Raw genomic sequence first — 72,089 nt, forward strand, 5'->3', positions numbered from 1 at the left:
TGAGCAGCAGGAGCACCAGCCCAGAGGGGAGATCAGTAATCCATTAGGCTGCAGACGAAAGCTTTGTATGTGCTCAGGAGCTCAGGTGGACCGAGGAAGGGCTTTGCACGACGGAGGATTCCCAGTCGGCGACTGGCTTTGGAGGCGAGGTTGGAAATGTGGCTTTCCCAGGAAAGATCATGGCAGACAGTGAGACCGAGAAGCTTGAAAGAAAGGACTTCTTCCAGAGGATTCTTGAGAAAGTAGATGGGGGGGAGGGGTTTCCAAACAGTCCTTTTGGAGAGACATAGTGAGAGTGTGAGATTTGTCCGGATTGAAAGACATGTTCCACGTGTTGGACCAGTTTGTGATTTTATCCAGATCTGCAGTGAGCGAAGAAGCTGCTGCTTGCCGGTCTGAGGGATGACAGATGGTACGGCAGAGGGTGGAGTCATCAGCAAAGAGATATAAAGGATTTTCCAGAGAGTCGGAGAGATCATTGATGAAAACCAGAAAAAAGAACAGGGCCCAGAATGCTACCTTGAGGAACTCCAACCTGGACAGGAAGAGGGGATGAAAGAACTCCATGAAGGGCCACATGTTGGCTGTGACAGGAGAGGAAGTCAGCGAGCCATGAGTGGAGACGGCCTTGAATTCCATCGGAAGAGAGTTTGGTGAGTAGGGCAGGGTGTCATATTGTGTCAAAAGCACATGATATGTCTCGGGATATGGCTCTGATTTCATGTCCGGCATTGAGGACTTCCATCCATTGTTGGGAGAGCAGAAGCAGCATATCCAGGGTAGAGTGACCTTGTCTGTAACCAAATTGATGATCGGAAATCAAGCCATTGGAGAAGAGGAAGGATTTCATGTCTGAAGCGATGATGGATTCCATAACCTTGCTGATGATTGGGAGAAGGCTGATTGGTCTGTAGTTGCAGGGATCTGTTTTTTATGCAGGGCAGTAATGTTTGCTGATTTCCAAGCAGAAGGCAGATGACCGTCAGCAAATGAGAGGGTGAATAGAACAGAGAGAGGGTGAGCAAGAGCAGAGGAGCAGGCTTTTAGGACACGTGGGCTGATGCCATCTGGACCCATTGCAGAATCTGAGACGAGGTTTGACAGCAAGTTCAAGCCCCCGTTGGTCTGTGGAATTAACGTTAGGTGGGTTAATTCAGCATGTCATCCTTATGAGGTTGGTGAAATGAATAGCTGGTAATGGGGGCACTGCATCAGTGGCACAGTTGTACTCCCTGAAAAAAAATGATGCAGCCAGGCAGCCATAGAATGACTTGAAAAATTCTTAGATTTAGATCTTCACCACAATTGGATCAATTGTTCTTCACACACCAAACGTGTCCACCAAGTTTCATCTGAATCTGTCCTCAACTTTTTGAGATATCATGCAAGATCGTTTTTCGCCCCATCTCTCAATGGTGAAAAATCAGTTTAAAATTAAACAAAAAAAATTAATCCGGATTTCCACCAAAATTATGCATTTCTGTCCTTGGCCGTTCACCTACGTATACAAAAAAAAAATCTAAAACAATTGCTTGAAAACTGGCCAAAAATCGTGTAACAGACAGACAGAGACGCAACAGACCAACAAACTTGGTGAAAAAATGTTTTCAGCAATTAACAAACAATGACAGACAGGGGTGAAAACATGACTGTGCACCTTGGGTGATGGAGGTGACAGCGTGTCGAAGGAGGTCTATGGATTTAATTGTGATCTTTGCATTCTGTATCGTCTGTGGCCTGATTATCTGATTTATCCCTTGCCTTTACATCTTTCCCTCTCAATCTCTCCGATAAATGGTTCTTTTTAATGTCACACAAGACCTCGAGGTGCAAGGTGCTTAACTCATGGCATTCAACACAAGTGCAGGGGGACTCATGGAAAAGTTAACTATGGCATGCACATGGATGGCTTCGTTTGTTCTGCACTGAGCCTTGAAAAACGGCTCATTATAAAGAGCTGATAACGCCCGAAGGAACCACCAAGAAGGGTGATCAAAAAAGGCAGATGCGGATGAAATCACTTACTGGAATTAGAAGAGGAGTTTTGTTTTCAGCTTTGTGCTGCTGGCTGTACTGAACCAGCCAGCAGAGAAGGCTGCTGTTGCACCTCCTGAAAAAGCTGCATCCCTTTTTCATTCCTCGGTCAGTGTGCAGAACAATAAATCACCCAAACCCCCTTCCAATCCCCCCCCTCCAGCCCCCCAGAACCGAACTGACACCACTCTTAGCACGGCTCTATTTCCAGGCTTGCCGACCATCTCATTGTTTTGAGAATTCCCTTGTCTATCCCAGTATTTGTCAAGTAAATGGTTAAGCCTAATGAGTTATCATTGGCATGGGTTATTATAATTACGAGTGCGTGCCCGTACGTGCAAAAAAAAAAAAAATAAATAAAAAAACTTTCAAACCGCGTGCCAGAAACAACAACCACACAGGCCGTTCCTTCGCTCTCGCATGCCCGTACGTGCAAAAAAAAAGACATAAAAAACAATTGTGACGTCATAGCACCGTGTCCTGTCATTGGTTTGGTAAATAAATGGCCATAACTTGGGAACCACTTGTCCGATTAATATAAAACCTTGAAAAGGCACATACTCAGGTCCCCAGCAATATACCTGGGAAGTTTTTATTAGATCGGACCAGTGGTTGTCGAGAAACAGCGGTCACAGACAGACAGACAGACAGACACACAGAGATTGCTGGAATTATAGATAGACTAGTGCATGCTTGTACGTGCAAACAAAAACAAACAAAAAAAAAACTTTCAAACCGCGTGCCAGAAACAACAACCACACAGGCCGTTCCTTCACTCTCGTAAACGACACACACACACACACACACACACACACACACACACACACACACACACACACACACACACACACACACACACACACACTGCTGGAATTATAGATAGATGAAATGAGGTCAATGAGATGACAAATGAAGGGGTTGAATGCAGACTGCAGAGCAATGAGTACGGAAACCCGTCGTTGTGAATCGTTTTTACCACCAAATTGAGATGTATTTCGTTGGCAAGCGTGTTGAGTAGAGCTGAATTCCTTAACACTTCCAAAGGCCACGGCGTTTTGACAATTGGAAAGAAAAAAAGTTGTGCACTTTTTTTGATAAATTATTTTCGGAACAATTTTTCTTCAATAAAGAAATAATTAATAAAAATTGTCTCCATGTACATTGTACACACCTTTATCTCGTTAGCACCTCTTCATAAACAACATTGCTGAGGAAAAGCGGCGCTTATAATTAATAAAAATTGTCTCCATGTACACACCTTTATCTCGTTAGCACCTCTTCATAAACAACATTGCTGAGGAAACGGCGCTTCTCCTTTGTTTCCTCGTCCAGGGCAAGAATGCGGAGGCTGCTGGATCTGCCAACGTTTTGATAAATTATTAGTTTTAATGGCCAATTATTAAATTAGCGCCAACGTATTTTGCCTTTTCGCAATGTCATGGCAAGGAAAAACACAAAGCGAAGAGAAGAGAGAAAAAAAAAAGGTTCGTGCAAAAAAAAAAATTTACTTCCTGGTTCGGAGCATACCAGCTCACTTATGTTACCGACATTTATGCACCGTCTAATATGAAAACGATCACAACTTGGGGCATTGTGTTTATCTATAAATGTGCATAAGATATCGAGAAATTATTAGAATACACGAAGTCATCACTCTCCGGAAGTCCGTACGTTGTAACCCGTAATGGGGAACGCGGCTGAGGTTCCCTTCCCCTATCGGCCATGCCCACGCAGCAAAGTGTCTTGTCATTGGTTGGTAAATAAATGGCCATAACTTGGGAAGCACTTGGCCGATTAATACCAAACCTTGAAAAGGCATCTACAGGTCCCCAGTAATGTAGTTGGCAAATTTCAATTATATCGGACCAGTGGTTGTCAAGAAACAGTGATCACAGACACACACACACACACACACACACACACACACACACACACACACACACACACACACACACACACACACACACAGATTGCTGGAATTATAGATAGATATCAAATTGTTATAGTACAGCACTGTATTGATTCTGCAATGGCTGTAAATACGTGCTTCTCTCCTGCAATCTTCCCTCCCACATTTATTAAATCTGATTAATTCCATTAACTTGTATTGGCTGGTTCATGGATCGGCACTGGGCTATTAACCCTGGTGTGGTTAGGGAGCATGACTGTGCCACAACCTCACAGGAGGCTTTATAAAACCATCGTCAGGTCCTCCAAGCTACCACTCAGGCAATCCTCTGAAATGGACAATCCAGGTAGAGCAACATATTCTGTTCGAGCTATCTGTACACTGGAAACCGAGGTAAAGATTTACCTGGCTTTCCCGGCAGATGGCCGGGATGGTGTATGGTCGCATTTGATGATCCGCCATCAAACTGGTGATTGTGCGGGTGGAGGATTTGACCTCAAGTCCACCTGGTGGTCAACCATTCTGGTCAACCCGGAGACTTCTGGTTCTGGGTTTGGAGCGTCGGCTCTCCTTTCAGGGCTCTCTGCTGACTATCTCAAAGTTAAGTTTCCGGTCGTTATCTGTCCCGTTTTAACTGTTTATTTTCTCACCTATATGTTGCTGTGTGTTCCTAGTTCGGTTTTGTTTCAAAAATCGTGCTATTTTATGAATTTTCGTCGACCTTGTCTTCCCGAGTGCTTGAGGCCTAACCATCTTTCCCCTCGGTGTACAATCGTGTTTATTTGTTTTTTCTCCCCATTACCTTCAATTTCTATCTTCCCCACTTTCCTAACGTCCCCCATCCCTCCCAACTAAACACTCTATTTCTTGTCTTAAATTTAAAAATATTCTTACGGCTGTGGAAATTCGCAGACCACCATAAAGGACCTTAGATCAGTTATGATGATAAGTATATGTGTAGTTAGATTTCCCCACCATTGTTTAGAGGGAATTTCCATGTTCACAGGGCTGCGATCCTTTGAGAGAGCCGTTTTTCTTTTCTCTGTCATTATTTTGGACCAATCATCCCCTAACCAAAGTGCCACCACCAATGCCCCCAAACGACGACACCAAACCACCACCACCTTCGGCCCCTTCACCTCCACAACCCCACCCCGCAAACATCACCTCACCCCCACTCTCAAACGACGCCCACCAACAACCAAATCGCCACCACCAACACCCTTCCCAAACCACCACAGCAAACTCCCACCACCTTCGCCTTTCTACCGAACGCCGTGCCATGGGTTGTGAATGGGTTCCTTTCGAAGAAGAAAACGGATCAGGAATGATTCATGCCCACTTTTCTTCCATCCAATGGCTGAGCATCAGGTGGTGTAGCCCCGCCTCCAAACCCACTGTGATCCACAAATTTACATATGCACTCCTCCCCCGGCCTATATAAGCGCGAGCACAATGCAGCTTGAGGCAGTCTGGAGGGGTCAGAGAACAGGACGGAACTCGAAGAGGCAGACGGCGGCAGTGTCGGTGGAGCAGTGTCGGTGGAGCAGAGTCGGGAGACGGATCTTGAGGCAGACGGGGAAAGGCAGACGGGGGCCGATCGACGGAGATGAAGGAGCTCAGGTCGAAGTTGAGGGGCGAGTTGCTGAGTGGGGATCGCCGCCAGAGAAGGGGCATAGTGGAGGCCACAGCCAGGAGGAGTTCGCCGGAGCCAGTGCGGTCCAGAGCGTCAACTCATTGGACGGAGCGTCAGCAATTCCCCTCTCCCTTACCGAGCTCCGCGCTAAGAAAGCGCCGGCAACCCCGTCCATTCTCCACCCCAACCGTGGTGCCGACGGTGAAACACCTGCCTGCGCGGAGAATGCCGGAGAGAGCTCACGGGCCACGCCAGGGGCACTCAGCCAGGCGCGGCGATGCTGACATTGCTGCTTGCCCGCCATCACGCCACGAGGGCGCGGGTAAGACTCCTCGGTCTTGTGGACTTGGCACTCATCCAGGTCCCACGTACATTTGGTCCACGGACCTGTCTGCCACCCTTGTCTGTGAGGGTGGCTTTTCTTTGCTTTTGTGTAAATTCATGTGGTGGCGCCGTCTTATAAGTAGAATTGTCTAAGTGTGTGTGTGTGTGAAATAAAGACACTTTATTCAGTTGTAACTCTGCCTTTGCTTGATTTCACTGTGTACGTGCATGATTTACTGTATGGCTGTAAATACGTGCCTTGTCTGAGTGTGAAATAAATGTGCTTGTTGAACTGTTCCCCGTTTTATTGCGTCCTTTCCCTTGTTTGAAAGTTCCATCTTGCATCACGGAAGGAATTGGTAGAAGGGTGTAAGCACCCAGTAAATAGAATCACATCCGTCGGGGTCGGCGATAACACCGCTCGGTTATTACTGAAGCACGGAACGGACCGCTTAAGCGGTTCGTGTCCTAGGTCGACCTGCGGCGAGGTACGATCGCCCGGTTAACTACTCGCGCACGTACTAAGGTAGGTCGAGTTTGGCGAAGAACCCTATCCTGCGTGGGTGGCCGATTATGGTGTGGTCGAAAGACCCACCCGTGACTAGCTCCTGGTGGTCGTTCCAAGGAGGGTCACAACTGAATTGTCCGTTCCGGAGGGCGACGCGGTGGGCGACGCGGTCACGATTCGAGTTACGTGGCCGATCGCACATCGGGCGGACCGAAATTCGTAACAATATATATATAAAAAAACCACTACCTTTCTCCTTGCACACTCACGAGTCTCGATTCTTCTTCTTCATCCTCCTTCTTCTTCCTCCTTCCAGCACACCATCTTTGTTCTACTGAGCTGACCCTCTCTCACCATTACCTTCACGATTTCTTCCGATCTACAACTACCCATTCCCGAATCTTACCTATTCTTCAAAAATACATCAAAAAACAATAATCTTGTGTCTTACCTGTAATCATAACCACGTGATCCGTTTACACCCCCTGCGTTTACCGATCCAAATTCACCAATCACCTCACGATTTTTTCTACAATCTTTCCATTACCTAAACTGTTGAAAACTCTCTCAAACAATAATAATAAGAAAATAATAATAATAAAAACGATCTCTTATTATGCTTCATCTTCCTCTTTCACACGTGTGGTACTCTTTACTGTATCATAATGCACTACTCTTCCACTATTTAAACAGACTGCTCTCAATTCACCCTTTCCTTCATACCTTGTTTAAAAAATCCAAATGTTACAGCGTTTATTCTCTCCATTCTCTGGATTCGCCTTGATTGCATCCATCAAGAATTGCCTTTAATCGCATCTCTGACCTAAAACTTTAAAAAAAACCCAGTGTGCTATGAATGTTCACTTTCCATCAACCATTCTTTTTTGCCAACTCACCCCTCACTCTCAGAGCAACCATCACACTTCTCCCTGCAAGCCTCCCTCCCACCTCTCTCAAAAACTCCTCCCTCACCTTTCTCCCACCATTCATCCCCCTCTCATCCACAAAGCTGCCTCCATCCACTGCCCTCTCAGCTCCATCTCTTCACATCCTCAACTGCCTTCTTCCCCCTCTCGTCCTCGCTGTGCCCCAGCACCAGAGCCTTTTCTCCTCTTCATCCGGCCCCTCCCCAAGCTATTCTGCAATCCCCCACACTCTTTCAACAACCCTCCTCACCTCCCCCACTCGTCCCTTGTCCTACCCCCCCCCACACAAAGCCTCCTCCCCTACCTCTTCATTAACAGTGTGGACCTCAAATATCCCGGACTTTCACTCAAACCTTTCAGATTTTTTCCATACAGGTTGCCACTGACAAACCAGACATAATCTGCCTATACTAACAGAAACTTTCCTCCCCCAAGACGTGTCTGACTCCCAAGTATCTCTCCATGGTTACTCCCTCCTCCGGTGTGACAAACTTGAGCCTCGTCCTGGTGAAGGTGTTGCTCTCTTCATCAAAGACTCTATTCCTCACTCTCCATGCACTGCCCTCACTCCCCCACACCCCCAGGAATACCTCTGGCTACGGCTTCCCCTCCACTCACACCTCATGTTTGTACGTGTACTGTCCCGTCCACCGAACAGTGATGACTCCATCCACACCTCACTATCCGAAAACATGGACCAACTTCTATCTTCTCATCCAAACTCTCTCTTCTTCATATGTGGCGACTTCAATTGTCATCATGCCAGTTGGCTAGGTGTGAGTACCTCTCTCACCTGTCATGGCACTTCAGCCAAAGCTTTCTGCGGGTCATTGGGACTGACTCAATCAGTCAACTTCCCGACACAGACCTCAACCAATGGTACTCCATCTCTTCTGGATTCTGATTTTGACAAATTTCCCTGACAATATCTGCTGCTCTTCCTCCACTCCAATTGGTTCTTCTGACCACGTCCTTGTCAAAGTGGACATCGCTCTGGTTATTATCAGAGAACCACCTCACCGCCATCGAGTCTGGCATTTCAATCAAGCCGACTGGCAGGGTCTCCAAGCAGCCCTCAAACTTATAGACTGGTCTCCTATCGCTACTTTCTCCAACATCAACTCATCCTGGGAATTCTTTCAAAGAAACTTGCTCTCCCTCATGCACAGATTTATCCCCCCTCGTCTTCAGTTGTCCAACCGTTCCTCCCACCCTTGGTTCACTGAAGCTTGTGGTGAGGCAGTTGTCCTGAAACAACTTGCCTTTGCATCATTGAAAGCAAACCCAACTGAGGGTAATCTCAGTTCCTTCCATAAAGCTTGGAACAAGTGTGTATCTACCCTCAGGAGAGCCAGAAAACATCTTTCTAATCTCAAGTCTGCACTCTCAAACCTCTCTCCCTCCTCAAAATCCTGGTGGCGTCTAATCAAATCTGTTTCTGGTGTATTTTCCCCCTCCATCCCCTCCCTTATCTCAAATGGCCGCACTGCTAATACCGCACGTGAAAAGGCTGAATGCCTAAACTCAGTGTTTGCAGTGAAATCTTGTGTCCAAAACCCATCGCTTTCTCTACCCACCTTACCCAGTCGCACACAATTGTCCCTGGACTCTGTGTCCTTTTCTCCTGACAAGGTGGAGAGCTTGCTGTCAAACCTCGACTCAGATTCTGCAACCGGTCCAGACGGCATCAGCCCACGTGTCCGAAAAACCTGCTCTTCTGCTCTTGCTCACCCTCTCTCTGTTCTATTCACCCTCTCATTTGCTCAAGGTCATCTGCCATCTGCTTGGAAATCAGCAAACATTACTGCCCTGCATAAAAAAGTGCAAAAACAGATCCCTGCAACTGCAGACCATTCAGCCTTCTCCCAATCATCAGCAAGGTTATGGAATGCATCATCGCTTCAGACATTAAATCCTACCTCTTCTCCAATGGCTTGATTTCCGATCATCAATTTGGTTTCAGACCAGGTCACTTTACCCTGGATATGCTGCTTCTGCTCTCCCATCAATGGATGGAGGTCCTCAATGCCAGACAGGAAATCCGAGCCATATCCCTGGACATATCACGTGCTTTTGACACAGTCTGGCACCCTGCCCTGCTCACCAAACTCTCTTCCAATGGTATCCAAGGCCGTCTCCACTCATGGCTCGCAGACTTCCTCTCCTGTCGCAGTCGACGTGTGGCCCTAAATGGAGTTCTTTCATCCCCTCTTCCTGTCCAGGCTGGAGTTCCTCAAGGTAGCGTTCTGGGCCCTGTTCTTTTTCTGGTTTTCATCAATGATCTCTCCGACTCTCTGAAAAATCCTCTATATCTCTTTGCTGATGACTCCACCTTCTGCCGTACCATCGGTCATCCCTCAGACCGGCAAGCAGCAGCTTCTTCGCTCACTGCAGATCTGGATAAAATCACAAACTGGTCCAACACGTGGAACATGTCTTTCAATCCGGACAAATCTCACACTCTCACTATGTTTCTCTGAAAGGACCGTTTAGAACCCCCCCCCCCCCATCCACTTTCTCAACAATCCTTTGGAAGAAGTCCTTTCTTTCAAGTTTCTGGGTCTCACTATCTGCCATGACCTTTCCTGGGAAAACCACATTTCAAACCTCGCCTCCAAAGCCAGTCGCCGATTGGGAATCCTCCGTCATGCAGTCCTTCCTCGGCCCACCTGAGCACTTACAAAGCTTTTTTCCACAGCCTGATGGAGTACTGCTCTCCCCTCTGGGCTGGTGCTCCTGCCTCCCACCTTTCTCGGCTTCATGCTGTGGAAACGAAGGCATTTTGGATCATTGGCATCTCCCACGATGAGGCCAAGTCTTTGGGCCTCTCACTCTTTCACCGCAGGCTGGTCGGTGGTCTTTCTGTCTTCTACCGTCTCCTCTCCAGCTCCCCCCCCCCGCCCCTGCTCTCTCAGCGATTTGTCCCCACCACATTTCCGCAGGGCGCTCAAGGTCCGCCAACAACCCCCTTCTGGTAAAACTACCAAAATCACGAATCACTGCTCACCTTCACTCTTTCATTCCTCTTTTTTCCCGCCTTTGGAATAAACTCCCTCACTCTATTCTTTCCCATTCTTCCCTCCAGGCCTTCAAAACAGCTGTTCACCACCACCTCTTATGATCCCCCATCCAAATCCTCGATCTTTTCTACCCCCGATAATCCAACCAAGCCCACCTCCTTCAAATTCCCTGCTTTCCTTCCTGAAAGTCCCTGTAATGTCCATTACAGGGACTTGTATTCCCCATGTTCCCCGTCCCATCCCTCTCCCTTCTACAGATCTCCTAATGTCTCTATTCCCCACCGTTTTGTCCTTCCCACTCCCGCCCCCCTTGCTGTGTGTTAGCTCTCACATGAGCCTCGACAAGGTATACAAAAAAATAAAAAAAAACCATAACAATGTTATTAATCAACAAAAATTGTGAAATAAAACTATTCCAGAACAGGTATCCTCAGCTTTTTATGTGACCACCTTTATATTTTACATGACCACCTTTGCTTTACACACTGGCCATTATCACCAGACTTTACACACCAGAATCAATGTACAAGTGTGGAATATGTTTCAAAACTCTGTTACTCTGCAGCATTCGGAAAAATTGTATGGTCGTCATTTGACCTGTTTGGTTTCTTTCTAATCCCAATGAGCATCAACAGTTTTAATATCTGAAGATGCCAAAGTCAAACCCGACTGTGTTGATGTAGTTTTCTTGAATAAGGAAGATCACTTCAAAAATGAATAATTCCAGACTCGATCTGTCCAGTCTATCTGTTAGCTCAAAGAGTAATAACGATCCCACTTCTGACACCATTTTTACCCTTACTGGATGCAAATTATAAAGAACATTGTTTGAAAAGAATGGAAAGGCCATCCTTTAATGAGCTTAAGACTTTCCAACTTTCTTCTTGTATTTTGTCTCTCTAACTTCCTTGACTCGTCATTTTGAGAGGTTTTCTCTTTCATTCATTTGCTATACATATTGTTGCAATTATAGAAAAGACCCCCATGCATTCAGAGACAAATAGGATTTTTCTCAGACAGATATTTCTTTAGTTTGTGTGAGACAGATTTCCTACCTTTTGTATTGAGGGATTTTGGAAGGGAGGTGCATCGTTTAGCTACCCATCTTTAACTCCAGCTACCCATCTATCGCCGATCCTGCTCTTTGCCTTTCAAACCCCGTAACACCTCACATCCTACTGTTTGCCCTTCGAACTCCTCCAACCCCCTTTTCCATTCCACATCCAAAACCATGCACCGACCACTGCACATCCCAAATTACCCCTATTCGTTCAAAACAATGGACCTGAATTACTCTGTAACTTGTACAAAAGATTCTCAATCACGTGCTTGCACACCTGTTCTGTTCATTTTAGACTGGAAAATACTGTTCATTCAATTTTCTGCAAAAACACCCATTTGGATACAATGGAGGCAACCATTAGACCTGCGGTGACCTCTTATTTTTATCATTTCTTTCAAAACAACACATTAAGAGCTAAAAGATCATTAACTGGCAGCTGTTCACTGATGCCATGTGCGTGTCACTCATGTGCGTTCAACAGATAACAGTGCTGCAGCAGTTTGCTGGTCATCATTGTGCATATGGTTCATCAGCAATAGCTGCTCAATCCCCCACCCCCCCCCCCTTACGGTTGCAGAAGGCAAAAGAGCATAACTTCTTTTGAGAGCTCCGTGCAAAGTGAATGTCTGTGGAAAGACTCCAAACAAGAGACATTCAAGCAGCCCTTACACGCAGATCGAAAAGCACTTTAGTGCACCAAGCGTCTAATCCACCATGTGCTTTGGGTCTCGACTAATCTCATTTACCATAAGCTGTTTTGACCCATCTCATTTACCATGAGCTCTTGATGTTTTATACTCCGAACCTCCTGTCTCTTGGAAAATTTGGTCTTGTAAGAGTGCTCTCAACTCGTTTCATCTGCCAGTAAGGGTCTTGAATCTACTTTCAACTAGTCTCATGTGCCAGGACTTTTGATTTGTCTCACTCTCATTACAAGTCCTTTGGCCAAGGCTACACTTACGCATGCCTGGTTGGACCACGAGGGCCAACAATGGGAGCTTTCATGCTGCACGAGCATACATGCATCTCTGTGAGGTGAAGCAGGAGCCGTACCCATATGCTCCGCTCTGCACTCTATATATTTACTCTCCTCTTCCTCTCTAGGTTTCCCTGGAATGATTGGTGGCCATGTCCTGTGTTTAGCATAAATAAGAACGTATGAGTGGGCTGCATAAGGGCTAACGTAGTCTGCTTTCTCATGTGCCTTTTAGTTGTGATTTCTGTCTATCAAATGTAAATACATGCTCATGATTGCTCTTGTAAATAAATGTGTGAGGTGATAATAAATTGCTGATTGAATAAACCTTATTGTGTTTATTAAACTTAAACCTTTTGGCCTGCTCGCTATTGTCTTTTACTCCATTGGTCCGACATCGGGTGTGAGTTTCGTGAGACAGAAAATTTTGCCCCACTGATTGGCTCTGCGATTAGCCAACAGCCATCCACGGTTTGCTCGGCCATACATAATAGACGGGTGGATGTTGAGGACATGACATCGAATTAGGGTTGCCGTGCCAATGGTAAGGTAATGCGTAACCAAGGAGAAAAAAGCCTGCTAGACTCAGAGGTTCTAATTGGCGGCCACGGTTGCCTTGCAACCCGTCAGACCACAGAGTTATCTGTAGCTGGTGGCCTCGGGACCGGAGGTTGGGTAAAGGTCCAACGAGCTCCCACGTGATAACCTCAGACCCAGCGTCCGTGTCAATATGTAGCAAAGCAACACAACACATTGTACACCATTTATATAATTTCTTAAAAAGTACAGACGCAGGTGTGTATAATAAAAAACTGTAATTGGCTTCAAGGGAAGAGGGGGGGGGGGAGAAGAAAATTAGGCTTAAAAGCGGGATAAAAAAAATCTTGTTTTAACCACCGATTTGTCATCACTTCACAATATTACTTACCGGTTGAGCATTTTACATCCAATAATTTTAATTGGATAAATTTTGTGTTTTATCATAACATTGATTGGATGTTCCCCATGATATTGTCCAGAATCAACAATCTTCATCCCCATTTTGCTTCTGCTACTTTACTCTCATTCTTCTTTCTCGTACGCTGGGTTCTTCCCATTCCCCATCGGCATTGTCGTTGTCTTCACCGTCGGCCTCTTTATCCTCGCTGTCAGTGTCGGACTGTTCATCCGCGAAGTACCTGTAGCCACGGTTGCGTCTTCGCGGCCTGGGAAGATGTGGGAGGCGAGGTCGCTGCTGCTGTTTCACCTTATGCTTGAGCACGAGATAGCACAGCAAGGCCACCAGCAGGCATACCAGCAGTACAGAGAGTTTTACCTGCAGGGAAGAACAGGACTACGTGAACAACAAAGTGCTTAATAACTTGTTCTCTGCCAAGGATGGACCAGAAGAGGAAACAAAATATGAAAAGGTTACAACATCTATTTATTCCCTGAGTTCGTTATTAACCTCCACCATCTTCGAAGATGGATGGAGGTTACTGTTTTCACCCCTTTCTGTTGGTTTGTTTGTTTGTTTGTGAACAGTATTACGGAAAAACCCCTTGACGGATTTCGACGAAACTTGGTGGGGGGTTAGGTATGGTCCAAGGATCATGCCATTAAATTTTGGACTTGGTCCCCCCCCCCAAAAAAAAATTGTTGGAGAAATTGTTTTTTGTTTTTTTTTGCATTTCTACATGTTTTATGTGATTTCCCACCCCCCCCCCCCAAAAAAGAGAATTTTTTTTCATTTCTCCATGTTTTAAGTGATTTCCAACCCCCGCCAAAAAAATTGTTACCCCCCCCAAAAAAATTGTTAGAGAATTTTTTTGCATTTCTACATGTTTTAAGTGATTTCCAACCCCCCAAAAAAAAATTTTAGAGAAAAAAAAATTTTTTTTTTGCATTTCTACATATTTTGTGATTTCCAACCCCCCCCCCCCAAAAAATTGAGAACATTTTTTTTGCATTTTTACATGTTTTAAGTGATTTCCAACCCCCCCAAAAAAAATGTTACCCCCCCCAAAAAAAAGAAAAAAATTTTTTTGCATTCTACATGTTTTAAGTGATTTCCAACCCCCCCAAAAAAAAGTTAGAGAAAAAAAATTTTTGCAACTTTTTTTCAACAAAATTTCGATTTTTTTTTTTTTTGCATTTTTACATGTTTTAAGTGATTTCCAACCCCCCCTCTCCCTCCCCCCAAAAAAATGTTGGAGAAAAGAACTATAACTCTGTCAGCACTGTTGACATAATATTTAATGAATAAGATATAAGGTTCACTTGAGTGACCCAGCAGTATTGGCGGCGGAGGTTTTGCTCTCCCGAGTGCTCCCCCTCTAGTTGTATTTGAGGCACTCTTCCTTTTGACAATCCATTTGGAAAAACTGAAGTACCTTTAATATTTCCTGTTTATGAAAGTCCCTTGGAAATATAATTACATTTTTTTTATTTATGTACAGAGCTGACCTTAAAACCAGAAATGAAAACGTCATAAACAAAAGTTTCGGTTCGTTAAGAGGTTTCAAAATCAGATGACACGTCATACAAGAAAGCAGACAGGAAACGTCATTTGGCCTATCCTGCCTATGTTATAGCCTCATTCAGTTCTCTTTAGTCAATTTGATCCATTAACTTATTGGAACAAACTTGTACAACTTCTAAATGCCATCTATTATATTGGCAGGTACAATGTGGTCAAAAGGCTTTTTATTGCAAAAGATGGGGTTGTTTTATTTGTACAAATGAGATTTCTAATCTAGTCGACAATCATTCAGCGAGGAGGTTATGTGCTCTTACAGTGACACTTCTTGCTTGTGCTAAAAAAGAATGGTCATAAATACTTATTTGATCTTCCACCATAAGTACATCCCCTTCCCCACTGAGTACGACATCCGACAACATTTGCAATACAACTTTTCAAACAAGAGGGTGACAGTACCTAAAATGTGCCTGCGATGCAAAATTCCCCACTCGATGGTGGCATCGCTTCAGTTATATACCCCTCATGGACCCAATTCCAAGATAAACTTTGATAACTGTCCAACATTTCTTTCACCAATTGCTTCTGAAACAATATCAAAACCCCTTTTTCCACATCTTGAATTTGTAAGTTGGGCTTCAGACAATTATTAGAAAAGTTTATCAAAAATGGGACATTTGATGCATATACAACCAAAGGACATCATTCTATGTCATCCTCGATCTATACTATAAGAGAAGTGTGTGTGTGTGTGTGTGTGTGTGTGTGTGTGTGTGTGTGTCATCACCATTTTTCTCAGAGATGGCTGAAAAGATCTTCGTCAAACTTTAAGAGGTTCATCAGTGAGTGTTGGGGAGTGTTTAAGACAAGCCAATTTTTTGAAAAAAAAAAGTTCGTTTTTTTATATATATTTTACAATGCTAGTACGTGCCCGTAAAAAAAAAAAATTCAAACCTCGAGCAAGAAACAACAACCACACAGGCCGTTCCATCGCTCTCACGTGCCCGTACGTGAGTGGCCCGGAAGTTCGCATATCGCAGTTACAATTATTCGCAATTTAGTTTTAATGGCCAATTATTCAATTAGCGCCAACGTATTTTGCCTTTTCGCAATGTCATCGCAAGGAAAAACACAAAGAGAAGAGAAAAGAGAGAAAAAAAAATTTACTTCCTGGTTTGGAGCATACCAGCTCACTCTGATGTTACCGAAATTTATGCACCGTCTAATATGAAAACGATCATAACTTGGGGCATTGTGTTTATCTATAAATGCACATAAGAAATTGAGAAATTATTAGAATACACGAATTCATCACTCTCCGGAAGCCCGTACGTTGTTATCAGTAATGGGGAACGCGGCTGAGGTTCTCTTCCCATCGGCCACGCCTATGCAGCAACGTGTCCTGTCATTGGTTGGTAAATAAATGGCCATAACTTGGGAACTGCTTGTCCAATTAATATCAAACCTTGAAAAGGCACATCCTCAGGTCCCCATCAATATACCTGGCAAGTTTCAAATAGATCGGACCAGTGGTTGTCGAGAAACAGCGGTCACAGACACACGCACGCACGCACACACACTGCTGAAATTATATAGATTAAAAAAAAAAAAATTCCCGATAGTGCATAAACCTTTGTTGCTACGTGAAGTGTTTAGACCCCCATAAAAATAGACTGGCAATGCCAGGGTACCCCTGCTAGTAATCTATAATTCCACCAAAGCTCAACTCGTGATGTTACCTCACTTATCCTGCATCCTAAATAAAATCACGTCTCATTCAAGGATAAATCTTCAGCGGATGAGAACAAACCTTCATGGATGAAACGTAGGTTGTCCACAGGTAGGTGATGAAGATGGCAATGGTTTTCCACCATTGTGCAATTGTGAAAATGAAATCCTGTCGGTTCTTATCCTCGTATGTTATTCCCAACAGAACTGTCGGTTAGCAAGAGAGAGATCATTTCAAAAATTTGCCCGATTATATATATATATATATATATATATATATATATATATATATATATATATATTTTTTTTTTTTTTTAATCTCAATAAAAACAACATTTTCCCATCATGGGAAAAAAAAACATTGAATTATAGATGCAATGTTTTCAACATACTTGAGTTCAGAAGGTATATCAACAGTTCTAGCTGCCTTTTCTGGCATCATGTTACAAAGCTGTGATAAGCTCAGTAAAGATGGCTCATCATCGAGTTGATGTCGAATAGGTATTTTGGGGGTGGATTAAAATAAATCTTCATTGACTGACGTTTCACACGAGGACAGATCTTCAAAAATACTCCACCCAGTGATCAAGTTACGCTCGTTCTGAAACCCCCTCAAACTATTTCATCACATTCAGCCTCATTTTCATGGATCAAACCTGGAACTCAGAAGCAAGAACGCTATCGATGAACTATTCTGCTTGATACGATATGGAAAGGGAAGGGTGATGTTCAAGATCTGGGGAAGTGCAGAGGCATTACGCTCCTCGGTCATGTAATGAAGGTGCTCGAGAGGATTCTGGAGGGGAGGATAAGGAAAAATGTGGAGATGGAGAGCCAAGAAGAGCAACAGGAGTTTAGAAAGGGTAGGGGGGACGACAGATGGGATGTTTGCACTGAGAAAGTTGGTGGAGAAGAGGTTGGGGTGCAAGGTGAGATGCCATTGTGATTTATGGAGCTGGAGAAGGCCTATGACACTATCCTGAGAGCGATGGTGATGGCGTCACCGAGATGGATGGGAATGCCAGAAGCAGAAGTCAAGTTGGTGGAAGGGATGTACAAGGGAACAAAGGGAAGAGTTTTGGTTGGTCCTTGGATGTCTGAGGAGTTCAGTGTGAACATCGGTTTGAGGCAGGGAAGCTCTCTCAGCCCACTCATGTTTATCATGGTGATGGAGCTGATAAGCAAGAAGGTGAAGTCGAGGTGGAGTATGGGGAAGATGCTGTATGTGGACAATCTAGCTGTTGTGGTGGAGAGTGGGTGGGAAATGCAGGAAGTACTGGGGGAGTGGAACGAGGCATTTGGGAAGCATGGGCTGAATACGAGTATGGAGAAGACCGAGGTGATGTAGGTCAGACCACAGCTGAAGAGAAAAGAAATGAATATCAGGTTAGATAGAGGGAAAGGAGATCAGGCAGGGAAATAGGTTTGAGTATTTGGGAGTAACAGTGACCAGGGATGGCAAGTCCGAGGTAGAGGTGCGGAGGGTGATTCAGGTGGGTGTGAATGTGTGGATGAGGATGGAGGGAGTAATAGAAGACAGAAAGATTTCAAGAAAATTTATAGGGAAGGTTCTGATGTCGTGTATTATGCCGGCCTCCCATTACAGCCTGGAGACGATGGCACTGACAGAGAGACAACAGAGGCTGCAGGTCTGCGAGAACAACTGGGTCAGGAGGATTGCCGGAGTGAAGAGGGTGCATAGAAGAAGGATGGATGAACTGAGGGAGGAGATTGCTGTACAGATAAGCTTGAGGGGGGAGATTGGTCAAATGCAGGATGAGATGGGCTGGACACTTGGTGCAGATGGGGGAAGAGAGAATGACAAAGACAGCAGATATATTGAGGAAGCATGGTAGGAGGAAAAGAGGTAGACCGTGTTTGAGATGGGAGGATTGTTTGAGGAGGGATATCGGTAAGGTAGGGGTGGTTGGAGAGTGAAGAATGTTGATTGAGGACGCAGAAGTGGGGTGGAGTAGTATTGTGGTCAAGGCAGGGCAGAAGCTTGGTGTTACCGGACCTCACCCTTTATAAAGGGAGGAGGAGGAGGAGGAGGAGGAGGAGGAGGAGGAGGAGGAGGAGGAGGAGGAGGAGGAGGAGGAGGAGAGAGATGATCAATGATGGCTGGTAGTTGATATATGAACACATTATCATCTGATGCATGGATGTACATAAAATAATTTGGAATTTCAAGTTCAGGTACATCATAAAAGTATGAAATTGTTAACTGAACTAAGACTTTGGAATTACCACTTCAAACTTGCAATGGATTACAACACCAGTGGTTCAAAGCTTCTCTCTCCAGATTCCATCAACAGGTACAAGTTGTCCTTCTCGACACTCACACGTGTCTGGAACAGAAATGGAACTCAAAAGGAACGTATCAATGAAGTGCGACAACATGCAAGATGTTGGGGGTAATAAGGACAGCTGCACAAGCCGAGTGGGATAATAATGGGGGTTTTCAGATGCCAATTAAAATATCCTCATGCTAAAGCCCAACTGGATTATTTTACCCACAATTCCCACTCGTACCTCATGGTACTTTATTTTTGAGGACAATTTATGTGAGGAATAAAAAGTACTACATATGTTCTAATAAACATACTGATGGAATGAATTTCAATAGGGTAAGGAAAAAGAAAATCAATGCACTTAGGGGGCTGGTGGGGGGGGGGGGGGGGTGGGAGTGCATTTGATGTTTGAACCACTCCGTACATTAATGGTTCAAGGGTTGTAAAACCAAGTAATAAACGACCTGAGGTTGGAAATATGGTATGTATGTGTTTTTATCCCTCACACAAACCAACCTCAAACAAATAGAAAAAAGAACGTTGCTCGCAGGGGTTGACATCCCATATGGAGCACTCTGTGGAGGCTGTGACGTATCAGTTGCCATAGTGACGTGACCTAGCAACCAAAACGAATATTTCAAAGTAGAATGTATTCCTAAATGATGAGCACCCGTTGCACACCAAGAGATGGCAGGGTTTGATTCCGGCCTGTGAATCGCGATGATAAATGCTTTCTTTGTGTTTGATAAGAAATGGGTATGGGTATCGCTTGAATGTTTCCACACTTACTGCTCAAGCCCGTACTATTGAAGCCACTTCCCAGGCCCCAAAGTGCTGCAACAGCATACACAACAATATTCTGGGTTGGATCGCGAGGCTGCGGTGCCCAAGCAAAGAGAGCCACGATGAGGAAGAGGTGCAGAGCCGTGGTTACGAACAATGTGGAGCCGCGGCGCATATACTCCAGCGGCATCGACAAGAGCGCACCGACCGCCGCAGACACCCCAAACGTGATAAGGATTCTCCCAAAAGCTTCCAGTCCGAGTGCACATACTCCGTATGACTGTGGGAGGATGAGCAAACATCCACCATTTGCTACACATACATCAGCAACAGACAATGTGACTGGTATCTCGTACTTCATAATCATTTTACAGCATATAAATTGCTTTGTGACAAATCTACCCAAACTAAAATGACAATTTTGCATTTTCATCTGTTCTCAGTGCAGATGATTCACCAGACGAAGGTTCCCGTATGAAAATGAAGACAGAAATGTGTAACCCCCTACCTGAGGTTCTCGGAAAAGCTTTGATGCAGATTGCATGCAGGACACGCACTCGGAGAAATTCATATGAATTGTAAGGATATCAGTTGACAATGGAGAAATTTAACAGTGTATGGCATCGATACCAAACGCTCATGGATACATTACCTAGGCTAAACCAATATAATGAACACACTGAGGCATTTCATGGCCAACTCTGAATTAGGTGAGGCCTGCAGATTACTGCCTCCCTCAGTGAGCCAGTGACTGGTGTAGGCTTAAAGGTTAGGGTGGCTGGCTTAGGATCTTCGGGTCCTGAGTTTGATCCCCGTTGGCTGCTGAATTAACACCAGGTGGGGTTGACTCAGCCTGTCATCCTTCCAAGGTCGGCGAAATGAGTGCCAGTGTACTGGGAGAGGGGCACCGCATCAGCGGCACAGCCACGCTTCCAAGAAATGATAGCTACTCCAGCAGCCAAACTGCCATATGCAAGAACAGAGCAGTGAGCCAGTTGTGTACTAGACAATCTGACAGTGACTTGGTAATTCTGCTGAAACAAGTAGAGTTTTCATAAGTTGAGAACCTCAATTGATGCTGCACTGCCTTAGCTGGATTTGAACAATCAACAAGCTCAGTCCTTCAACAACTTTGAACAAAACCATCCAGCGTCCCCACTACGAGTTATTTTGACCTAACTTAATTAGCTTATTTTTCTCACTGTCAGGACCATCTTCATTTTAGAGGGCAGCAAATGAGGTACCACATAGGCTGCTTGTTAAAGTTTGTGATTTGTGGAGTCATTGGTAGATCAACAGTTAATTTTTATGAGAAAAACCAAAAGGGGGTTTGTAAGTGGGAGGGTATCAGCATGGGAAATCTCAGTAGTGGAATAGTACTGGGACTGTTGTTGTTTGTTATTTATATCAATGATTTGGGTAATGCGGTAGAGAGTAGACTTTCAAAATTTAAAGATGACACCAGGCCAAATTGCAAATGAGAGGGGGTTGGGTAGGAGGGTGATCAGATTCAGAGGCAGTCATTCTAATAACATGGGCAAAAACGACGAAGGGTTAACGCCCGTAATGTCACGTTCTCCTTGCTTCCCAATGGCGGTTAGCATACTTCGATCAACATTCTTTTGATTTCCATCCATTATCCAGCTTATCACCTTGTTCTCTTGTAAGACGAGCAACCTCGGTAGACATCTGGGGTCACATATTCCAGGTGGGATTGCGATCGTTTTGTATCCATCTGTCCCAGGATTATAACGAAGCTTCCTGTTTCGGTTTGTGATCTTAAAAATGGTATTGTAGGTTTCCATGCACAATAAAGGCCACTTCATATTCTTTTTGAAGAATAAAGTTGGAGGGATTCATGGGAAATAAAGCTGTGTAATCACTCATCGTGAAATTGAAGCTTCGGGTTGTGTTTCTCATCATATCTTGAATGGGATAAAAGCTCCTTGTATTATGTTTTATTAATTATTTTCTTGTTCAGTAGTTGATATGAAATGGTTGAGGATTTATTTGAACACTTGTTATTTACAGCCTTATTACTGCCGATTGCCTAATTGAGATGGGTCATTTTGGAGAAAAGCCGCCGATGATACCAGAACCATCTTGTTTAGCTTCTATAACATGTTTTTCCTTCTCATTCTTCTTCATCTTACCACTTACGTAGACTTTATAATAAAGCCAGTCCAGCAAATCAGTATATCTATTATATCATCGTCGTTTTCCATATCCAAGGGTTCATCGAAATACCCTGAACCTTGGTGTCCATATTCAGTTAGAAGAAATATTAATCTCGGGGAAATGCTAACATTCGCTCAAACAGAACTCAAGAACACCAATTTCATCATTAATATCATAAACTTTTCATTAACAAGATTAAAATATGTCTTCCTCTATTGCTATGACATTTTAGAATCTGCTAAATATTGATTATGAATAATGCACTCAACACAATTTGGAGGTCGATTTACCTTTTCCACTTGGTGTTAATAATCGTATTCTAATTGGTCTAAATGTCCGAATTATAGCTCCATCGTTTGAGTAAAGTCTTTCAGTATCGTGAACTCTTCCCAAAAACAAAAAATTTTAAATTTTATTTCTAAAACTCTCAAAATCACTTTTAGCGAATGTCAGTTTTGGTACGCGTTGAAATCAATTTAACTTCTGATTACCTTCATTATTCTTTGAATTTTTCTTCCATTTTAATGCATTCTTCTATAGCTTTGTTGAAGCTTCTTTCATGTAAACCATGTTTAGTTATTTGCTCTTTACTTATTCGGGTTCCTTCCGTTTCATTATGTTTGTACCATATCCTAATGCTGTGTGGACTGTGCTTCCCCACTGACGGACCTCTGGTAGCTTGTACATGTCGCTGCGTTTGAGCCCGGGGAGTAACTGCTGAGATCTATCTGTTCGGGTTCTTCCTGACATCTTTGTTCTATGTTCCTTTCATTTCTTTATTATTATTATTTTTTTCACAATTCACTTTATTCATTCTAATTCTTGCTTTTTCTCCTCTTTCATCTCTATTCCTCTCTTTCGTTATCTATCTCTCTAAGGAGAAGTGAATTCTTGCAGAATTTTTTTTCCGTAAGGCTCACTTGGCTGCACATGGATGGGTTTGAGGGTTGTGGAGTAGCGGCTGAAACCCGAATCCTATCCAGGTTTCTCCTGATGACTCCAGCTTTGCTCTTTACTTCTTCAAGTTCCTTCTTGGTCATCCGTTTCATTGGCTTATATCTTTTGCATTAAAAATAGTTGATTGTTGATGTCATGTACCTCCTCCTGCCCATCCCTCCTCTCCGGCAGCCTCATCTGTTCCTCTTCCCAATTTCCATTGAGTGAATGTCAGATTGGACTAGGTTTTCAGTGTGGGTGAAGTTCACATTGTGGAGGGTGAATGTGCTTGTGGATTGGATGATTGAAATGGTGGGGTTTGGGGGGGGGGGCTTAACACGGGTATTACAATGGACACAGCCTTCTCTCTCCTGTGTCGATATTTTCTCATATGTACAGCATATTATGCACTCTGAATGGGGGGGGGGGGGTTGTGGGGAGAGGTGAAAGAAAAGAGATAGTAAATCAAGAGAAGGAAAAATGTGGGACAAAGGGGTGATGATGGGAAGGCCAGCCTTAAGACGATCCAGTCCAGAGCTCCTTGTTGAAATGAATGCCTTTTTAAAACACTTGGGTTGTCCAACTCACCAGCATGTATCCAGTAAGGAAGAAGAGCAGTTCAAAGCCACCGTAAATGAAGAACGGAGTTAGGAGACGAAGCCGGTAATCACGCATGTGCTTGAAGGGAAGCTGGAAGATGTTTCCCCAGCCGATGCTCCGCAGGTCGATCTCCTCGGTGGGCCGGTAAGCTGAGCCACACAGCAGCAGCACCTGGGGACAGACGTTCCCCATTTCCATTAAAATTTATCACCATTTTTGCTGACTTTATATTTTGCAGGCTCTCAGGCTCATGGAAGAGGTGTAACACAAGTCATGAACACGAATGCAGACTGTGACATTAGACAACACCAGACAAAAACAACTTAGAGGAAGTAACTTAATTTCCTGAAGCGCTCTGCCAGTGATGGCAGGTTATGATGACACTTTTGTCTGTCGTCAGTGGGGCAAATAAGGAAAAATATCTAAACTGTCAACCTACAACCCTCACCAAAAGGATGACCAGGCTGCTTTTCTGAAGACCATAAAACTACATTTAATTTTGTAATTGATGTATTTAACAAATAATTAAATGAATTCTTAAAATATACATCAAATTCTTTAATAAATGCATTATAATGTGTATATAAATGAAATGTTCCATCGTACAGTCGCGTGTTGATATAGTACACTGTGATTCGTTGTCATACAAGCAATCGGAAAGCGCCACACTGCAGAGAAATCGGAAAGCGCCACACTGCAGAGAAATCGGAAAGCGCCACACTGCAGAGAAATCGGAAAGCGCCACACTGCAGAGAAATCGGAAAGCGCCACACTGCAGAGAAATCGGAAAGCGCCACACTGCAGAGAAATCGGAAAGCGCCACACTGCAGAGAAATCGGAAAGCGCCACACTGCAGAGAAATCGGAAAGCGCCACACTGCAGAGAAATCGGAAAGCGCCACACTGCAGAGAAATCGGAAAGCGCCACACTGCAGAGAAATCGGAAAGCGCCACACTGCAGAGAAATCGGAAAGCGCCACACTGCAGAGAAATCGAAATGCAGAGGGACTATAAAGGTACTTGTGTGATATCATTGCAGTGGGATGAATACTATGGCTCCCATCACATGACAAGTGTGATGAGGAAGAAAATATCACATGACAAGGGTATAGAAATCAAAGTCTTAGCGAGTAAAGGTTACTCCTTGTGTTAGATTACCTTATGACGATGTGTTAGGGGGGACGCACATCAACAGTGGACTTGGACAAACAATAGGTGTGTGGAGGAATAGGAGGGAATGGACACATGAGGTGGACGAGATGGATACAGAAGGAAACTCCCAAGAGGGAAAAACTGGAAACCTGGAAGGAGGAGGGCTTAGGGTAAGGTGGAATGTCGCCGGGAAGGGTGGGGGGCTAAACGAGGGTTGAAAAAAAAAAATCATGATTTGGGATTTGGGATGATTTGAGATGGTGGTGAACAGTTGGCTTTGAAGACAGGGAGGGAACAATGAGATCGAAAAGAATGTGGAGGTTAGTTCCATTGGCAGGAAAAAAAAGAGGAACAAATAAGGGAGGGTGAGCAATGACCCTGGATTTAGGAAGTTTCACCAGAAGGAGGTTGATGGTGGACCGTGTGCCTGGGAGTGGTGGGGAGAGGGGAAAGTGTAGAAGGTGCGAGACCAGAAAGGAGGTGATTGAAGACAGAGACCACTGACCTGTCTGCAATCGAATAATAATGGGCCCATAGATTAATCTTCATTGCAGGAGATTCCAATGATCTTGAAGGCTTTGGTTGTCATGGCGTTAGGCATGGTGTGAGATAGGAGAGCCATCCCAGAAGGGAGAGCAGTACTCCATCAAGCTGTGGAAGACAGCCTTCTAGGTCAATAAGACTTCAGGTGTGCCAATGAAGGGCTTTGTATGATGGAGGATGCCCATTTGGAGACTCGCTTTGATGAACGTTGAAATGTGGTTTGCCCAAGAAATATCATGGCTGATTGTGAGACCCAGGAGTTTGAGTGACTGAACTTCCCCTGGAGGATTGTAAAGAAACCAGATGGATTGTTTGTAATACGGTACTTTTAGAGAGGAGAGAGTGTGAGCTTTCTCAGGATTGAAAGACATTTTCCAAGTGTTTAATCAGCTTGTGATTTTGTCAAGGTCTGAAGAGAGGGAAGAGGCTGCAACTTGCCTGTCTGAAGGATGAGGGATGTCAGAACAGAGGGTGGAGTCATCAGCGGAGAGATAATTGATGAAGATTAGGAATAGGATTGGACCCAGAATAATGCCTTGGGGTACTCCAGCCTTGACAGGGAGGGGAGATTAAAGGATTCTGGAACAGCTGTCTGAATCAGTGGAGACATTGAGGAATGCATTGAGTGCCACATGTTAGCGAGGAGAGTAGATGAGGTTTGTGAGCCATGTGTGGAGTTGGCCTTGGATGCCAGAGTCAGAGAGTTTGGAGAGCAAGGCAGGATGCCAGACTGTATCGAATGTTTGAGATATGTCCAGAGATGGCACTGATCTCATGTCTGACATTGAGGGCCTCCATCCATTATTGGGTGAGTAGAAGCAGCATGTCCAAGGTAGAGTGACCTGATCTGAATCCATATTGGTGATCTGAGATGAGGCTGTTGGAGAAAATGAAGGATTTCATAATCAACTGCAATGATGGATTCCATGACTTTGCTGATGATTGGAAGTAAGCTGATAGATCTGCAAGTAAGGGGATCGGTTTTTGCACCTTTTTATATAGTGTAGTGATGCTGCCAGATTTCCATGCAGATGGAAGATGACCTCAGGCAAATGTTAGCGTGAAAAGGACAGATAGAGGATGTGAAAGGGTAATGTGTTAATGTTCTTAAAGAACAGCAAGATAGATGCACTTTCACCTAAAGTGGTCTGAATGGACATGAAGCTGCGTGAAAACTGCAGATCTCCATCCATGGGAGCAAACGGTGCGTGTTGCTCATCCATTTGGTGGCGAACACAAGTCAGCACAGTTCATTTATAACCTTTCCCAATTGCAAACTAGAAAGCATCTGAAAGTGCAAAGCCCGTCTGCATCCGATTTGTACTCAAACGAAACTTGATGAAAATGACAGCTAAAAAAAAAATTGTACATTTTATCCATTTGCGCTCCCCACAATCTCAGAATAAAGGTTTGTTGAAGATTTGATGACAAAAGCTCCAATGGTAAAAATGTTACAGCCTGGGCATACACACTGAATCTCAATGGTAAACAAGGGTTTTGATTAAAATGTTTATGGCTGGTCTATCACTTCACCGATGACGTCATTCTTACACACTCTTATTCCCCATTAAGAGTAGAATGACGTTTGCCAAGTTTCAAATTTTTCCGATCAGTGGTTTCAGAGATTTAATGCTTAATTTTTTTTGTGTTTAATCCAAGATGGCTGCTGTATCGCATGGCCTATGATGTCACAATTGTAATTAAAATATTCTCCATTGAGAGGGGGAGGGGGGGTCACTCCTATCCTGGAAACTTTTGTGAATTGGAAAAGTGGTTGTGAGAAAAAAAAAAGTAAAAAAAAAACAAAGAGGGCCAAAAAAAAGGTCAAGCAATAATAACAATAATTTCAACAAATTTAATATCCATATTCATATCCAAAACTTCTCCATATTCATATAATAAAGCTTTGTTGAAAATTTGATGACAAAAGCTCAAATGGTAAAAAAGTTACGGCCCAGACACACAGAAGTGTTTGCAAAGCCCCGTCTTCCGCTGCGCAGGGGACGGGCTAATTAACCATTTCACTGTTTGTGTTGAAATAATCATTGTGTTTGTTTATGTGGCAGGCAGCATGTATTTAGCAATGCCAGTGATGGACCAATAATTTGAAATCACAGCAACAGCTATAGGGTGATGTTGAACACGAACACGCGCGCACACAAGCATAAGCATTCCAGAATCAGATGCAATGTGAAACAAATATGATACATTTTAACTTCCTTTGAATGATATTTCTCACACAAAATTAACTTTATTTCTTTTGCACTCCAGGAAATTGCTCAACAACAATATTGACTCCACCAAAGCCTCCATTAAACAGACCTCCTACAAAATGTGTCACCCAGGCCATCGTTCAGATGGCGATCCTGACCAGGACCACTTGGGCAAGTAGTTAAAAGCTTTGAGCAGAAATTTGCAAACACCGAGCAACCGATTTACAAAATGACTTGAATGTAAAGGAAGATCCTCTCCTTACGATTAGCATGGCAGAGAAAGCAACGCCCATGAGAACGCTCTCCACGATGATCAAATCCATGCTCTTGGGCAGCCGGTCCAGTATTGTGCTATTTAATCCTGCGATCATTCCCTTTTGGTAAGTGCCTAGTAAAAGCATGCACAAAGTCCCAAAGCTGTCAGTAGGAATCAGAATTGGAGCAATACAATATGATACAAAATTGGATTACCAACTCTGAAAAAATACTGTTGTGGATATGTCTTTTAGGGGATAACATTGCAGAGGATAGTTTAGTTATTTCCCATAGTAAATGTAATATAATAAGTGTGAGATAATTTAAATGTGATATGATATTAGATCATGCGTCGTTTTGTGTATAGAAAGACATTCAACCTCTCCAATATTCGTGTCTTAAACATCCATCCCTGAATCACCCCCTTTTTAATGTTCTTTTTGGGGAAACACCGGGTCTTTAGGCACAAGCTTTGGTGGAAAATGAGTATCCATTCTGTTCAAGATAAAGGAGGAGGTTCGTCCGTGTGACAGGTCGGGAGGAGGTACTTTGACCCATCTGACCCAGTCGCCGGGCCAATAGCGGCCGAGAGGGGAGGGGCGAAGTGCATCATGGCAGAGGGTGGGGGCGAATCCTCAGTATAATTCACGGACCGGTGTGTGTGTGTGTGTGTGTGTGTGTGTGTGTGTGTGTGTGTGTGTGTGTGTGTGTGTGTGTGTGTGTGTGTGTGTGTGTGTGTGTGTGTGTGTGTGTGTGTGTGGCTACTCCTATTACAGTTCTGAGTTGATTACATCCAGACTTGCTACATAAGATCAGAGGTGTTTTTATCTTTGCCGATGGTCTTGGGGGAGGGAGGAGAATGCAAATTCTCTTCAGATATGTGTATCATGGAGCACCCCCTCCAGGTGGGGGAGGCAATTACAAGTCCCCACCATTTATAGCACAGTATTCCTCTCCCCACATTTTCCTGTATAGTGAGGTGTTTTGAATTGTAAGCAGTAGGTATGTTTTTGCTTCATGCACATAACCTGGGTTATTTGGTTTTTTTTGCCTCTGCAGACCTGTCAGTTGCCTATACACCGCCCAAAGAAAGGTGAGTCAGAAGAATGCGCTGCATGCTTGGAACAAATCACCCGTCGGGCGGGTGCTCTGATAGTCTTATAAAAGCACGTTTAGGGAGGGGACAGATACTGGGAAAATCTTGTGGTGTCTGCATGAGTTGCCGTACTGTGCCACGCCTGTCCAAGCCAGCCACGTCCACTCTCTTCTTGTACCAAGGTGCGAGACGGGTGTCGGCTTACCTGCAGCAAGGACACTGGGATTCTCATCAAGGTGCAGAGGTGTCCTGGAGGGTATCACCAGGAATCTTCTTGTCTTGTCTAGCTCTGACTATCTCTTCATACGTCTGGGCCCGCTAAGGATATGGATAGTCAAGGAATCTACCATTCGTTGGTTTGTTTTCTGGGCACGCACATTTGTTGGAGGGTAAAGGGTTTTATTGCCATTTATTGTTATCGCTTCTTGTATATTGCCATCCCCATGGCCGAGAAGGCCATGGGGATGGCGGCATGGAATGGCCATGGGGATGGCAGCATGCTTCATAAACCATTGCTTTATGAAATTCATTTGGTGTCAGGGTGAATTTGAGTGGTTGTGATCGCTATTGGAATTGGCATGTCCTTGAAAGGACAATTTTGATATGGGCAACCAGTGCCCATAACAAGACCGTGTTGTGTGCCTCACAACTGTGCTTGGTCCTAATTAGAGATAAGGTGCACGGCCCCGATTACCATGGCGCATCTACTGGCTTGGTGGTACCACCAGCACGGTATTGTAGCAATAGACATGTGATCCAGCTCGGGGCCACCATGGCCGCTCGCCAGGATGTATACCAGGCCACTGGGACGACCCGGCGGTTACAATACGTTTTCTCAAATCCAAATAGGATTTTAAAATGTTTATGTACTTTTTATTGTCCTCTCACTAAAAGGTGGCTCTTCCGAGGTTCAAATTCAAACCAATGTCAGGTTGGATTGGGCTGATATCGTTCCAGCAGTTAGTATGTCATTGCGAAGCATACCATCCTTTAGAAGCTCTGAACTTGATTTGACCAGATAAGAGTCTTATTTTGAGCACTCCTTCTCTGTAACCACTTTGGTGGTCCTCTTAGGATTGCTCCTTCGACGGCAAGCCTCCAAAAACACGTTGGATCGAATCAGGTATCCGGATTACAAAGATCGTAAATGTGTCATCATACATTGCAAGGTGAACGATGAAGAATGACACATGTTGTCTAATATTTCCATCATTTCTTTACCCAATGAAAATAAAAGTAATTTTGGGTACAAACACGACTACTACTACTACTACTACTACTACTACTACTACTAACTTTAAAGGCCCATTTATTCTCACCTGGGGAAGGGGGGGAGGGGTTCAGCCAGAGAAGGTTTTTGCTCCATGTCGCTCACCAATCGACTGACCAGACCTGACATTCAAAGGAGGGTAATTTGGGCAGGACTTTGGAATTTGTTCAGGGTTCCAGCGATAGCTCGCCAACTCTTCACAAAAGACACTGTGGGATCTTTAACATTCACAAATTCAAGCCAGCAGATGGATCCTCTGGCTTAACACCCATCCGAGGTACTGCGCACATACTGATTGATGAATCTCCCTGCCTGCGAAACACCAAGATGACAGCTTATAGCTGGACCGGGAATCAAACCATAGCCCAGACGACAGCTCAAAGGTGAGTGTGCAAACATCCAAGGCATCCTACCAGCCCCACAAACATTGGCAATAAAACTTCATAATTAAAAGGAAGCCGTTTTTTTAAAGATGACTCCAAAATATACTTTGTTGTCCTCTGAAAGAGTCAATAAAAAGCCAATTCAGCAGTTTTGTTCTTGCATACGGCAGCCTGGCTGTGAGGTAGCTATCATTTTTTGGAAGCATTGGCTGTGCTGCTGATGCTGTGCACCTCAACTTCATCCCCCCCCCCCCTTCCCCAGGTGAGAGCAATACACTGGTACTCATTTCACCGACCTCAGAAGAATGACAGGCTGAGTCAATCCCACCTGTTAATTCAGCAGCCAACAGGGCACAAACTCAGGACCCTAGGATCCTATACCAGCCACCCGAGCCACGAGGTTAACACCAGGCCTGATTCACCAGTAATAAAAACTCATGCCATGCAATTTACATTAGTTCTATAAATTAACCGGCACATTAACACACAAACGGTAACTGTATGGGAAACGTGCGTAAATGATGGTAATTCCATCATGGCCTTTCGAGAAAATGGAACGCGATTGTGCTCAATGGCCTTGTAAGGCCTTTTACAGTGACATGCAATGTGTGAGTGTAAAAGATGGAAAAGTACACAGAGTGCAGCTGCATTAAGCACAAGGGACATTTTATCTTTATCTGCACATGATGGCGTGTCGAAAGTTCATTAGCGAGTTGAATTGTTGGAAAAGCTGCAACTTCTCCATTGCAGAGCTATTTCCTCAAGCAACAAGTCTCAAAATTGCTATAAAATGGCAACCGCGGCTTGTGTAGGCTTGACGGGTCAAATGACCTCTTCCTGCGCCTGAGTTCCTTGCGTCTCCTTGTGTGCGAACAGGAGCACAGGATATCTGACCATGATGGTTTCTGACACGACCAAGGACATATTATGAAGGGCTCCATGAGGGGTCTCTCCCTCTCTGGTGATCCATCTTAAGGCAGCTCCAAGGCAATGATTACACTGGGTGGTTTGAATTTGATCTCATGGCAGTAGTCAAGGTAGGAATTTGACATTTGTTCAGGGTGATGTTTTTTGTATACAATGTCAAGGCTAGAACATGGAAAATGGAAGAGCTAGACCATAGAACAGATCAGGAAATAACAGAACAAAAGGAACAGTAGAAAGAGAGGGGAAAACACACCAACAGGAGGGATGAGGGACAAAATGGAGGGAGACTTGAAGAAATAAGGGATATGGGGAAGAATGAGGCCAAAGAGAGGACAAGATGGATGCAGCTGCAAACTCTCAGGAAGGAACAAGAATGACTGTACTGTGGTCACAACCTGAGACACAATATATATATATATATATATATATATATATATATATATATATATATATATATATATATATATATATATATATATACATATATATATATACAGGGTAGCCCAAAAGTTACTTTACCACTGATAAATTTCTCGCACTTCCCTCCGTCCCTTCCCCTCTGCCCTCACCCCCTCGCCAATATGGTATGCGGAAACACTGACTCAGAAGAATGATGGAGCACATACAGATACAATGACAAATTAATTATTGTAAGTACTGTACAATAAAACCTGTATATTAAAAGAGTTCAAGAACAACGCTTCACTGGGAAGGGGTAAAGTGACTTTCAGGCCACTATATATATATATATATATATATATATAGCCTCCTCTGGCCAAACGACTCCCTCATCCTTGCTCATTTCCCAGGTGTCTGTGGTGAAAGCTGGGTCCAAAAATAAAAAAATATATATTTATATCATAACCCACGGCTCAGATAACATTGTCTAATCTAATCTGTCTCAACAACCTTGTGCCGTGTCTGTTCCATGTTCCCACGTCAATGAATAAGATTAGATAGATAAGGTTCATCGTGATTCACCTTTATATCTGTTACCTCAGGTGTGTGTGTGTGTGTGTGTGTGTGTGTGTGTGTGTGTGTGTGTGTGTGTGTGTGTGTGTGTGTGTGTGTGTGTGTGTGTGTGTGTGTGTGTGTGTGTGTGTGTGTGTGTGTGTGTGTGTGTGTGTGTTTCTTCCTCTCCCTCTCTTCCGCCCTCCTGCTCTCTCTTCGGTAATAAACCTTTTGTTCATAAAAGCCTGAGCGTGGTCATTCGAGGTCTGGGATTTCGCCGTTAAATGTCAGTGAATTGGCTTTAAAAATCCGGTAACGGGCCAATTGGGAAGCACACATTAAAAACACTCTAAAAAGAGTTGATTAGTCAGTTATATCAGAACGAGCCGATTCGTCACATGGTCATGGATCGTTTAACCCCAATATTGGGCCGTTCAAAAATTATGTAACACTATTGTTTTTTAGGGAGGCATGTACGGGCTTTGTTAACCCTTCCTAATAATTTTTATTCCACATACGATGAGATTTTTCAGGATCCCTCATCATGATGGAACACTCGACCAAACAAAGCCAAAGGAAATCTGACGTAACAAACCTGGACAGTGTATAACCAGCAGAGGCCTACTGGCCTAATGTGTTAGGCCCACTAGAAAACCAAGGTGGTGATCATATAATTGTGCCTGGGTGCCATGGTAGGTGGAGTCAAGTGACGGATATGGGTGTGGTCCGGTAGCTGTCTAACCAATGGGTGCACATTTCCAAAAAAAACCATGTTTATTAAAAAAAAAATAATAATAAAAAAAAAAAAAAAAATCGACTTTCACCAACAACCACAACATCAACGCGAGGCTCTTGGAGATCTGTGACATGTTGCAGATAAAAACTGGAAACTTAAAAAGAGGTGGGTTTTGGGAGGGTTAATGGGGAAGAAAAGATTTTGGTTTTGCTCGAGGAATAATTTGAGATGATGGTGGTTAACAACTGTCTTGAAGACCTGGAGAGAATAATGAGATTGAAGAAATGTTGAAGGTGGTTTCACGGGCAGGAAGAAAAAGGAATGAATGAGTGAAGGTGAGCAGTGATTCTGGATTTTGGGAGTTTCACCAGAAGAGGGTTGCTGACAAACAGCAAGCATCCTGTATAAACCTGGGATGGTTTGGGGGAGGGGTGGGGGGGGCACAGAAAGAGCAGAGGGTACAAGACCAGAAAGGAGGCGGTAGAAAACAAAAGAGAAGACCGACCAGTCTACGATGTGAACATGACAGGCCCATAGACTCAACTTCAACACAGGAGATTCCAATGATCTTGAAGACCTTGGTTTCCATGGTGTCAAGGAAAGAAAGGTGTGAGGCAGGGAGGCCAGTCTCGAGCAGAGAGCAGTACTCTATCAAACTGCAAATTAAGGCCTTGTAGATGAATAAGTGTTCAGGTGTGACAAGGAAGGACTTTGCATGGTGGAGAATGCCCAGTCAGCAGGTGGCTTTGGAGGCCAATTTAGAAATGTGGTTTACCCAAAAACTACCATGGCTGATAGTGAGGCTAAAAGTTTGAGTGACTGAACTTCAAGATGATTTTAAGAAAGTAGATGGGAGAGCTTGCGAGACAGTCCTTTCGGAGAGAAAGAGTGCCAATGTGAGATTTGTCAGGGTTGAAAGACGTATTAAAAGTGTTTGGGTTTGTGGAATGATCTGAGGTCGTCTTCGTTCAGGTTTGCCTTCCAGGAAGAGAAGGCAAGTTGTTTCAAGGCAACTGCCTCACCGCATGATTAAGTGTACCATGGGTGCGACTGTGGGAGGAAGGGTAGGATAACTGAGGGCGAGATGGGATGGATCGATGCATGAGAGCAGGTTTCTGTGGAATAATTCCCAGGCTGAGTTAATATCAGGGGTGGCAAATTTAGGAGACCAGTCCCGAAGTGAGATGGCGGCTTGCAGTCCCTGCCAGTCCACCTGAGCGAAATACCAGACCCACTGGCACTGAGGCAGCTCTCTGAGAATAGCCAGAGAGATGTTGACCCTCACAAGCATATGATCAGATGAAACAATTGGAGCAGAGGAACAGCAGGAGATATTAGCAGCAGGGAAATTGGTCATCACCAATTCCAGAAGGGAGGATTTGCCACTGGCAAAAAGTTGACAGATCGAGTCCGTCAGATGGAGTAACAGAAGTCCTTTGCTGGTGATAACTCGACTACTCTTCGCGAAAGACACCATAGGATATTTAATGAAAACATTGTCCTTCTGAGGAGATGTTAAGCAGGCTGTCCCATCTGTTGGCATTCACTGATGGAAGGTTAAGGAAAGCATTTTGAAAACAATCAACCAATGTGTGGCATCCTGGCCATATTGTTGCTCTGTAATATACGGGTGACTGCATCGATTGGTGGCACAGCAGTGCCTTGGTAATAGTGCAACCAGCAGATATAATTCATGATCGACAAACAATTCAGTTAATGATCTATAATGTTATCGTGAAGCTGATCAATGCTACTTATATTCAAGTACAACAAGGATCATTCCTAATTAGCTCGAGCATGTCACCATATATTTGTGTCACAAGTCTGTTTTTTTGTTGCAGATAATAGAAAGAAAGGAAAGTTTGACATTTTAATGAAAACAAAGTTGCTCAACCAGAAAGTAACATTCTTCAAAATCAAGAGGATTTAAGGTTCACTCACCACAAGATTTAACGTTGTACAACGTGTGGTTGTAGTTCTTCAGATGACCTTTGATGAAGAACTCAAAAGGAAGCTCAGCCCAGACAAAGCTCAACTGAAAGGGGTATCAACAAAACTCAATTATAGCATCAAAACCATTTGTTGAACTGTGTGTTGATCATACACCAAGGAATCCTGGGGAACATTCATAAAAAAATCAGTTAACCATAAACCTGAACTTGATCATGCTCTCGATACCCCTGAGTGCTCTCATTTGGATTTGATTCCTGACCAAGTCAGATCAACTAAAAATTGCTGCTCTGTTGCAGTGTCAGCAGGACATGTTGCATCTTGGGGCACAGTGTCCTTTATCATGGTTGCCCTTCGCAGCCGAAGTTAACCCTTCACACATTATATGTGAACACCTGGGAGTGTGCAATTATTTAGTGCGGGAACTGCCCGCACACCAAACGCACCGACGTGTGTACACATGGGGTTTTGGAATTTTGCCATCCTTTAGAAGGGGGTATAATCAAGCCCTTCAGATGGGGATGCAAAGCCGGCTGTCCTTTGTGCATTTACACCATGGACATCAGGGATCCCATGGTATATATATCCATGACCACTGTGTCCCTGAATCATGGCCAGATACCTTTCTTGTCATTGGCTGTGTAATTATCACGAGCTGCAGTCGTTTGAATGGGATTGGATGCAGATGTGGATATGGCACAGGCATGATGAGCCAAATAGCCTTGTGTGCATCTCAATGTATGGCGTCTTCACTCAAAGAGCAGAGCAATTTATTTCCAGATAAGTACAAACTGAAGTACAAATCCAAGTTCAAATTGCAACATGCTCAGCTCCTCGAGGTCAGTTTTGTTTTGTGGTGCACCTGTCGTGACATTTTTTTTCCATGGCGAGACTGTGTGCTCTCTGTAGTGAAAAAAGTGTTCCGGCTCTGAGTTTGTGGAGAAATTGTGAATGATGTTTCCATATTTCCTTAATTTTCATAAACCATAGAAGAAGTCAAACATGATGAAAATTTAAGAGAAACCGACATTAGGTCTACAGAGTCATTCTGCTCAAAGTGGAGAAACTGAAGAATGGAAAACTTTTATGAAAGTTTACAAGTTGGGTCAATGAACTATTTTTCCTCAATTTAGAATCTTGCTGGGATATCACAATTGCTTGAAGATCCATAAATTAGTGAAACCAAATTAAATAACTGGTTTCACTTCACTCACCCCTCCCCTCCCACTGGAAAACAGGTGTAGGTCCAGAACTATAGCACCTGACTTGGCAAGTACAGCGAACAATAGAAATAGTATTCCACCGACATTCAGAATAGAGATTCACGGTCACGTGACAAAGGGAACCAAGTGGTACGGTATTTGTATGTCTATCAAAAAATGTTGTGAATTCACAAATAAGGCATTTACAAAAACTCCAATTGTTATCACGTCAATCGACTGCCCCGGTGCCCCCAACAAGAAATAAAATGGGAAAATAGAGGACCAATGGTCCTGTAGCTCACCTGGTTTGTTGCCAAAAAGTGGAATGACAGATGGATCAGGGTAAAAATAAGAGCTGGATTTAGAATACACATTTTAGGTCAGGTAGAATTGACATGAGGTTCACAGTTGTGAAACTCCATGCTGTTTATGAGCCTTCATTTTAGAGATATTTCCCGCTTCCGTTATAATGCTGTCACTTCCTGTTGTGTCAAAATTATCCATATTTGATAATGTGCAACTCCAAGGTGTCTAAATCCATATTTTTGAGATACTGCCCACTTTCTGTATTATGACATCACCGGCAGCCATTGTGTTTCATATCAGCAGTTCTTTTAATCAAACATTCCCAAAGGGAGCCGATAATATATTTTGTAAGTTTTGCATTGATCGGTTAAGTAGTTTCAGAGGATGAATTTTAAAGGTTTTCCTTTGATCCAGTATGGCTGCCAGACCACATGACCTATGAAGTCATTGTTAAAAATTCGATTTCCTCAGTGTAGTTAATCACAAAGTAAAGTTTTGTATCGATCAGTTCAGCAGTTTCAGGGAAGAGGATTTTTGAAGGTTTTCTTATGATCCAATATGGTTGCCATACCACGCGAATGATGACGTCATTGTTAAACTATGTTTCCCTTGGGAAGGTAATCACAAATTTGAAGTTTTGCATTGATCGGTTAGGCAGTTTGAGAGAAGAAGATTGTTAAAGGTTTTCCTGTAATCCAAAATTGTGGACAAACTAGATCGAAATTCAAGTACTTTTAGGACCTTTAAACCTTATGACACCCTCCTAATAGGTGGAGGGGGATGATGCCATGAACAAGGCTGAGTTCTACCACACAGTAGATCATTTTAGCCAAGTTTGGTCACAATCACATTAGCAGTTTCGGAGAAGAAGTGGCAAGTGTTTATGGACGGATGGACAGATGGACGAACAGATGACATGCCATTCCATAAGATCATCTGAACTATGATCCAGGTGAGCTAAAAAATATCATCACAAGAGCAGCTGAGAAGCAAACTGGGCTATCCCATACGCAGGGTCAAAGTGCACTAAATTCATCTTCCAAGGTCACCAAAGGTGTTAATTGGCAGTTTTCAGCAAAATATTTGAAGCCAAATCTGGATATATGTTCAAAGAGTTTAATGTGATTGTAAATGGGAAACTGAACTTTGAAATCCCTTTGACTCAGAACCTGAGTACATGGGATGGCCCAGTTTACATTGAATCAGCTCGTACTGCAGAAATTCACATCATCCGAGACCTCATTACCAACAAGGAGTGAGTAAAATAATTGATCGAAGACTTGTTATATCATCAGAACCTTGTTACACAAGTCTCCCTGAAAAACGGTCAACTTCACAACGGTCCCAGGTTAGTGTTTTACAATCTCGTTTTCCGTTTCTGGTAAATGATGATGTCATTACCCACAATTACCTCGAAGAATGCATAGAAAATGCATTGGAAGGTGATTATATACTTGTGAGCTTTGTCTTTTGTAAGTTGTTCAGGCTTGTCTTGATGATCCTTGTAATGTACAAACTCGCAGTATTTCTGACCCATTCTATCAGGAATGCAGAAAGGCAACAACAAAGCCAAGGAAGTGACAAAACTTCTCAAATGCAGCAATCAACCTGTCACACTAGTGTGGCACACCATGACATCTAAAAGGTTATATACACTCATATCGAGTAATTCTAGAGGGTGAGGTGAGGGGGAAAAGGTTGGATATTGAAACAATGGAGAGACGGGTCAATCATTTGACAGGGGGGATCAATCATATGGGGGAAGAGAAGCAATAATTTTGGGGATCAATATTTATTTTTGGGGTGGAGGAGGTCAATATTTTTCTTTGGGGGGAGGGGGGATCAATAATTTGGGGAGGAACCTGGGGGGGAGGGGGAGGAGGAAGAGAAGCAAAGGTTTCAAAAGGCTAGATCAATCAAGTACAAATATTGAGCTCAATCGATTTAGCCACTGGAATCCATGCTCTGTCTCCATCTCTATCGAAACAAAAATAACATTGATTAACACTGGTGACCAGATAAATGCTTTAGGGATAGAGAGGAATTGAATAAAATGACCAAAACCTCACCGTGTGATGTAGTTTCCAAGCGAGGCCCACAGTGGGACAATGATGGTGCCAATGGCGGTGGCAGCGGGCACCAACGTATAATAACGCTCCCAATAGTTTGTCGATACAAAGAGAGCGTAGATACCGGTGGCGAGATAAATGACCCACTTTGTTCCGAAAAACCTGCAACGACACACAGTTCTTGATTGCAGGGTCACCAGCATATGTGGACCCGGTTTGCAGAGAACATTGCTTAGAAAGTGAATTTGTATAAAGCTGATTGGAGTCTCGCCTTCGAAAGACCCAAACAAAGAGGTTTGTGGATATATACCTGATGAGAAGGGGTGTGTAGAGGAGAGATATGATGGGAGCAACATTGATACCCATGAGGACCTTCTCGTCGATATCCTTCAGATGTATGTTGCTGTATTTAACTTCACGGTAGGTACTGTCGTAGTGCAGAATAAATTGCATCTGGAGGAGACCTGGAAAACACAACGACCTGGAGATCTCAATGTGTATGCAAACACCTACTTGCAGAACCATAGATATTTTCCACCGTGGGACAGAGATATTGTGGCAGCAGGAATGGTAATTTGGGAGTGTGCTCTATAGTCTATTGTATCTATCTCTACCAGGTCCAATCCCTGATCAGATTTTTATTTTTAAACTCGACTACAATTGCCAGCAGCGTGGGGTAGGGGTGGGGGTGGGACGCTGTATCTCAGAGCATGCTGTACTTTGAATGGGGTTGTAAATGGTATGAATGGACAAGTTGGTGTCTACGTCTCCTTGTACAATCGTGTATAATATATATACAGGCGTACACTGGAAAAAGTGCCCCTCTGTCCCTCCCACTCCATTGCCACATTATTGTATTTAATGGCACATTTGCATACGTTTTTTGTGTACAAGCACATGTGAGCAGACACTTGTCCACAGATCCAGCCTAGTGAGTCATGACTCACCTTAGCCTTATGAGATGGGGCAGGTGGCAGGTGGGGAGATTGAATTGGGTCGAGATATGGTGGGGGGGGGGGGGGGAAGTCTGACAGTTCAACTTGAGCCGATGTGTAGCACATGCGTAATTGCCTCAGTCATGGGGTGGGCATGGTGCCGAGAGTTAGTAGGGAATTGGGAGACTCCAATTGGAGCTCGCAGCAGACTTGGTGGCTGGCTGGAACATCTTCAGCCAGACCGTGCGGGGGCAACATCAGCGGCAGAAAACCCACCCAAGTCACAGGAGGAAGAGAAGGAAGATCACACTAAGCGGTGATCATCTCCCTGTACAAGTCGGGTTTTGCTTTATCCCCTGAAAGGGTTGACATTTCCCTGATTGGAATGCCTTCTGAAAATCAGACCAATGTGTTGGCTTTTCCAACTGGTAGGCATTTCCCCAGTTACAGTTACACTACAGTTAGAACTGAGAGACTACTTTAAGTCACCAATCACTTTCCTGAGGGCTTACCTGAGCTGCATGTCTTACCATGCACCTGGTGAAGTCACTTGTGCTTACTGATGTTGTGAAGTAAATTGTTCAATTGTAGTCTAATGACACAAACAGCACATAGACCAGTTGTAACCCGCACACACCCTAATCAAGCATGAAAAGCATATCGCACAAGCAACAAAATTGCAACTCTTCCTCTCCAAACAAACAACCTCCAACGATGGTATATCATATATTGATTTTGAAATGCACCGAGTTTCAAACATATAGGGAAGTTTAAGTTTTGCAAACAATATCAGTTTCAGAACGGCGTACTTGGATTGGAAAATGGCAACTCAAAATGGGAACTGCACAAGGGCCATTTCCAGAAGTGAATACATTTCCTGTGTCAACACAATTACGAAGAGTACTACGTTAAAAAAAAAAAACGTTTTTGACGAATGCCACTGGAACAAACCAAAACAAAAACAAAAACAAAACATTTGATACACGACAAACATGCTGCAGAGGGAGCACAACTACCTTGGAGAGGTCTCATCTGGGTTCGATTCCCAATCTGACTTTAAATGGTTGGATTGGTGCTTCGCAAACAAGGTGTTGCATCAGAAAGCGCGCCATCCCTCAGATGAACATAAAGCCGGGTGTCCTGGCTCACGCAGGGTTCGTACACTTTGGCCAATCTCAAATTTCAGGCCATCTCCAGCATTTTCCAGGCTAGTTTAACCTAAATCCAGATGATTTAACCTGATCTAAACAATTTTTGGCTAATTTCCCAACAATAATTTCAAATAATGAAAACGTAGCGTGTGCTGTGGTTGGATGGAATGGGTAGAAAGTTGCTGTCTTACTTTGCTCTGAACCGGTGAACAACCGGAACAACTTTGCTCTGAACCGGTGAGCCAGGACACCCAGCTTTATGTAGCGATATCATGGGATCTCATGGAACTTTCCAAAAAAATGTTCCATCAGTTTTTTTTTTTCTCCAGCCATGTACCTCTTGACAGCAGCTATGCTCATATTTTGTATGCCAAACCCATCTTTATCAGCAGCCAACCACAGCTTGTAATCGCCTCTATCCAGTCAATGTTCCTGGAAGCTTCATTTCCCCATTGTTAAGACAATAGTTTTAGTTATTTGAATCCAACAACTACCATGCATGCTATTTCTTCCATGTGTACCACCAGGAACATTTAATGTGTAATGGCTGTGTCCACTACCTCCGTTGTAGGTAGTGACCAATACAGGACTTTTACATCCATCCATCAGGACTATACTCTGTGCAGAGCGTTGGTGCTGCCTTAACAGTCTCCTTGGCTATCGGGCACAGTGCTGGATGGGTCGCCACCCCGACACAGGATACCAGCAAGCTGGCACTCATTTTGCCAACCTCAGTAGGATGACAGGCAGAGTCAACCCCACCTCGTATTAATTCAACAGCCAAGGAGGATTTGAACTCAGGATCCGAAGATCCCAAGCCCACCCAAACCATTAAGCAAACACCAGGCAGACAGGACTTTTGAAATGACATAATCTGCTCCAGAATGCTTGGCGCATATGTGCAGAACCCCTTAGCACTTAACAGTAATGGTGATTGGGGCATGTTTACATACATTGTGTGTGCGAGGTGAGGATTGGTACCTAAAATAATTCACAAAAGCTTCCAAAAAAAGCTGCAAATACTTGGAAAAGTACCTGAGAGAAAGGGATGTGCATCAACACAATGGAAGAGTTCGAGAACTCTCTCAGCTAACCCAAGGCCGAGTTCTTGCAGCTCTTCCCGATGATGTGGGCCGGTACAAGGGCCAAAGGATCGTAGATGGGCACATTCTACCCAAACTCCCGATCATCCCTGCCAGTTAGTGCACTTTGAACCTTGTGGGAGTACTTCATGCGGACATGGCTGGCTTGGTTACTTATTTAATGGACATCTGCAATAGTAAAGACTTTCCTGAGGGAGACACCATATCTGGTTTGGGTGCTTCGTAACAGCGAAGGGAAGGTCATATATGGGGTTTGTGAATGCTCATGGTAAGTTTAAAATCAACCTTTACAATGATGATATTTACTATTAATGATGTTGGGGGAGTGAGAACTGTGAAGGCTGCTAGAAATACATTTGTTGTTTGGTTCTGGGACCACAATGGACAGATTTTTGCATCTGCTGGTAAAAGGAGAAGCGTGCGTGCATGCGTTTCCACATGCTCGCTTGAACAGGAAATGGTAGGAACTCGACACCTTTCAGCCACCGATATGTCTCGTATTTTCTATATTTCCGTGAGTCCGATTTACATCCAGATCCAGGAACACAACAGTTATGGTTAACCATTTTAGAATTGCCACCCTTTTGTTTAAATGCTGAAAATCATATTTGAAAGACGATTTCACTCACAGATTTTTGTGGTAGCAGTGGCAGGTTAAAAGTTCCCCTGTTAGTAGAAGCAAGTTGCTGAAAACGCACACACTGCAGATGTGTGAAAGGCCTCATTAGCATTCATATGTCATTTTGAAAGCCCTGTATTCTCAAGACAGTATTACATCCCTTTCATCTAAACGTTACAAAGTCTTTACTGCTATGCCTAAATGTTTGAACGTTTTACTGCTGTGCTTATAAATGTTTAAGTAATCAGTTGACACCATGTTGGTATCGTGCAAGTCCATAATTTTTACCTCTTCTTCTTTTAATATTTATTTTACACTGGAACTTCCTGCTCCTTGCTCATGTGAGCTACATTGTTTTGCCGTCTTTGCCTTTGCCTTAATAAACCATTGTGGATAAAAGGAATTTCGGTGTCTTGTCTTAGCCATATTGTTTGATTACGGCATTTTCCTGGATCTACTGTTCTCTATTATCCTCCGTACTAGCCAGCCTTACCGTAGGATTCCAGAACCTACTTTTCGCTATACATTAAAGACCTGCATTTCTCTGTTTGTTTGTGCAGTTATGTCTGGGACATAATTTTGTCATTAGGTCTAGCACTATGCTCGGCCTCCATGGACGTGCACGACATCCCGGCATCGAGCACTCGACCTGTCCCGTCACTTCACTGACGGCAGTTGAACACCATAACACAAATATCTGACTGACATCTGTAGGCAACGTGCTGAAGATCAGATTCTCGGTGTCAGGGTGATGGATTTAGTAAGATGGTGTTAGGTCTGGGAAATCATTACGTCGTTAAGTCTAGCGCAAGGCTTAGCCTTTACGGGGATGTATTATTCATGACTCAATGAGAAGCAGTGTATTACGATTTTCAGAAACCATTTCTGATAACTACTAACATGCTATAACAAACTAGCCTACATTTCTTAATATCGTTAACATAACAATAATAATAATAATGTCATGAAAGATGTATAAACAATACTTTTTTTCCTGATTGTCACCTTTGTTCACCATCACAAAGCATAAATGAGAACAAACTTGATGCATTTTCAAATTTGAAAAAAAACAAAAACAGAAACCACATAATGTCTGATCTCTGGGAACATAAAACAATTCACAATATTGTTTGTTGGTAAATAAGTGTATGTATTACTATAATTAACGTTGGGTTGTTAGCAGTAAATAAAATGTTTCTGGAATTAAAAAATTCCAAATATTCACTGTTAATAAAGTATTATTGTACTGTGACATGTACAAATTACGGTGTTCAACGACAGTCAGCGAAGCGATGGGTTCAATGCTAGTTGATTACAGTATTAAAAGAGACAGACAAGGGAACCTAATTCCTGTAGTAAAAAAAATCGACACCATTGTACTCTGGGATTACGTCCCCATATTCTCCAGGAGGACCTCAATAAAAATGCTGATTTTATTTTTTTTTGTTCGCACTGCTGGAACATGTCAGCGTGCTATCTTTGAACAACAACAACAACAAAAAATTCAACAATGGGAGAAATTATGAATTTTAGAGCCATTGATTCTCCATTTCCAGAAAAAATAACTTCCATTTCACAAAATAAATTTCGTTTTGTTACCTCAAGGCTTCTTCCTCAATCTCTTTTGAAAGAGGTGCAGGCCCAACATGCCTCTCCCAGCTGAGTGTCTCCACCCTTCTTATTCGGCGACGCCCTTGGGTGAGGATATTAGTCCCATCTCACAATCCATTTTCCATTTGAAATCGTGGATTCTGTGAATTTGGTCCATTTTCCATAATAGTGAAAAACTTTGCCTCTCAAGTTTAACTCCTGGAAAAGTCACAACTATTTCCCTTTTTCAATTCCGTGTTTCTACCAGGCTCTTCTAAGAAAAACCACTAAAAAAATCCATGCTTTCAAGGACGTGAAAACAAAATTCCACACTATTCAAGGATTTCCAGACACCATATGAACCCTGTGTGTGCTCTAGGAAACAATAAAGATCCCATGGTGTCATTCAACAAAGGGGGTAGGTGATTAATTATCACCAGCACCCTGAATAAATTCCCCAAAATTCTTGCTCTGGAATGCAATGTCAGCCATACTTAGCAGGATACCACTTCTATCACACACACACACACACACACACACACACACACACACACACACACACACACACACACACACACACACACACACACACACACACACACACACACACACACACACACACACACACACACACACACACACACACACACACACACTTAAAAAAAACTGCAGTGGAACTGCACTGGACATGTGGCAGGAAGAATTACAGAAAGTCTATAGACAACAATTACACTGTCAAAGAAGGGAACAAGCCTGTAGGCGACGAGGGATCCGCTAGGATCGAAGCGCTGGATACTACGCTTTTCATTCTGACCGATCCACCGACGAAGATTCATTGCCAAGACGTATTGGTTCACATACAATTGTTCCTCTGCCTGGCAAGATTTTTCCTATTGCGTATTTTGCCAACTGGCACTCCTCACAGGACTATCATTTGAAAAATAAAACCTAAATCAAAAATCGGCTCGAGCAAAAATCAAAAGTGTTTAATTCCGAAGTCTCGTTTCTCCACATTCAAAACTGCAGGACAAGTATTGAAAATAGTGAACGTAGGTCGAGAAAAAGTATTTTTTCGAATTTTGCGTTTTTCAGCCCCGACACCCTTGGTGATCGAATCTGGGAAAATGCTGTGGTTCAATTGTGTAGAAGTTATTAAACTCTATCCATACACCGAATTTGAACGTTCCGCCGTCGACGGTTTCCGAGGTCAAAGTCACTTAACATATTCCCTGGTTCACCACCTTTCCGCATTCGGAGGGCTGCCATTCGGAAACTATGAAAGATAGAGGAATGTTAAGCTGTCGCAATAACTAGATGGGGATGCAAGGAATAGGCAAGAGTTGGTCCGGTCGCTCTACCTATCATAGAAGCTGCACTACGTCAGTTACCGTTTGGGTTCTTAAAACGCGGTTTTTCAGCTGCTGCATAGCAACGGGTGGTTGCTTAGCAATGAAACTCAAACGTGCACACTCCCAACCCATATGGCACCTGTTCGCCAAGTTTCATCGAAATCGGTTTTCTGGTTTGTGCTGTGGAGCCTCACGTTGCAGACACACACACACGGAAAACCCGACAATAACGGATATCTTGCGAATCCCAATAACCTGGAAGAAGCAGAGAGAGAGACCAAATATTCAATGGAAATACAATAAACCAATGTCACCCGCAGAGTGACCCGAATCTTGCCAAAAGGTGACCACGTGTGACTTCTTTAAGGTCACACTGAGGTGAACAGAGCTGCTATCCACCAGGAGCGACTCCTTGAGGAATATCTGCCTACGAGAGATTCCGATGAGAATCGTTCTACAGAGTAACCATGAAAAATATGCGTTTGCCTCATAACGTCACCAAATGACGTCATAATGTCTCAAGCTTGACATATCTAGAAAGCACTCATCGAGGTGTTCAATTTGAGGTACTACACGATATGGTTCCTAAAACTTGAAAATTTGACCTTGGGGTCAAATATGTTTGACCTGAGGCGCTAACCATGAAGGTTAAGGCCAATCGCCACCAAAAATTAATCAGCTGAGCGCCAGACCATGAACTATATTCCCATGAAGTTTGAAGACGATCTGATCAAAATTACTCAAAAAATAAGGGTTTCGTCGACTCCCCTGATTTGCGACAAAGTGACCTTGACCTTTGACCTTGACCTTCAAAATTTTATGCGCTGAAAGAACCCCTATAGGCCTCTGATATGTGAAGTTACAAAAATTTCCAATGATAACTGTGCTCTGCAGAGTGATTTATACGTGATTACAGACCAAAAAAACAAAAAACAAAAAACAACAAAAAAAAACATATGAAGGTCAAGGCCAATCGCCACCAAAAATTAATCAGCTGAGCGCCAGACCATGAACTATATTCCCATGAAGTTTGAAGACGATCTGATCAAAATTACTCAAAAAATAAGGGGTTCGTCGACTCCCCTGATTTGCGCCAAACTGACCTTGACCTTTGACCTTCACCTTCAAAATTTTGTGCACTGAAAGAGACCTCTATAGGCCTCTGATATGCGAAGTTACAAAAATTTCCAATGATAACTGTGCTCTGCAGAATTTTTTATACGTGATTACAGACAAAAAAAAAAAAAGAAAAAAAAACATACAAGCTGACTAACATATCTTGCAAAAACTTCGTTTTGGCAAGATAAAAATTGGAAAATTCACAAGAGTGATGCAATGACCCAAAAATGTAGAGAAAAGAGAAGAATGTACCGCGTCGAGGTCAGCCTCTGCCCCGATACAGGCAAGCCAAGTCAAGTCAGTATGTGTGAATTAATTGAATGAACATTCTAATCATTCAAAATCTTTTAAAATGCTTTTCCTTGTAAGGTAAAGATCAGATTTGTTCCTGAAAGGTTATCACTGTTATTCAGACAATAAGTAGATTGTCAAGCTGTTAGTTACGGCATCGTTATTGCTTAGGGCCCTAAGGTGGTGTCATGATTAAGATTTGTGGATCGCAGAACTAGTGGAACATTTCAGGTGAAACGATGTTCACAATTACAGTCACCATATTTCATTATGGGAAACATTATGGGAAAGTGCATAGAACCCCCCCAACCCCCACCTTAACCCGCAGCTGCTATTCAAACTTCCATATACCTGAGTGGCTGATTTACCGGCCACTATTCAAACCTCCATATACCCGAGTGGCCGTTTTACCGGCCACTATTCAAACCTCCATATACCCGAGTGGCCGTTTTACCGGCCACTATTCAAACCTCCATATACCCGAGTGGCCGTTTTACCGGCCACTATTCAAACCTCCATATACCCGAGTGGCCGTTTTACCGGCCACTATTCAAACCTCCATATACCTGAGTGGCCGTTTTACCGGCCACTATTCAAACCTCCATATACCCGAGTGGCCAGATTTTTCTCCAGGGAGCCCAGGGTTGGGGAACCAAAAGTCCAAGGAGCTCAGGGTTCAAAGGGCTAACCACGACTGCCATACTCTCAATAGACTTTCCTTCCATTCTCTTCCAAAATCTCCTCCCAAACTTCATTCCACTTTCTCCTCCCATCCTCACACCCTCCCTCCCCTTTCTAACCATATCCTTCTTCAATTTCTTATTTTTTCCCCCTTATACTTTACACCCCTCCCCCACATTTACATCCATAGTATGTGCTGGGAGAGGGGGTGGGGGGTGGGAGGACCCAGCACACCTCACCCAGTTGGCTTGATGTGGAACAGGCTTTCTGGACTTCTCATGGAGATTTCCTCACATATTTAATTGTCCAACGGACTTGGCATCAATCCCATCTCAACATTTCAACAAGGTTATATCCAGTGCTTTCCATGCACCTACATTTTGTTTTGAAGTTATAAAAATTTACTTTCGGTACCATTTCCCACCCTTCCTTCCAATTCCTCAAGGTTCATCAGCATCTCATCCCATTGCTCATGGTTTTTTTGAGTTGATTTTTTTTTTTTTTAAAAACCTGCCATCTTTATGCTAACACATAATCTACCTGTTTCTTACCGTCTCAACCTGTCCTCCACCATGCCTGCTCCTATCAACTGTCTCTATTTTATTTTAGCTCTCCATCATTCCTTTCTTTATGAACCTCCGAGCCTCTTTCTTAACCTTTTTTTATCGGATTCATGAATCATGAATTTGATCTGCTGCTTGCATCATTAGTGAAGCGTGGTTGTGCCATTGATGTACGTCAGGGCCTTGTTCGGTAGGGTGGGAATTTGGAATTGGCCAAGGTACCAGTACACAATGGCTTAATATTTTTGAAAAGTGCTTTGGGATGTTCCAACATCCACCAGCGAATGCTCACACGGGAGAGCCAAAGATGTTTCTTCGAAAGAATTCCCTGTCAATGTAGCACCAAGCCGACAGTTGTAGTCAGGATGGTAATATAACCCAGACTAGACAGCTTAAATGCGAGTCGACTACCTCTGACTAATCTTGTGAGCACAACATGGTTGATTAAAAGTCTTGAAAAACTTCCATCCTAAAAAAAATACGGATTTTATACAAACTTATTGTACTTAGAAAAGCAATCGGTCAAAGGTTAGGTGTCTCAACATTCTGAAGACATTAGATCAAACAATGAAGACAAACCATCCACATGAGCAGGCCATACAATTTACCTAAATACACCGAATACATGAGCATGTTCCCCAAACTGACGGCAATTACGTTCTTGATGACACCCAAGCGTTTGCGTCGAAAATATTTCTTTTCCTCCTCCTCTTCATTGTAATTCGGGTCAATGTTGTTGAGGAGGTCTTCTCCATCCTGGCATGGGGAGTAAAAGGAAAGGAAATGGTGGTGGAGGGTAGGAGGGAGAGGTTGAGGTGGATGTTGGGAGTAGAGGCACATGAGATGGAGGTGCATTATTAAAAATGCCACAAATGAAACATGACATCAGTATTACTGTTCAGAAATCATCACAAGCTACTAACTAACAGGTGTTTATTCCGTTAACTTTACATAGAGACATGAACTGCCAGCTGCTCCAATTCCGAGCAAATGCTTTACGTTAACACTATAAATAATAAGGTCATTGTTTGCCTGTCGTCTGGCTAAATTCAAAATTATCTGTTTTCTACAACAACAAAAACTCCTCCTCCTCCTCCTCCTCCTCCATTTTACTTAACGAAAACCAACAGGGGTATTTTGGCAAATTCTCTACACTGTACGTCTTGAGAAATGGAGATGCAAGTACAGCACAAAGACAGATACAGATGACAGCTGACGGCATTTATTTGATGGTTTGTTATGAAGAAAATCATACAAGCATAGGCAGATTTAGGGGTGGGGGAGGAGGTTTGGGGTGGGGGGGGGTCTTGGGACCAAATCTCCTAAAAGGCCTTTAAAAAAAATTATTATTTTTTAAATACTACATACGTACATGATCGAGACTTGTGGGAGAGTTAGAACGGAATGGAAAAGAACAAAATGGTAAAGGGGCTGGCACACCTTGATGATTTAGCCAGCGTATGCCGACGTATGAAAAATTTGTCTAAAACGCTGGCACACGTGGAATACGTAATGGGTAAGTTTTGTATATGTTACGAGCACGCTGAAGCACACTGGCATACGTCGTAGTACGCCGAGCTCGTCGACAAATTTTAACATGCTCAAAAATTTTCAACGTATGCCAGCGTATGACTCACACGTTCCGAATATGCTGGCCATAAGTTGTAGGCACGTTACGCGATCGTTGACACACGTTACTTGCAAGTTACTCATAAGTCGAAACACGTTGAGGTAATGTTTAGCGTACCCGAAACTTATTTCTAACCTATGAGTAACATGCTTTGAACCTATGTGTAACGTATCTCCAACGCATATTGACGTCTTCCGGACGACCACAGAACTTACTGAACGCGTTTCTAACTTACAGCTACCGTATAATGGCGTATTGGCAGCGTTTAGGGGAATTGGTATATAAAAATGGAGTTCACAGGAGGAACCAGTCAGTGTTCCAGACTCCAAGTTTTTTTTTTTCTTCGGCATGACGGTGATGTTGACACTTCGATTTCTAGTGCGGTTATGATTTAAATCGTTGAGTGGCAGCCTATGAATAGCCTACGCCACGTGATCGTCGACTATACGCTGCCGCACGCACGCTATGCATACGTTAGACTATCGTTGGGCATACGTTGTGAACGCCGACAACACGCTAAGCATTCGTTGGTATACGTTATCTATAAGTTATCGAAACGTTCTGTGTACGTTATGCATTTGTCCAACTCGTTATGAATACGCCAAAAACTTTAAAAAACATCAATAGTTCAGCGTAGAAAAACATTTAAAAAATAATTTTAAAAAGCCGAAGAAAACTTCGAAAAAGGCTCCTGGCCATGGCCGCGGACGCAAGAAGGATCCATCATCACCCACACCCTCCCCATCACACTCACCTACTACTACTGACATGGACCTACTACTACTACTACTACTACTACTAATAACACGCTCACCTTCTACTACTACTGATACTACTGACATGGACATGCACTCAGCGTGGAGTCTGAAACACTGACGGGTTCCTCCTGTGAAGCCCATTTGCATATACCAATTCCCCTAAACACTGCCAATACGCCATTATACGGTAGATGCAAGTTAGAAACACGTTCAGTAAGTTCTGTGGTCATCCGGAAGACGTCAATCAAATACATCTACATGCGTCAATGTGCGTTGGAGATACGTTACACATAGGTTTGAAATAACTTTTGGGTACGCTAAACATTACCTCGACGCATTTCGACTTATGAGTAACTTACAAGTAACGCGTGTCGACGTGTGTCAACGATCACATAACGTGCCTACAATTTATGGCCAACGTATGTGTCATACACTGGCATACGTCGAAAATTTTTGAGCATGCCTAAAATTTGTCGACGTGCTCGGCATACTACGACGTATGCCAGCGTGCTCTTAACATATAGAAAACTTACCCATAACGTATTCGACGTGTGCCAGCGTATTCGGCAAATTTTTCATACGTCAGCATACGCTGGCTGAAACGTCAAGGTGTGACAGCCCCTTAAGAGGAGAACACAAACTGCAGAATAAAAGTAAGAATGAGATCAAGGGGAGGGTGAGAACACAATGGGGTCAACAAGCTGCACACAAGCTAAACAGCACTCGGTACAGCGCATACGTTCACCAGGATGTACAGTTTACGTTTTGTTTCCCACCAACCTGTTTTTAACCAAAATCAAATCAGCTTTTCTCGTCACACACCCAACTCATCCACCAAGTTTTGTCATAATCCGTCCACAACGTTTTGAATTATCATGCTGTATATCATTTATGGACCAATCTCTTAATGGTGAAGAATCACTTGATAATGTTAAAAAAAATTGCAACATCCAGATGCAGATCTTCACCAAAATCGAATCAATTGGTCCTCGTCACACACACAACCTGTCCACTAAATTTCGCACGAATCCGTCCATAACCTTTTGAGATATCCTGCTCACAGGCAGATAAACAGAGAAAATGGTGTATCTGTAACCTTTGTCCACCTTTAGTGGTGGAGGTAATGAAGCGAAGCTATAGGAAGGGGAAGGTGGGGATGAAACAGAAAAAAAAATACAATTGACAAATAAACAAAAAAGAGGTGAGGGAGGTTGGGGTGTGGGGGGGGGCACAATAAACTCGAAAAATGGAGTGCTTAGGAATGGGGTAATTTAGGGTAGATGAGATCATGAGTATAGGTGGGGGATGAACAGCTGTTTTGAAATCCTGGAGGGAAGAATGGGGCTGAACAGACTGGGGAAGTTAGGTCCACAGGTGAGAAAAAAAAGGAACAAATGAGTGGAGATGAGCAGTGAGTCTGGTTTTGGGATTTTAACAAGAAGAGGGTTAGGCCCAAGTCACATTTGCTCTGCGGCTAGGATACGGCGGCCGTACCCCCCCCCCCTGAATTGACAGAAACATGCGGCGGCCGCAGAATTCCTGAGGTGGCCTCAGGGTGGCCCTACGCCGTATGCCTATCTTTTATAGGCCGTAGGGGTCGCCGTGGAATTATAGCGCAGAGTTATAATTTTTTTCATTTCTATGTTGGCCGTAGCAATTCGACAAGCCGTAGCCGTGACGTAGATGTGTTCCACGTCGACCGTACGTAGGGCGTACGGTGGGCTTGCGTTATTCGTGCCGCTGCCGTAGGCTCTTATCAATGAAAAATGAATTTTGCCAACCCCCAAAAAATTACGGCGGCCGCACTATTTCCACGGTCGCCGTACGGTGGCCTTGTGGTCTGTGTGACTACATGCGGGCAACACAGGGTCGACGCACGGTTCCCCTACACCCGCCATGCACCTACGTGCACCGTGGCAGTCTGCGTCGACCGTGCGTCCACCGTGTGCTACCGCTAGAGATCGGAGTATAGGTGTTTGCCTAGACACAGTGGTGCCCCCAGAATCCCAATTTAATTCGTTCCAGGAGGCTGTTCGGATTGCAAAAAGTTCAGATTCCAAAACTATTTTCCCAATAAGAAATAATGGAAAGTGAATTAATCCGTTCCTGGACCCCAAGAAAACCAACTTTCAAGACACTTTCAACTGAAATTCCCCATATTTAAGGTAAAATAAAATGAGTAAATGACCTTCGGTTGCGGTGTATTGTATGTAAACTGGTACAATCACCACATCCAAAGGTTCACACAGGCTCGAGCTCCGGCCTGGGTTCCGATCGGTCGCGCACTCTGCGAGAGCGCTGCCCCCAGGGCAGCTCATCAACCATGATGCCCCCAGAACCACAACCACTTTCATCAAACGCATCGGGCTGAGGTAATCACGGATATTCCAAATTACAACTGGTTTTTCTGTGATAATTAAATCCTTGCCCGACAGTCCGTCACACCACGTGATCGGATTGCTTTTTGTTATTATTTAAACACAAGATGATTAAAAAGAAAACAGCACAAATCAAGGTGAAAACACAAGGTAAAGTAGCGATCGACACATGAGGACTTCCACCGACGAACTGAATGAACAAAGCGCGAAGATGCGGCTCGAACACGTGAACAAACATGAACGCTTCGTTGTGTTCGCTTTTTTAAAATGTATTCGGTTTTTAGGGCAAAATTTTCTCGAAAAAAATTGTTCGGATTGCAATTTGTTCAAACAATGGGGCGTTCGGATTCCGGGGCACCACGGCACTCCGAACTGGTATATTCAGTTATATATACTGGTATATTCTGAACTGTTATATTTTTATTTCAGTAAAAAAGAACTGGTATATATACCCACTTGTTACCGTATATATATATATATATATATATATATATATATATATATATATATATATATATATATATATATATATATATATATATATATATATATATATATATATATATATACACCCACTCGTTATATAATTTAAGGCAGACGCATGGTAGCCTCAAGGTGCCCGCAAGGCGACCGCAGGGGGGCCCTAAGGCGAACGTGCGACATCAAATCAAAGACCGTACGGCACCCCCACGTTTTCGATCTCCACAATTTCTAAACACCCCGTGTAGCTCCCCGAAAAATAAAAACATATGTGACTGCTACATTGTGTGACCGTGGAAATACTGCGGCCGCCCTATAATTGCTAGTGGCCGTAGATTTTGTAGACCCTACGGCCGCCGTGCCAAATGTGACAGGCCTTACTGGCAGACAATAATGTGCGCCCAGCAGAAATCTGAAAGGGGCATAGCTAAGCGAGGACAGAGGGTTGAGACAAAAAATGTGGAGGTAGAATTCAGAGACTACCGACCTGTCTGCAATGCGAAAGAAACAAGCTTAGACACTCAGCTTCATCATGGGAGAGCCCAATGATTCTGAGGGCCTTGAATTCCATGAGATGAAGAATGGCAAGACATGACATGACGCAGAGCCCAAAGTGGAGAGCAGTACTCATAAAGCCACGAATTAAGGCCTTGTAGGTTGTCAAAAGTTCAGATTGGACAAATGAAAGATCTTGTATGATGGAGGATGCCCATTTGGTGGCTGACTTTGGAGGCCAACTTTGAAATGTGGGTTTCCCAAGAAAATTAATGGCTGAACCAGGAGTTTGAATGACTGAACTTTCTCAACAGGATTGTTAAGAAAGCAGAAGGGAAGGTTGCCATACGGTCCTTTGAGAGAGATAATGAGAATGTGAGATTTGTCAGGATTGAAAGATATATTGTAAGTGTTTGACCAGCTTGTGATGTTTTTTTTTTCCAAGGTCTGAAGAGAGGGAAGAGGCTACAACCTGCCTGTCTGAAGGATGAGGAATGTCACGGCAGAGGGTGCAGTCATCATCAAATATATAAAGAGGATTTTCCAGAGTCAGAGCGATCATTGATGAAGATCAGAAATTGCACCGGACCCAGAATGCTGCAGGGACAGGAGATGAAAGGATTCTGTTGAGTGCTGCACATTGGCCATGAGAGTAGAGGAAGTCAGTAGGCCATGTATGGAGTTAGCCTTAAATCCCCAAGGCGGACAGTTTGGAGAGCAGGGCAGAATGCTCGACTGTATCAAAAGCACAAGCTATGTCCAGAAAGACGACCCTGAACTCGTCTGACATTGAGGGTCTCCATCCATTGTTGGGTGAGTCGAAGCAGCATGTCCAAGGTGGAGTGACCTGGTCTGAAACCAAATTGGTGATCTGAGATGAGGTTGTTGGAGAAAATGAAGGATTTCCAGGCAGTATTATCAGGAGAGGTGGAAATGAAGGACCCGTCTGGACATGAGAGGGCAGCTTGCAGTCCCTGACAGTCAGCTCGAGTGAACTGCCAGACTATGTGGCACTGTCTGACGATAGCCAGAGAGATGTTGACTCTCACAAGCACATGATCAGATAAACCTGTTGGGGCAGAAGAGGAAGAGGAGACTCCTGGATCACATTTGTAGGAAAATTCATCATCACCAAGTCCTCGAGGGAGAGCATACCATTGGGAGAAATTGGGGTTGGAAAGTTCACCGATTGGGCGAAGCCCTTATTTACATATCACACTTGATCTTGTGCCGTACCGTTTACTGGCAAGCACTGCAGACAATAAAAACATCATTCAGGGTAATTGTCAAAGATATAATTGTTGAGTAACTGGTGTCCCTTTATGTTGACAGAGCTACACTGCAGGTGCAAACCCAATCATGTCAACATTTTCAACAAAAAGGAAAATAAGATTGATTTTACAATGGAAACTTATGATTATTTTTTGCCCTCCCAACATGTAACCAACGTGGTTAGTAGATACTCAGAGGACACCCGAGAGCATCTACAAAATCCCAGAGTCCAGAGTCCTGAAGCGCGGCCCGGACCACATGCTCGCAGTATCTGGGAGGGGACCCGTTCCCTCGATTTCTACACCTCCTCCCCCCTTTCAAAAAAATACTGGATCTGACCCTGCCATATGTGTGGGGGGAGGGGGGGAGGGAGGGGGTTCTGAATAATGGACTTTCTTGTCCAAATAAATGCTCTTCACGGCAGGTTGATTTTTATTTAGCGTTTAATATGGGATTATTGTGAAATGGTTTCCATAAACTTATTCTACGTCGAGTTCACCGAGCACAATTATTCCCATGTTATTGTGGGGTTGGCCGGGGGATATTTGGCCAAAGTCTTTCACGAACCAGCTGGCCAGGCCTGACGTTCAACTAAGGTTCGACCATAGCGTCAGCAACGGCTCGTCAACTCTTCACGAAGGGCACCGTGGGATGTTTAAGGTCCACCAATTAATGCCGGAAGACCGTATATGCCCAGTTCAACGTCCATCCATTGACGAATCACCCTACCCGTGAAACACCAGGATGGCAGTTTATAGCTGGGTCGGGATTCGAACTCAGGCTGGACAGCTTCGAGGCGAGTTGTGCGTACGTCCAAGTCTAAACCATCCCTGCCAGCAACCTAAAGAGTTTCCCATAAACAACGTGGAAAAACACTCACACGAGTCACGCACGAAGGCAAGCAAGCAGCAGCACCACCACCACCACCACCACCAAACATGCACGAAGACAAGCAAGCAAGCACCACCACCACACATGCACGAAGACAAGCAAGCACCACCACCACCACCACACATGCACGAAGACAAGCAAGCACCACCACCACACATGCACGAAGACAAGCAAGCACCACCACCACACATGCACGAAGACAAGCAAGCACCACCACCCCCACCACACATGCACGAAGCCAAGCAAGCACCACCACCACCACACATGCACGAAGACAAGCAAGCACCACCACCACCACCCCACCAAACAAGCACGAAGACAAGCAAGCACCACCACCCCCACCAAACATGCACGAAGACAAGCAAGCACCACCACCACCACCACACATGCACGAAGACAAGCAAGCACCACCACCACCACCACACATGCACGAAGACAAGCAAGCACCACCACCACCACACATGCACGAAGACAAGCAAGCACCACCACCCCCACCAAACATGCACGAAGACAAGCAAGCACCACCACCCCCACCAAACATGCACGAAGACAAGCAAGCACCACCACCCCCACCAAACATGCACGAAGACAAGCAAGCACCACCCCCACCAAACATGCACGAAGACAAGCAAGCACCACCACCACCACCAAACATGCACGAATTCAAAACGAACCGTCCGTTGTAATTCCACGTTAATTTCACCAACAAAACCCCCACTCGGAGCATTCTGCGCCGTCACAGGCAAATTGACGCGAATAAATAAGTAAAAACATGGACGGGAAAGTTCGGTGAAAGTTTTGTAAAAGTTAAATCGGCAGCACGAACTCACCTGTGAGCCTCCCCTGCACGGCTCTGGGTCACGTTCCAGCTCGGGCTCTCCCGATCTGTGATCGATCAGCTCGTTTTGATCAGCCATGCCGGACCGCCAGTACGTTCTGGACGGACGTCGTGCATGCTATCCCTGCAAAAGGCACGGCGGCGAAGGTTCCGCCTCTTTTTGGCGCGTAAGTGACGTCAGACGTCAAGTCACGTGCCGCTGTCACGTTGTCCAACTGTCGGAGAGATCGCACGAGTGTGTGTAACGATTGGCGACCTGTGGTTGTTTGTTGTGACAATTCGAATCTCATTGTCCTTCGATCAGCGCACAAAGCATTGAAAAAAAAAAACATTCACCAACCACCGAGTTTCATCGAAATGGTTCGAGTTCAACCCGAGAGCGAATCGTTTCAGTTCCGCTTCGACGCTCAACCATGACCCGGTCTTCCATACCGATGAGAAAATCGTTTGGTGAAAATTAAAACCTTCCTTCAAGTGAATTATTGATGATTTGGTCAAAGAGCTTCGGTTGTGCTGCGCATGTGGTGCGAACCTCAAGTTCCCACTTCGAGTTTGAGCGGGACTTTAGAAATGACGTTGCCTTTAATATTGTTACGGCTGTGGAAACTCGCAGACCACCATGAAGGGTCCTGAGATCAGTTATGACGATAAGTATGTGTGTAGTTAGATTTCCCCACCGTTGTTTAGAGGGGATTTCCGTGTTCACCGGGCTGTGATCCTTTGAGTTAGCCGTTTTTCTTTTCTCTATCATTATTTTGGACCAATCATCCCCCCAACAATCAAATCGCCACCACCAACATCATTCCCAAACAACTATAACTCAAACACCACCACCTTCGCCTCTTTACCTCCACAACTCCACCCCGCAAACATCGCTTCACCGCCATTCTCAAACGACGCCCGCCATCAACCAAATCGCTACCACCGGCACCCTTCCCAAACCACCGCAGCAAACTCCCACCACCTTCGCCTTTCTACCAAACATCGTGCCATGGGTTGTGAATGGGTTCCTTTCGCCTCGAAAAACGGATCAGGAATGATTCACGCCCACTTTTCATCCGTCCAATGGCTGAGCATCAGGGGGTGTAGTCCCGCCTCCGAACCCGCTGTGATCCACAAATTTGCATAGGCGCTCCTCCCCCGGCCTATATAAGCGCGAGCACAACGCAGCTAGTGGCAGTGTGTCGGTCACAGCAGTCAAGTCGGGTCTGGAGAGTGGCAGTCTGGAGTCGGTGGAGTGGCAGTCTGGAGGGATCGGAGAACCGGACGGAACTCGAAGAGGCAGACGGCGGCAGTGTCGGTGGGGCAGAGTCGGGAGATGGAGCTCGAAGCAGACGGGAAAGGCAGACGGGGGCCGATCGCCGGAGAGAGCTCGCCAGCCACGCCAAGGGCACAAAGCCAGGCTCAGCTACGCTGACATCGCGGCTTGCCCGCCATCGCGCCATGAGGGCGCGGGTAAGACCCTTCAGTCTCGTGGACCAGGCCGCTCATCTAGGTTCCACGCACATTTGGTCCACGAACCTGTCTGCCACCCTTGCCTTTGAGGGTAGCTTTTTCCTTTGCTTTTGTGTAAATGCATGTGGTGGCGCCGTCTTATAAGTAGAATTGTCTAAGTGTGCGTGTGAAATAAAGACTTCATTCGGTTGTAACTCTGCCTTAGCTTGCTTTCACTGTGTACGTGCCTGAATTACTGTATGGCTGTAAAATACGTGCTTGTCTGAGTACGCAATAAATGTGCTTGTTGAACTGTTCCCCGTTTCGTTGTGTCCTTTCCCTTGTTTGAAAGTTCCATCTTGCATCACGGAAGGAATTGGTAGAGGGGTGTAAGCACCCGGTAAATAATCACGTCCGTCAGGGCCGGCGATAACACCGCTCGGTTATCACTGAAGCACGGAACGGACCGCTTAAGCGGTTCGTGTCCTAGGCCGGCCAGCGACGAGGTACGATCGCCCGGTCAACTACCAGCGCAGGTACTTAGGTAGGTCGAGTTTGGCGAACAACCCTATCCTGCGCGGGTGGCCGATTGGCACGATTGTTGTGGGGTCGAAAGACCCACCCGTGACTAGCTCCTGGCGGTAGTTCCAAGGAGGGTCACGACTGAATTGTCCGTTCCGGTGGACGACGAGGTCGCGATTTGAGTTACGTGGCCGATCGCACGCCGGGCGGACCGAAATTCGTAACAATATTATGACGTTTAATTGGTTCACGAAAAAATATTTTCACGAAAAAAATAAGTGACCACTACATTCGTTATTGTTGTGTGTCTGTCTGTCTGTCTGTCTGTCCCGAGCATAGCTCCGTGGGTTTTGATCCGATCCTGATAAAATTTTGGTGGGAGGTTTATATCATGATCTAGTTGTGTTTTCCTGAGAATGAGCATGGTGCGCCCATTATGAGCGGGGTCACGCCCAAAAAAACATGTGTTTTTAGGGGGTAGCCGATTTCAATTTGCATCTTCTCCGAGGGGGTTTGTCGAATCTGGCAGGGGTTTCGGTATTTGGTTAGCCCAATGGCACCTGCATAGCCCCACCGAGCTCGATTTTTCATTTTCGTCCCAAGATCAAGGTTACAAGGTCACAAACTTAGAAAATTGCGAATTTTGACATAAAAATCATACGACCGCCCAAACTTTGAGAGCAAGGATGATAATGTTTTTTATGCATAATCTTGAGATCATTCCCCACCAAAAGTCTTCAAACCATTTTACTCTATCTCGAACACCTTGCCCGTGGCGCCCCCTTCAAGTTTGTTTTTACGCTGATTTCATCAAAGTATGGATAATCCGAGGAGTGCGAAATGCCATATAGCCTGTATGACGTTATATTGTTCCAGAGGAAGTTTTGCACCAAAGGTCATAATCCTTGACCTTTGACCTTTAAAGTTCACAAAGGTCAAATTTTCAAAGTTGTAGGAATCGAACCGGGTTTTCAACCTTCTTCGCCGAACTAACTCCAATAAGCTATAGCACGTATCCTGTTTCCTTATTTTAATGTCCACAACATTGTTTTGTGACCTTTAAAGGTTATGCAAAGGTCAAATTTTGAAAGTTGTTGAACGAAACCGGGTTTTCGACATTTTGCAGCAAATAACCCGTCACTCGTACCACATCATGTTGATCATTTTTATAACTTGGTCAAAAATTATCACATTGTCTCATCCTTGACTTCTGAAATAATCTACATCGTCAAATACCGCTCGTGAACCATCGTCGTCTTCAGACTTGTCAGAATATTAAACATAATAGCAAGGTTTTCTTTCAGTATATCAGGGGGAAAGAACAGGTTAGGACCAGTGTGGGCCCATTGAGGAATAGCACCTGGAGAGTGGTTAGTGATGAAAGTGAGATGGCCGGCTTATTAAACAGGTATTTTTCTTCAACTTTTACACAAGAACAGTCAGGAGAATTACCAATAGCTGGGAGTATCTATCACGGTGGTGAGGAAGGGCTTTTACAGAAAATCCAGCTTGGAGTGGAGGAAGTAAAGGAACTGCTCGGTAATCTAAGAGTAGATAAGGCTTCGGGTCCAGATAATATACACCCGAGAGTGTTGAGGGAGGTGGCTGAGCAGGTAAGCGAGATGTTAACGGATATTTTCAATAGTTCCCTGGAGTCAGGACAGGTACCGGAGGATTGGAGAGTAGCAAATGTAACATCATTATTTAATAAAGGATCCAGAGAAGAATTGGGAAACTATAGACCTGTTAGTTTGACTTCAGTTGTGGGGAAGGTGATGGAGACATTAATTAAGGACCAGATGAGGAACCATTTAAACAAATACAAACTAATTAAAGGTAGTTCCTGTTTGATAAATCTTTAAGAGTTCTATGAAGCAGTGTCTGATTGGGTGGATGATGGAAAGGCAGTCGACATAGTATGTCTTGACTTTAAGAAGGCATTTGATAAAGCCGCTGTCACACCTTGACGATTTAGCCAGCGTATGCCGATTTATGAAAAATTTGTCTAAAACACTGGCACACGTCGAATACGTTATGGGTACGTTTTGTATACGTTAAGACCACGCTGAAAATCACTTCCATAAGTCGTAGTACGCTTGCTTTAAACGTTGTACTTTTGGGTTGTCCTCAAATTTTTGCATGCTTGAAATTTTACGACGTATGCCGGCGTATGACTCACACGTTCCGCTACGCTAGCCATAAGTTGTAGACACGTTATGCGATCGTTGACACACGTCGACACACGTTACTTGTAAATTACTCATAAGTCGAAACACATCGAGGTAATGTTTAGTGTACCCGAAAATTATTTCTAACCTATGAGTAACGTTTTGTAAGAACGCTACACGAACGTTGTTCACACTTCGCAACACGTTACTTGAAAAAGACGTAGACGTATTTGACGTCTTCAGGACGACAACAGAACTTAATGAACGCGTTTCTAACTTACAGATACCGTATAATAGCGTATTGGCAGCGATTAGGGGAATTGGTATGTAAAAAGGCCTTCGCAGGAGGAACCCGTGTTTTTTTTAGACTTCGTGGTGAGTACATGTCCATGTCATTCCGAGAGATGGAGGATACAGCAAGGCTGAGACGACAATACTTACCTGTCCTCCAACATCAACATGACCTCATCGAGTTGACACTGCACCAGTTGCATGCCAATAGAGCCAGGAGAAGAAGACGTGAACGGAGGAGAAGGAACTGGGTGAGACCATGGATCGGGAGGCGACGCCATTACAGCATATATGACCAGCTCATGGTGGAACTCCGGAACGAGGACCATGCATCCTTCATCAACTTCCTGCGAATGCCCCCAGGGATGTTCGACGAGCTGCTAGCCAGAGTGGGTCCAAGGATAACCAAGCATTATTATTAAATCATTTCAATAGTCCAGTGGAAGCGATTTAACTCGTTCAATGGAAACGATTTCAATTGCCGAGCACCAGCGTCCAAAAACAATAGGCGAGTGACAGGCATTTATTAAAAGTGAAGTTGCAGCCTATGAATAGAAAACCTCACGTAATCGTCGATGATACGCTGCCACGCTATGCATACGTTAGACTATCGTTGGGCATAGGTTGTGGACGCCTAAAACACGCTAATCAATCGTTGGTATAACTTATGTATAAGTTATCGAAGCGTTCTGTGTTCATTACTAGTACATTATGCATTTGTCCAAATCGTTTTGAATACTTTTAAAACTGAAACAAAAAAAAAAGTTCATCGTGGGAATGGGAAAAAAAAAAATTAGCCAAAAAGAACATCGAACAATGGTGCAAAGTAGTCTCCTATTCATGGACGCAACGAGGATCCATCATCACCCACACCCACCCCATCACGCTCACCAACTACTACTGACATGGACATACTACTACTACTACCAATACTACTACTACTACTACTACGACTGACACTCTCACCTACTACTACTGACACGCTCACCTACTACTACTACTACTACTACTACTACTACTACTACTACTACTACTACTGATACTACTGACTGACATCTACTCAACATGGAGTGTGGAACACTGACGGGTTCCTCTTGTGAAGCCCATTTGTATATACCAATTCCCCTAAACGCTGCCACTACGCCATTATACGGTAGCTGTAAGTTAGAAACACGTTCAGTAAGTTCTGTAGTCGTCCGGAAGACGTCAATCAAATTCGTCTACATACGCCAATGTGCGTTTGAGATACGTTACACAAAGGTTCAAAGCACGTTACTCATCTATCTATAATTCCAGCAATGTGTGTGTGTGTGTGTGTGTGTGTGTGTGTGTGTGTGTGTGTGTGTGTGTGTGTGTGTGTGTGTGTGTGTGTGTGTGTGTGTGTGTGTGTGTGTGTGTGTGTGTCTGTCTGTGTGTGTGTGACCGCTGTTTCTCGACAAACACTGGTCCGATCTAATTGAAACTTGGCAGATATATTGCTGGGGACCTGAGGATGTGCCTTTTCAAGGTTTGATATTAATCGGACAAGTGCTTCCCAAGTTATGGCCATTTATTTACCAACCAATGACAATACACATTGTTGCGTGGGCGTGGCCGATGTGGAAGAGAAGCTCAGCCGCGTCCCCATTACGGGTTACAACGTACGGACTTCCGGATAATGATGATTTTGTGTATTCTAATAATTTATGTCGTATGATTTGAAAAGGATTTATATTTCAGGTCTCTGAATTCAACTAGCTAATTATTTTTGAGGTCAACATCGGCCTAAAGGTCAACATAGGCCGACTTTCTAAAATTGTCAAATTTCATCCAATTGACTTGAAATTTGAAGAGGAGTTGCATATATTTTGGTTACTGAATTAAATCAGCCAATTATTTTTGTGGTCAACATAGACCAAAAGGTCAACACAGTCCCAAGGTCAACAACTAAGGTGCTATTTCTAAAATCCTCAATTTTCATCAAACTGACTTGAAATTTGAAGAGAATTTATATTTCAGGTTGCTGAATTCAACAACCAATTATTTTGTAGGTCCACATCGGCCAAAAGGTCAATATAGGCCGAATTTCTAGAATTGTCAATTTTCATCCGATTCACTTAAAATTTGAAGAGGATTTGCATATTTGGTCATTTAATTCAACCACCAATGATTTTTGAGGTAAAATTTGTTTTATGGATTTTGCAAGTATCGTGCTCTGCATGACGTCTTCTTCTTGTTTGTAATATTGCTGATATTGTATTTATTTGAAATTTAATTGTGATACAAGGTCCAAGTGGTCTAAATGGTCAAGGGTCAAAGCTGTCTGAAGAGTGTAAGGGGTCTAAATGGTGTTAAGGTCTCAGGGGTCTAAAAAGTCTTTATGGGTCTTTTGGTTCTTTAGGGTCTTCAGAGTCTTTTGGGTCTTTGGCATCTTCAGGGTCTTCAGGTTATTTTGGGACTTTTGGGTCTTCAGGGTATTTTGGGTCTTTGGGCTCTTCAAGGTCTTTTGGAGTCTTCAAGGTCTTTTTTGGTGTTCGGGACTTTTGGGTCTTTTGGGGTCTTCAGGGATTTTTGGGTCTTCGGGGATTTTTGGATCTTCGGGGTCTTCAAGGACGTTTGGGTCTTCTGGGACTTTGGCAACTTTTGAGTCTTCAGGGACTTTTGGATATTCGGGGTCTTCAGTGACTTTTGGGTCTTCAGGGTCTTGGGGAATTAACGTTAAAAACAGGACGTGATTAATACGCATATAGTCTCCACGGATTGATGAACGGCTTCAGGCTTCATCACCTCATGGACTGTGTTTTTTGTTTTTAAGCTCACCTGTAACGTAGTTCCGGGGAACTTATGCGATCGAGCAGTGTCCATAGGTGAGTCAGTCAGTTAGCCAATCAGTTAGTCAGTCACTCAGTCCGTAAGCACTGCAGTCATTATCACTTGAACGAAACTCACGATTTTGATGAAACTTGGCCACAAGCTTCATATCTGATGCCGAACAAAGGTAGATTGACCGCATCAAAATCAAAAAAAATTAAGGGGGTCCGGGGGCGGGGGGGGGAGGGGGTAGACTCTCTCCCCCCCCCCCCACCCCCAAAGGTAATTGCTCTCTTCTCCAAAACTAGACACACAATTTCGATGAAACTTGACGACAACCTTCATTACCCGTTATGTACCAATGTTTATCGACCACATCAAAATATATGCTCATTGAGGGGGGGGGGGTCTACGGGAGGGTTTTTGACCCCCCCCCCCAAAAAATAGGTATTTGCTATCTTCTCTGAACTACACACACAATTTCAAGAAAACTTGGCCACAACCTTCATCACCCATGGTGTACCTAAATTTGTTCACGGCATCAAAAAATTCAGGGTCTAAGGAGGTCTGCGGTACACTGCACTAAATGCGGGGGTGGGGGGGGTGGGTGTTGAGTGAATTGTTATATATGTAGATGAAGCCTTCACATGTTACGTTTCGTATCTTATCCAATATTTCTACCTATTCCCTTTAACTTTTCTCAATTTTAATTTCTTAAACATATTACATACTGATAACTGATCCTGCTGAGTATGTATTAGATGCATGCTCCATTGCTCCAAATAGTTTCAAATGGAGCACCTCGCCACCATTAAAGTATTTAAAGTACATCAGATGTGGAAATAAATGTGAGTTGTTGCTCCCAGCTTGCCGGCTGGATGACAGGAGATGCCATTTGATTTTTTTGCCCCCTTAATCCCGACCCTGTTTTGTACCCCGTGTGGGGGCACAGAAAACTTACTGGTTTCTTATAACTCTTCATCATGATACAATCTTCATTCCTCGACATCACAGCTCGATTACATTTCAAGTAAGTAGATGATTGGCACGAGTCCATATTTAGGATGGATTATATCTTTGATATGTATTGCTAATTATTTTCCTTGTGGTTTAATTTTCTGCAGACACTTTTATTCTTCTGATTGAGATTTCAAACAAACCAAAGCAAGTGTTTCTTTCCGTCCTCCGTATTTATAAACACAGTAATATCTTTAAATGGTGCCAGAGGGCGCTAGAACACTTTGCTTTCTCTTATAGGGTTGGGGAAGCTCCACTTTCCGGACCGACTGAATGTTTCCGTTTAATCAACATGTTTTTAGAGCCTGGTGTTGGCTTCGTGGTTAGGGTGGCTGGCTTGGTATCCCAGGGTTCTGTGATCGAGCCACGTTTTTCTGTTGAATTAACACCAGGTGGGGTTGACTCAGCCTGCCATAATGAACACCAGGTGGAGTTGATTCAGCCTGTCATCCTTCTGTGGTCGGCGAAATGAGTACCAGTGTACTGACTGGTGTGGAGCACAGCATCAGTAGCACAGTTGTGCCCCAACAAAATGATAGCTATCTGGCAGCCAAACTGCTATATGAAAGAAGGTGGCGAAGGTGCTTTTTTCACTTTAATAGAAGCTTGCAGGATAGCTTAGGCCCTATATAGGTATGTAAACTCACCTCTAGGCTGTCTCGCCTGGGTTAGAATCCTGACGCGGCTATAAACTGTCATCCTGGTGTTTCGCAGGGAGTTCATCAATGTGTAAACCGTCACTCGGATGGACGTTCAACTGAGTGTCGTGACTGCTGGCAATAGTTGGTGGACGTTAAAGATCCCACGGTGTCTTGTGCGTAGAGTAGGCGAGCTCTTGCCGGCACCATGAACAACGTACAAATTCCATTCGGACTTGTTTCGTATGCAACATGATGAATATTATTTCGTATGCAGCATGTGGCTGCTGGGAGTGCAGCTGTGCCGCTGATGAAGTGCCCCCTGTTCCTATATATTAAGCTGGTACTCATTGTGTTTGCCTCGAAAGGATGACAGGCTGTCAACCCACCTGGTCTTATTTAACCGCGCGACAGGGGCTCGAAGTCAAGACCCTGATATCCTAAGGCAGCCACCTTAACCGGTGAGCCAACACCAACCTTCTCATGATGATAAAAATGTTGCAATCGGAATTGACGAAAACAGCCAAGATTGCATGTACAACACAAGACGAGACACGAAGGGCGCAGTTGTCCTCCCGTAGTGGTGTTCTTCATCTCGATTGCCTTTCATTTCATCCTTGTTTGCCACGAACCTCAGATAAGTTACTTCTACCCATGACCTTGGCGAGCTGCAGACCCTCCTCACCCATATTCGATTCCTTCCCCAACGATATTTCATATGAATGTGTCGCAAGAGCAATGGACGTCCTAGTGAAATGGAAGCTGTTAATTCATCATTTGTAATTAACTGAAATATTTATATAATTCATTAATTGCAAATGACATCTGCAGCTTTGAACCCAAATTAATACTTCACATCGACAAACACAGTATGCTGAAAACGTCTTGGATTTCTCAAGAAAACAAAATGTCATGAGGACCAAGGATGACCAATTGGACCCTTGTTATTGGACCCAGCTTCATTGTCTCCAATGGAAAATACATTTTGGTAAATGATGCCTATAACTCTGTTTATGATACCTATAAATAAATGATACCTGCTTATGACACCTGTAAATCACCCCCACAACCATCAACCTTCTTATCAAGTGACTCATTGAGTCGCAACAACAACATGCTGGTTCGGGGCAGCTCCACCTGGTTGCGTCAATAAGTAAAGGTTAAGCGATTCGTTCTATGCAATAAACGAGCTCTTTTGATGAAGCTGGCAATCCAGAGACCTTTGAGTAACGAGATGAACCTTTGGCGATGACCACATGGTCATCAAACCGAGTCGGTTCTTGTCAACATGATATTTTCCAACTGTTCCGACGTATGATGCATCCTAATTGGGGTGGCTTGGTGCACGCCATGATAAACTTGGAATTATGGATGTGGTCCAGAATATTGCGATGGGAGTCATGCGATCCAAAGGAGGAACTGAATGTTTCTGAGGGGTGGGTATGACTCGCATTCATGCTGGGAGTGATGATCGGATGAAGGATGAGTCACCATGTGTTCCCCAAGGTCTTCTGGGCGTTGGCAGAGATGAACGCAACCATTGGTTGGTCCTGGACTCTGCCCACTGGCAACATCGTATAAATTGCATAACCGTCTCCTCAGTACAGTAGTTAGGTAACCCAAGAGGGAGTGTAGATCTGTTTAACTCGCCTTGCATCCCGAACCCCTTCTTTCTCAGCCATTCACTGCGTTACTATTCAAGGTATGTGATGTGACTTGAAATAGGCCCTACCGCTTCCTTGTATAAAATTAAAGCAAACTCTATCTATATGCACCACAAGCCATATATAAACCTGAACGACTTGATAAAAATTAGTGAGTGCTATGTAATTCATTATACGCATTGCATTGCATAAATTCCACATTGGTCTTCTCTTGTGATGTACCTGGCAGCTCACGGGCATGCCTGTGCGTGACGACATCGTCCCATTGGAGCAATGGGAGGAGGTCGTGTGCAACCCCCTCCACGTGGAAACCCCACTCCGTGAGAGCGTCCCATTGAGCCGCATGGCCAGATGCCCCGTGTTTCTCAAGCTTGACAATACGCAGCCCACTGGCTCCTTCAAGATCCGGGGGATTGGACACCTCTGCCAGCAGGTACTCGCTCTCTTGTAGAAGAGCATATCTCTTGCATTTTGGTTGTGCGATCTATTGATCGATTGCGCAGTCCGATTGCTGGGTTTTTTTTAAATGTAAATGTCTTGAGAAAGAGCTGAGAGGGCATGATGTGTTTGTGTAATCAATATGTGTATATGGGCTGTTCCACAGTAATATACTACATTTAAGGGTCTTATCTTCAGGAGCTATCACAGAATTCCTAAAGTATCCATAGAATACCACTAACATGTTTTTAGGTGTATATAAATGTAGATATATACTATTGGTTCACGACTCAGTAAGTGACCACTATATTCGTTATGGGTGTGTGTGTGTCTGTCTGTCTGTCGGTCTGTCTGTCTGTCTGTCCCAAGCATAGCTCCGTGGTTTTTTATCCGATCTTGATAAAATTAGGGTGCAAGGTTTGTATCATGATCTAGTTGTGTTTTCCGGAGAATGGGCGTGCTGCGCCCATTATGGGCGGAACCACGCCCAAAAAACATGTGTTTTTAGGTGGTAGCCGGTTTCAAGTTACATCTTCTCCGAGGGGGTTTGTCGAATCTGGCAGGGGTTTCGGTATTTGGTTAGCCCAATGGCACCTGCTCGATTTTTCATAGCCCCCTCGATAGCCCCACGGAGCTCGATTTTTCATTTTCGTCCCAAGGTCAAGGTCACGAACTTAGAAAATGTCCAAAAAATCAAAAAATTGGGCATCGAGCTCCTAGGGTTTTCAACTGTTTCGAATGAAAGTTGGTATGCAAGTAGTGCTCTTCGAGTACTACAACTTTCATCATTTACGTTTTTCCCGATTCCTGCCAGTTTGTCTGTGGTGTCCCCTCGAAGGTCAAAAAATAAAACAGGCGAACCGTGTACATTGCTCGTGAACCATCGCAGTCTCCAGACTTGTTTATAGCAAAACCGCTATTGTCCTAAAATTAAAGCGTGCAGATAAAATTTTATTCACTGTGATGGGAATAAATCTTTGTCTAAAGTGTTATTTTAAAAACGAAATAGATTTACCAAGAGTTTTATATGAACACATACGTTTTTGATTGAGACTGGTTTAGATTATATGTGTAAAAAGACTTTACTTATGATATCCCACACCCTGAATTTGCCAAAAATATACTTTAATGTGAATGCTGGGGGGTTGAAAACAGAGTAACAATCGTAATGCTATCGGTCAATTCATCATGAAAGAAAAAAAATTCTCAAGCTGCACAACTTTTAAAAATACGGTCTTGTTATTTTTGTGATAACATAACTTAACCTAAATGACAAATGTGTAACAAAGGATAACATTAGTGGAAAGTCCATATCACTGTAAAAGCTGTACAATATGGCTTTCCGATTGCGGTCCAGTCACATTTGTTACAGAAGGCTTTGAGCCAGTCAGAGGTCGTTTAATAATCATCACTACGAGAGCCTACGCTATCAGAGGTCATTTAATAATCATCACTACGAGAGCCTACGCTATCAATAAATTGTGCTGGGTTAGATTATCTTCTTACTGTTGGATTCCAGTAGTGGAGGGGTCAGTCTTTTATTTCCCCTCATTTGCAAGATAAACTGGACATACTTAATGTGGACTATGTATGTAACACAATGGTTACCCACAATGGTTACCCATTACTGTGGAAAGGCATATATATATATATATATATATATATATATATATATATATATATATATATATATATATATATATATATATATATACAGTACGTATGTATATAGTATGCATTATACACACACATAGGGATGAAGAGAGAAACAGTAAGTAGATCAAGTTTGGTAATCTGCCTTGTCAAAGCAGTGCGCCCGAAGCAGTCAAGGGGCTCAAACTCAAGACCCTAAGATCTTAAGGTAGCCACCTAAAACCAGGCGCTTGGTGAAGGAGTACTGATACGCCATCCATTCAAAGTGGCTAAATGTGTGCCTATTCCTGACTCGGAAGGTCTCTAAGTGTGCTTGGCAACCCATAACGCCACTCTACATCAGCCAGCAAAATAAATAGTATTAGTCCTGGCAATGCTTCAATAAACTCTCGACTCATTTTGCTTCATTGTCCTCCTTTCCTTCCAGGCTGCTTTGAGAGGATGTGAGCGATTCGTCTGCTCCTCAGGTAAGAGTTATTCATTCTTTCTTTGAAATCTTAGTATTTTCACTGGGTTTCCAGGCATAATTGCATTTTGAGTAAGGTGACAGCAAGGTGTTATTGTCTGGCAAAGTGTATGCCATTCCTCTCAAGAACATCTTTTGTTCTACTTTCATGTTTGGTATCCTGTAAGTCCCCCTGATTACTGAACTATTGTCCCTGGTGGAAGATGTGCAAAGCATTTCCTGTTTCTGTCGACTTTGTACATATAAGTTGCCTTTGTGGATGTGCACCTGCACACAGGTGGAAATGCGGGACTGGCCGCTGCATACTCGGCTCGCAAGCTCGGCATCCCGGCGACCATCTTTGTGCCTGACACCACTCCGACCTTCACCATTGAACGACTGCAGGGCGAGGGTGCCACAGTGGCCATTGCTGGCAAGGTAGTGTGCTCATCCATTTGAACAGCGTCGTTGTTGTTCCTCTAATTATTCAAGGATTCTCTTTCCCAAATGCTTCCTTCCATTTGCCAACTGGTGAAATTTGCATTGCACGTATAACATCACGTGACCACTGAGATGCTTCTGATAAACCTTTCTTGTCTTGACTCCTCGTGTATAAATCTTTACAGATGCTCGATGATGCCATCGAACACGCAATTGAGGTAGCTGAGAGAAACGGATGGGTGTACATCCCTCCTTTTGATAATCCACTTATCTGGTATGATATGGAGTACTGTACACTGATTAACTTTCCCCATGGTACCTTTAAATTTACATTTTACAAGGCAGTAAGGTATTTCTGGGAAAGGATATTTCCCTCATTCTGATCTTTGTTCCTTACCCTGGCTCTTCTCAGGGAAGGTCACATGAGTTTGGTGCGTGAACTGAAGGCCACAATGCACTCCCAGCCCGGTGTCATCGTGCTGTCTGTCGGGGGTGGCGGGTTGCTCTGCGGGGTCATTCAGGGTCTCCGGGAGGTGGGCTGGGGAGACGTGCCCATCATCGCCATGGAAACCAAAGGAGCCCACAGCCTCAATGCTGCCATGACAATTGGAGAACTCGTCACACTTCCAAAAATTACCAGGTTAGTCCAATATTGCTTTGATAATTAATCAATTTGGAAATCTTCAAGAAGAACTGTAATAACTGTCTTTTAATTTTTCAATATGGCTGCTCATTGCCATATAATTTAATCCCCATAATCATTTATCGAATAAGTACAGGATTTCTTGATCTTACCATAAGTTCTCCAAGAGGGTAACATGAGTACCAGGTCATTAGGCCCATCAAGCTTGGGATAGTGTTGCTGAATTCCGGTTGTTTGCCCATGCTCTATCCTTTTAAATACTGAGCGTCGAGCAAGGAAACAGCACGTACAACATTTTAAAAAGTTTTTGGTATGACTCGGCCAGAAGTCGAACTGCCAAACTCAGAGCAGTCTAACGATTACACCCATGGAGATTGAACCAACATACACAATCATAATATAATGGACGTAATCCTGGAACTTCTAACACACTTTTCTCCGAACATATTCTGTTCATACTTCCGAAATCTTCACATTATGTGTTCAATGTATTTACGCAGGTGATAGCGAATTCAAAAAATCGAATATAAATAGAATTTTCAGAGGGAATCGATGACGTCACAATCAGCAGCGTTTGGCGGAAAACCGACGGCTGGGTCCCAGACGACGTGCTTTACTTAACCAAGTCCATGAGTTCAGGACGTTTGTTCAACTCAGCATTTACGACTTTTATCCTGCCATGTTGTTGGAGGTAATATAGAAATGATGAATATGTCAAATCGTTCGTGTTACTCATCCAGCACTATGTGTCAAGGCCAACAATCTAAAGCGACCGGTCTCAAACGCTACCATGGGCACCCAGACATGCCACCAATATGAACTGAGCTGTTGAATGCGTCACAAAACATCCAAAGAAACTACCGTAACCGAGTATTGTGATCCGTCCTGTCCCTGTCTACGACTGGTATCTGCTCGTATTCAATCAAAGGCAGTCATAATAAAGTGATTTTGATGACAACACAGTAATACACCACTGTTTCTTTAGTATCGCCACCACACTTGGTGCAAAGCGAGTGGGTGAACAAACATTCCGTTTGGCCAATGAACACCCGGTCTTTCCTGCGGTGGTGACGGACCATGATGCTGTCAGGTCATTGGAGAGATTTGTCGGTGAGACGGTTACACCTACTTTGAAAAGTAATTAGTTACATTTGGATGATGCAACCTGAGTATGAGTCTATTTTACCCTCTGTCGCACATTACAGACGATGAGAAGATGCTTGTGGAGCCGGCGTGCGGTGCAGCCCTTGCTGCTGTATATGAAGACGTCATCGGCAAGCTGCAGTACGAGGGGAAATTAAACCACAACCTGTCATCTGTTGTGATTGTTGTGTGTGGAGGCAGCAACATTACACTGGCCCAGCTCTACAAACTCAAGGC

General features: G+C 43.8%; 2 protein-coding genes and 1 long non-coding RNA gene across 4 annotated transcripts in view; 1 reads left to right on the top strand and 2 right to left on the bottom strand.

Annotated features, from left to right (window-relative positions):
- Positions 1-11,777: 11,777 nt before the first annotated feature.
- Positions 11,778-56,737, bottom strand: UNC93B1 (unc-93B1 regulator of TLR signaling). Of its 2 annotated transcripts, XM_085860095.1 has the most exons (12): positions 56,558-56,691; positions 50,745-50,851; positions 48,432-48,579; positions 38,733-38,886; positions 38,423-38,584; positions 37,765-37,891; positions 34,837-34,930; positions 27,541-27,665; positions 23,359-23,541; positions 19,663-19,936; positions 16,665-16,789; positions 11,778-13,711 (listed from the first exon to the last, which is right to left on the bottom strand). In XM_085860095.1, exons 3-12 carry the CDS (start codon positions 48,454-48,456, stop codon positions 13,448-13,450), a joined length of 1,533 nt encoding a protein of 510 aa, XP_085716221.1. In that variant the 5' UTR covers positions 48,457-48,579; positions 50,745-50,851; positions 56,558-56,691; the 3' UTR covers positions 11,778-13,447. The 2 variants fall into 2 exon arrangements, with proteins under 2 accessions (XP_085716221.1, XP_085716220.1); XM_085860094.1 differs by lacking the exon at positions 50,745-50,851 and having other exon boundaries at positions 56,558-56,737.
- Positions 17,304-19,649, bottom strand: LOC147010816 (uncharacterized). The gene is made up of 2 exons (XR_015052490.1): positions 18,830-19,649; positions 17,304-18,605 (listed from the first exon to the last, which is right to left on the bottom strand). It is a non-coding gene; the product is annotated as an uncharacterized LOC147010816 (long non-coding RNA).
- A 10,231-nt stretch (positions 56,738-66,968) lies between the features above and the next one.
- SDS (serine dehydratase) overlaps positions 66,969-72,089 on the top strand; it is a 6,166-nt gene continuing 1,045 nt past the window's right edge. The window contains exons 1-8 of the mRNA XM_085858716.1: positions 66,969-67,127; positions 67,319-67,522; positions 69,608-69,647; positions 69,924-70,063; positions 70,252-70,340; positions 70,479-70,706; positions 71,695-71,819; positions 71,915-72,089. The exon at positions 71,915-72,089 is cut by the window's right edge and continues 1,045 nt beyond it. Coding sequence (XP_085714842.1) covers positions 67,328-67,522; positions 69,608-69,647; positions 69,924-70,063; positions 70,252-70,340; positions 70,479-70,706; positions 71,695-71,819; positions 71,915-72,089 — 992 coding nt within the window. The 5' untranslated portion in view covers positions 66,969-67,127; positions 67,319-67,327. The remainder of the gene's footprint in view (positions 67,128-67,318; positions 67,523-69,607; positions 69,648-69,923; positions 70,064-70,251; positions 70,341-70,478; positions 70,707-71,694; positions 71,820-71,914) is intronic.

This window comes from Eptatretus burgeri, chromosome 16 (genome assembly GCF_056783735.1).
Source record: "Eptatretus burgeri isolate ZD-2024b chromosome 16, Ebu_testis_v1, whole genome shotgun sequence".
In the NCBI taxonomy this organism is placed as follows: domain Eukaryota; kingdom Metazoa; phylum Chordata; class Myxini; order Myxiniformes; family Myxinidae; genus Eptatretus; species Eptatretus burgeri.

Excerpts from the sequence above, each read along its gene's own strand:
- UNC93B1 (XM_085860094.1), bottom strand. The coding sequence starts at position 56,644 with ATGGCTGATCAAAACGAGCTGATCGATCACAGATCGGGAGAGCCCGAG. Across the intron at positions 37,892-38,422 it reads CTTGGAAACTACATCACACG|AATGGGTCAGAAATACTGCG; the intron begins GTGAGGTTTTGG and ends CATTCCTGATAG. Across the intron at positions 23,542-27,540 it reads CTTTCTCTGCCATGCTAATC|GTGCTGCTGCTGTGTGGCTC; the intron begins GTAAGGAGAGGA and ends GTCTGTCCCCAG.